At 43.1% G+C, this 72,089-nt stretch overlaps 1 protein-coding gene across 1 annotated transcript; it reads left to right on the top strand.

The window, feature by feature from the left end:
* The first annotated feature begins 16,292 nt into the window (after positions 1-16,292).
* On the top strand, positions 16,293-60,292 carry BMP7 (bone morphogenetic protein 7). Its single transcript, XM_051803440.1, has 7 exons — positions 16,293-16,815; positions 41,033-41,225; positions 51,677-51,825; positions 55,942-56,139; positions 57,667-57,743; positions 58,365-58,475; positions 59,696-60,292. Exons 1-7 carry the CDS (start codon positions 16,308-16,310, stop codon positions 59,843-59,845), a joined length of 1,386 nt encoding a protein of 461 aa, XP_051659400.1. The 5' UTR covers positions 16,293-16,307; the 3' UTR covers positions 59,846-60,292.
* The last annotated feature ends 11,797 nt before the right edge of the window (positions 60,293-72,089 follow it).

The raw sequence follows: 72,089 nt of genomic DNA, 5'->3' as shown, positions 1-72,089 counted from the left end.
CAATACAGACTCTCTATTCAAGAAACAAAATGTTTACAACATGGCTGACATAATTACCTCTACAATTTTAAAACCCAAGCAATGAACTCGCCTACAGGCAAGCTAAGGCTTTCTGACTACTTGATTGCTGTCTCTACAGAAAATTTGCAATGGTAAAGATAATGTCTGGAGGTATATAAGTATTGATTTGTTCTTTATCAGATTTACTAGTGCTTGAAACCTTTTTTTTTGAAAGCCAGTCCTGAGAGTTCACCGCTGCTGTACTGAATCCATCAGTTTGGATCATACTTAAATTGTCTCTGTGCTTCAACATACTGCTGCAAGGACTCATGAATCCCCACATCCCCACATAAATTTTCTTGATGGGAAAAGCTTTTGTATGAATTTTTTAGAGCAGTTGGCAACAAAATATAAGAAACATCTACCATCCTTCCCTGGATTGGATTAAGAGATGGAAAAGTAGAAGGAGAGCAAACACCACAACACTTTGTAGTCCTGTTTGACAACTAAGGGATAAATTGCATCCTGCCTTCCATTCTTAATAAAAAGCATAAGATGAATTATACTTGTTAATCCAAAGTCCACCTAGACTAATATTCTGCTTCTGACAGCGAGCAATATTGGACATCATGAGAAGAGTATTAAAATGTGTCTTGTGATGCTTTTCCAGCATCTTTATGGCTTAAAGACTTCTGGGATGAGTGGTGGGACTTTGTATTCAAGGATTCTGGTGGAGTCTTTGAATTCATTAAATTTTTCTTCAATGGACCTTCAGTGCACCTTTTTAACATACAGCATGTCCTGTGAAAGGGAGTTCCACAGATTAATTACTCATTCTGAAAGACACATCTCCTTGAATCTGCCATCTCCTAATTAGTTATGATGCTCATTACTGTGTTGAACAAGACTGTGAACAATCAGCATTTTTCCACCTTTCCCATGTCACTTGCCTGAGATTTTGTTTTTGTTTTTTTTTTTCCAATTTTTAACATATCCCCACACTGCTTCCCCTGACTCCTATTGTAAGGGAAAGAGGAAAAAAGAAAAAAAAAAAAAAAGAAAAAGGGGGAAAATGGGAAAAAAGACAGAAGCACTTAGGAGCCTGAACAAAGATGGAGGGAACACAGTGCTCGGGTTGTTTGCAGGATACCTGGGGCAGAGAGTAAGAGCAGGAACATAGGCTGGGACCAAACAGAGAGGAAGGAAATCCCCAAATTACAGGAATAGTTGACAGTTCCAGGCAAGGCCTTCTGTCTTGTTTTGGATGATACAGGTATTGAGATTCAGAAGGAATTTTGGCCACCAGAACTTGGCTGGAAGCTACACACTCACTCTATTCCTTCCTTTCTCCCCTACACGTCAGGTCTGCAATCAAATGAAAAAATCCAATTTTAAATTCCTTAACATCTGGGCGTACACAGGCGGATTTTACCTCCTTTATACTCCCTGCAGTCCCACTGATATTTCAGCCCATGAGAATCTGAGATCATAGTTTGGCTTCAAGGAAATTGAATGTACTAAAATACAGATATACCATCTTTTCTCACCACTGGAGGGAACATTTTTGCCCTAGCTTGAAAAAGAACTTGGGTGTCATTAAGATAAAATAGATTATGGAGAATTTGATATATGTGTAAATGTCTCCAGATATTTAATCAATGGGGAAGCAGTGGAACAGGTTTGGGCAGCCTACAGGTTGATGACCTGTTCTGATAAAACCTGGCTGGACTATTGAAGTCATTCAATATCCATCTGTGCTGCAGTTTCTCATGGCCATCTATCTACATGAAGCACAGATTCCTGATTTTATTAGACTTTAACTTGCCACCCTCATACAGGTTTTTGCTTTAGGATGTAAGAAAGTAATCTGAAAGGAACATTGAAGTTTTGCCTATCAAAAAACCAAACCAAACCAAAACCAAACCAAACCCAATCCCCCAAAACACCCTCAAAAAACCTCTCAGGAACAAAACCAAACCATTATATACCCAGATTGGGATGGAGAGGGGAAACTGTGGGAAATATTGGCTATGAGTCCTACTATATGCATAGACATGAATTCTTGGCTGCCCACTGTATGAGCTAAAAGGTTGGATAGTAACAGTGCTCAAGAAAAGATTGAACCCTGGGGCTTACTGCGAGGCAATGATGGATTTAATGAGCTGGGTGTGTCTAGAGGGAATGGAGGAGATTCTTCTCAGGACATGCCCGCACTTGAAACTGTGTGGGGTTTGTGCATCTCTGTTAAATGATTTGAAAAAACTATTGTATGATCAAAGACACACACCTCCTCACAACACTGCCCTGCACTCGAGATAGTCTTATTTCTGTCATTGCAGTTCCTCGTGCAATAACAACATACTCCTTATGGGCTTAGTTTAATTTCTCATCCTGTTCAAACTCCTTTAGTGTTTTGTGCTATTTGCCACGTGGTCAGTTGTGAACCATTTCACACCTTTTCAGTTACAAATAGAATCAAACCTGGCAGATGAGTGTGCAACTGAAATAAAAGTGCCCAGTGAAAATGCTAATGCTATGGTTTTGCCTCTGATCAGCAGGCTGCATTAAATAGCACATTTCCATTTACGCAAGAGAAGGTTTTGTTAGTCAATAAATCCATGCAATCTCAGAGGAAAGAATTAATCTTACATAATTGGAGTTTTGTTTCAGGAAATGAATTTATACTAAGAGATTCAATCTCTTAATTAAAAAGATTTAGTGTGTTTGTGTTCCACTTAGCAGTTTTATTTGTTCTTTAATTTGCAGGAGTCCATACTGGGAAATAATTTAACAAAAATGCCAGGAGGAAAGGGATGTGCATACCAGGTTTGTGTGCAGACAAAAAACAGGCTCTCTTCAGCTATGCTACTAGTTTTGACTCCTAAAGACCTTTGAAAATCTCTGAACATGGTAGTTGCTGTGTCTGTAAAATGAAATTCAGCGGTGGGTTGTCCCACGTGGCTGTGAGTGCTGGAATGCATAGAAGGAGCAGTTGGTAAGTGCACTCCTGGTATTACAAATGTAACAAAATCAAAGAAAGCAGGATAAGATTTCATGGATGGGAAACACTGCCTTAACAAGAGCCTTTTTCAAATGTCTTTCTCTGCTGACAAAAGATGAGGAAATTACTCGTAAATGCATTAAATTGTATTACAGGAGGAGGGGGGGGAAAGAGAGCTGCCATCTTTATATTCTGCCAAGAGGAGAAAACCAGCAGTAAGCTGTTGGTACAAAAATGTTTGTATATTGAGAGTGATCCTATATCGAGCTTGTGTCCCAGTGTGGGAATTTTGTTTGCAAAAGAGTTGCCAGGATTGTTCTGCAAAGAGCATCCAACCCTCTGGACCCCCCTGCCTTTCCCAGGAACTCTTGCTGCTTGGCTTACTGCTTCTGACTGTGAAGTCTGAAAAGAGTTCACAGAGGAGCAACAGGATCAGAATTCCTTCTCACCTTTTGTTGCAGAAAAAGAAAAGGGTTTGATCCAGTCCTCTGAAAACTGAACTGGACCACAAACAAACTCATGTTACACTCACAAAACCATCACCTTCCAAACTCCTGGAATTAAAATTTTTAACTTGCTCTTTTCAACCAAATGTAGCCAAATATCTCTTAGACCCAATAAAATATTATTCTGGAACCAGCATTTGCTATGACTTAGGTAAGTATTCCATAGGTCTGACTTTAGCTTCCATTGAAAACTGATGTAAGGAACCTGCACCAGTGGACACAGGCACATATTTCATCCAACCCACCACTGCCAGTTCCAGGTCATGCTGATTAACGCTTTTCACATAAACACACTTCTTATTTCGAATGTTAATGCCTGTTTAGTGCAAGGTGAAAGTCTATCCAACGATAGAATCCCTTAAGAGTGTTAATTAAACAGGACAATAATAATCCACTGGTGATTTATAGTGAGGTGGATTACTAGAGCATAGTGGTTGGTCTGATAGGCATTTACTGCCTACTTAACCATTTAAGTATAACAAAAAAAAAATCATTGTGGGACAAAAGGTGATGAATGTTTCTGCTAAAACAGTCCATTAAGATGATTCATTAACATTACAAAGAGGTCTGCAGCCTGTGTGCCACTTGGAGCCTTTAAAAGTCTGGGAAAGTGAGAGGCATTACCATAGGAAATGCTTCATGCTAAATGCTCGCTGATAGAATCTAAAGTCCACTTTCTGCAGATAACATCACTTTTTACATTTTGCACTACAAGGTCTAAGGATGCTTTGTACTTCTCGGTTCCTAGAGAATGTATCTTCCTAACAGCGCAGTGCGGGAGGAGAGGAGCAATAAAAGTCCCAATGCTCTGGAATACATTCGCGTTCCTCACACTTCCCTTTGAACTGATGGGCCTGGAATGCTGAATCGCTGGTTACACCACTGCGGAATGACATGGGAGTCATGAGTTATAGTCACAACAGCTACAGCTTTATTAAATGCACACCAAATAAAGCTCCCATAATGATCTTTTCAGGTCAAATAACAGCAGATTCCTGCTGTGTAACAGCAAGGCAGTGTACCAGCTACAACTGCTACAGGAATTGTGGGAGGGTTAAATCAGCGTGTAAATGTATCCAAAATAGTAAAATTAAGTTCTCAGTATTTTCCTAACAAATTATTCCCTGAAAAGCGAAATTAATGAAGCTTGATTCTTTATGGGCTTACGCTGCAGCTCTCACACTTCCCTCTTGGAATAACCCCCGTTGTCCTCCACCATACCCCACTGCAATGCCTCCAGCCCCCCTCATCTCTCCAGGCTCTCACCTCCCCCCTGCAAGAACAGGCAGTCTCCCTTATTCCCTGAGGAGTACCACAGCATGCCTTGGCATCTTTCTCCTAGCCATTCCTTGGCTTCTTTTGGTTTGGCAGCCGAAGGAAGCAGTGTTGTCACCAAGGAATATCAGAGCAATGTGCAAATCACTCGAGTGTCTTGCTGCTGTCAAACACAATGAACAATTGCTGAATTCTCCCTTCTTCCTCAATGGGAGCATTAATAAGGATTCCTTTCTCTACTTAGGAGCTAATTCTTGCAAACTGGTAAGGACAACTGGACAGAGTCTCTGAAACATCTACATAACCTGTGACAATGTGTCAGCATATTGGAAACTGGGTCAGACAAATAATAAGATTGTGTAGGTGGTTTCCCTAGGGAACCAGACTAAGAGGTGTGACAGGATCTCCACTGACCAGAAGTCAGTAGAATCTTGTTTATAGTGTGTACAGCACCTGTCCAGACTACCTGGTCTCAAAACAAGCTGGACCAGGTTCTAGGAGCACAGCAAGACACTTGTACCAGAGCTAACACATTCTGCTTCTCAGTAGGTTATTGCACTGGTTTATTTCCCACTTGGTGAATTAGCACAGCTACACCAAATCCTGGGCTGGAGATGACTTTCATGGCTTTCATTTTCACTTCTAGATACCTCGGTTGTTCAGGAATTAATGTTGGAAGTGAAACATTACAGATACTGAATCTGTAGAAGGGAATGGAGCTGAGGAACACAAGTGACATCGAACACAACTACCCCAAATGTAACTCCCCCCAGTACTGTTCAATACTTCCCAACTACTCGAGGGATTGGGCAAGCAAGATTTAATGTGCAATGCAAAGTATATTTCCATTTTATTCTTCTAGGAAAACAAGGTACTGACTGCATACACGACCTGTGAGCTTTATTACAAGGCATGCTGGACTGGACTGACTCCATCTGCAGAAATGGCATAACTGTTTCCAAACAAGGCCATTAACCCAGTAATCATCTTTCCAATAACCAGTCTCAGACACGGTAAACATCTTTAAAATTCACTATGCTGATTAATGAATTGAGAGTGCTTAGGCGTGGTGGAGATGTGTGCTGTTGAAACACATGCTCTGCACCTCTACAAAACACCTTTAGATTCCCCTGGGGCACTTGCAAGTCTCAGTTCTTAGTCAATAATGCCCAAGGGTGCCCAGCACCAGGGAAGTGCCTTTGTGGCAGGATCAGGCCTGGTGTAAGGCAGACAGAGGAAGGAAGGAATACAAAATAGTGGGAGGTTGGCAGGAGCACAGGCTAAACCAGAAAGAGAAGCTGAACATGTGTGTCCACTGGGACGTGATGAGATTCAGAGTGGGAACAAGGATGAAAGGACTGGATTGAAAGATCCATGTTTGCAAAGCAAAGGAGAAAGGTTGAAATTTCAACCCAAAAAATTTTCTCATTTTTTTCCCTCCACATACTGAATTTAACCTAATTTCAGTATTAGCTAAGAGACAGTCATAATATCTTTTTATATTTTACTCTAGATATTCCTTATGAACTTCCCACAAATCTACCCACCAGATTTCCTCATCCCAGACCACACTTCACTTGTGATCTCTTCTTAAACCTACAAAAATACTGAAGGTAAATGCCTTACATTTGTACAATCCAGAGGTAGGTCTCAGCTCAGAAAAGCTGGTTGAGAATCTTTGGACAAAGTGCTTTTTTCCATCAGAAAATGCTAACTTGCCAAAAATAATTTTTTAAAAAAGTAATATGCTGATTTCCATGGAAATACAGTTAGGCAGGTTCAGATATTTCCATGAGAAAAATCTGTTCTGAATGAGAATGAAGTACAAATGTGGATGGTACTTTATTGACTCCCAAAGTCAGAAAAACACCCAAATGTATGCTAGCACCCTACCAAACGCAACAGAGTGACTGTCTATTCTCCATACAGCTACTTAATTTTGTTCCAAAAAATAAAAATAAAATTCCCCAGGCCAAAGAGAGACTGAGTGATGAAACAGCTGGTGACTAAGTCTCACCTACGAAGCACAGGACTCCAAGCAAGCTCTTTTTCAACCCACTACAGAGCCCAAATTTCAGTCTGACAAAAATAATGTTGAAAACATTATGTCAAATGTCTGCTCCAAATCCCATAAAGCACTCCTTGGATAGGGCCCAAGTAAATACCCTAGCCACTGGATGTTGGCTATTCTGGGATGTCTCATTCTTTCTATTCATGTTTTGTTTTTTAAATCATTCTGTGACAAATCTAAAACAAATGTCAAAACCGTTAATTTTTTTACACACTAGATTTTTTCTGTTTCTGGACAACACTAATTCTCAGTGCACCACCCTTAACTCTTCAATTCATTTCTTCTCTTATAAGTTGGTCCAAGTTGCTGGCCTTTAGAAGAGTGAGAGACATTTAGCTCTTGCATAGGGAAAATTAATTTGATTTGTGCATTCTGTATTGTCCTACATCACTGATTTTTAAAATTGTTTCACAAGCATTTGGGGTCTATGAGCTACTTCTATAGGGATCCAAAAAGATAAGACACATTGCTTTGGCATGACATAAAGCATTGGCGGCTGCCAAAGTCTGCAAATCAGAAAATGTTAAAGATCACTGATTTAATACCAATATACTGTGTCCTACTGCTGTTAGTATAGGTTGAAAGCAATTTTGCACCAGTCAAAGTTAATATGAAGTTCATGTTGTTACTTTTTTCTCATCTTTATCCTAATATAATCATATGAAAACTGGAGAAAAATATCATTTGACACACTCCTTTTTCACGATTAACTGTTATCACATTTCCAATATGACCTCTAAACATGAGAATTTCTAGTCAAAACATTAAATAAAATCTGCTTTACGTGGCATTAAACACAGAAATCCATTTATTAATTTTTTTCTGTTTAATTAATTCCCATAAAGTTATCTAGATAGATTCAGAAAACAGCCTATTCACCTGGACTTCTCAACCAGAAAGTCTCTGAGGCAGCCAATTTTAGTCAGATACAGTTAATTTTTTTTCTAGAAATTTTCAGTAAAAACAATCTTCAAATGTGCATTTTTGAGGAAAGATTTTGACAAAATGAACACTGTACCTTCAACACTGTATCACATTTAATTCTGAAAATTACAGCTACAGCACTCTGTATGATGCCTACATGCATATAAAGTAGAAAAATAGAATTACATTCATTCAAAACATGGGCACGTGTTCATGGACCTTGGCTACACTGCTGTGAAAACATATTTCCACAAAAGGCTTGGTCAAGTCTCAGCTGCTCTTCCTCAGAACTGTCCTTTAACAGGAGCATTTTCTCTATCCCAAGCCCAACACAGTTTACAGTAGAGAGGAATCAGGCCCTACAGTTTATTTCCCTTGACGTCCAAACTGCTCTTCCACACACACCAAATATAGCAAACAGTAAATGCTCAGCTTTTGGTCTTGCCTCAAGGCTTAGAAGCAACTTGCAAATCCTCTCAATTCACTTTGTGTCCCCATTCCTTCCATGAGGCTTGCTAACAGTATCTTTCACAAAGATTCTTTTGTTTCCACTGGAAAGGTTTCTTTGACGTTTCTCTGTTTCTCTTTCTCTCAGTATCCTGCCACAGGGCGCTGGACCTTCATCCTGGGACTTGCCCAAATCCTTCCTTTTTCCAAGACTGGAGTGAAACCCTTCATCCTACTCTCCTACAAAAGACGAGTGTGGACACTGTTCACAATCAAACCACAAAAGCTTAAAGCTGTGAACTGCTGGGCACTTCCCAGAAATATGAGGCTGCCCTCAGACTCCATCACATCATGGAGACTTGAAGGTGTTCTGAATCTTGTTATTTTCTCTCCATGCTTTATCCTTTTACTCAGAATTCTTGTCTTAATGGATGTTCTCTCTTCCCCTTCCACAATCTCTTCCTATCTGAGTCCAAATAAAGCAGAAGCCCATGCTTTAAGTTAGAAATATCCCTATAAATCCAATAATAGGACACAAACTCCAACTTCTTTCAAAAGAAACTGGCATTTCCATCTGCAAATGTAGCCAGTGTAATTCCCAAATCATCCAAATGATGGTCTTTTGCTGCCCAACTTGTCATCACTTCCCAATTACAGACAGTGAGATGCTCCGTAAACAGGTTTCTGTTGAAGTGGAAGGTCTCCTGTGCTATTTTCCTGGTGTATTCAGGACATGGAAATAGCGACAGGAATAATCAGGAAGTGATTCAAAACCTCCATAGCCCTCAACTGCGTGAGGAGACAGTCTATGCTGCACGTATCCTGCAGTTACTCAGCTGGAAGAACAGGAGTTTGGTCCTTAATGGTCTCAGTTTGTCACTGTGCCTTCAGTTTCTCTAAACGCTGAACAACTGAAACCTTTCCCCTGCTCGTGTTAAACACATTATTCACAATGATGATATTTACCCCCCAAACAAATGTCAGGATCCTTCCAGAATGTAAAAACCTTAACTTCTCTGGACTTCATATGTTTGTTTTCATGAGCTTAACAGATAACAATGTCGAGAAAAAAATTTAAGCTCTTATATGGAACTCTGTAAGAGTCTGTTTTACAGCTCCTTGATTCAAATAAACAAACAAACATACAAACTGCTTCCTTCTGCTCTTTTCCCGACCATCCAAATATTTAGTACTCTTTATAGGATGCTAACTGTGGAATTCCATGCTTTTAAATTATGCTTTTTGGGTGCCTTGAACAACAAAAACAACAGATTCTCTCTTGCGGTCAGACCACCAAAGCGGAGTAAAGTGCAGTAACTCTGAGAGTTTCTGCCCCATGTTCTGCTCTGCTTGTCCTTTTGAAAGGGGGCTCAATGAAGAGCCTTGTTGAGACCTCCGCTGGTGCCACTGTTTATAGAGGGGGTCATTAGGAACAGTTTAGTCAGAACAAAAGGGGTTTTGTTTCTATTGTCCCGCTTGCAGTTTGACGATGTCTTAACTGAAAAATTATCTTAATAGTCTAACAGTATATATTCGCCTATGGGGCTCAGACAACTGCAGAAAAGGCTTTGGATGAATGCTGAAAAGATGCACTTTACAAAGCAAACTCAGTGCACGCTGAGCACGATTTAGGAAGCACGTTTTTTTCTGACTGAAAACTTAGAAGTCCCAGTCTCGGGAAGATAAACTCCTATAGCATTGCACTTACAACCAAAGCAGCCTCCACAAAAGGATCAGCAGTGACACCAACCACTCCACACACATCCCGGGCAGCCCGGGCTGGCTTCTGGGCAGGTGTAAATACACACACCTCCACCCGCTCACACGGGGCTCCACCAACCCACGCCAGCACAGGAAAGAATCCCTCCAATATTATTTTAAAATCCTCCAGCATAAACGTCTGAATAATGATTTTCTGCTGCTAAAGCTCTGGGAGATTGCTTCATGCAGCCACTTGTAATGTGGCAAACCTCCTCCCTCGGTCAGACCCGGAGCTGGAACGTCCCTCAAACCGTGGAGAACTGGGGCCAAACTGTGCTACTCTGAGAGACTTGGGGAGGGATTTTTGTGGCCAGGGCTTTAGAGAATCAAAGGAATCTCCAACTTCCATCTTGTTTCAGACCGGTTCAGAAACACAGCTATAAATCATGGCAGATATGAAGTTATTTTAGAGGCAGAACCAGAGACCAAAAAATGCACATTGTGTCTCTGCAGCCCCATGCAGCTCAGAATTGGCAGCACAGAACTTCCAATTTGAGTGGCTCTAATACGTATTCAAAATAAACCGTGAAAATAATTGTTCCTATGGAAATGAAATATAAATAAAAATAGAAGCTGAGACCGTATAAGATAATGTTGGACCAAATTCTGATTCCTGCTTATTTAAATGCACAAGATAAGCCTCAACAGGAGAGAGACTGCAGGGTGCAGCTGTTGTATATAATCCTGCTTCCTACAGACCTGTAAAACCAGCAGTCTCCAAAGATCTCTCTGCTCCAGCAACACAAGTTTTATGATTCAGGGGCATGGTACATATGGTTTAGCATACACACCCCAATTTTCCATGCAACCTCCCCTGTTAGGATTACTAATACTTGTGGCATGAGTAGTTTGTACAGCAGCTGTGCAAGGGTTATGCAAGCATTTATGTACACATTGGAATAAAGGCACAAAATAATGGTTCTTTTGAGGTATTACTCTACACCTGCCTGGAGAGAAAAAGTAAAGCCATCCAAATTCATCCCATTGCACTTTACAGGTCAGAATCAGTTATTGCTGTTCCCTTTGACAAAAATGCACAGGTTTTATATGCTTTTTGTACAGCATAAAAATGTCAAACTTCTCCACCTTCAGTGAATGCAAACAGCAGAAAACTAAAAAAGTCATAAAGCATACGTTAATAAGAAGAATCCTGAATGTCTGATGGTGAACTGCAGAAGCAAAGATCACCATTTATTGTAAGCAAATGTAACAACTAAGCAGAATTTCAGAGGCACATTTCCAAGGTGCTGCAGCCTGGCTTAAGTCCGCTCTGAGCAGTGACGTTCGAGCGCGTGCCCAGCATAGCTTTTCACAAATATAAGCCTGAGATTTCAGATGTTCAGATTACAATGTCACCAATGAAGGAAATGCTTGGGTTTGTGCCAAAAAACGTCAACCAAATCGAGTGTGCACGCAATAATTTAATAGTACAAAATTAAATTCAGTTTTGTTTGGGCTGCTTTGGCAATATTCGATTCCACGTTAAACAATACTCATATGGCTGTATCTGTGCTGTAGGAATATATTACTTACATAAAGTTTGAAGACATTACTGAAGTATGCTGGTGTATGCACATTTACAAATGCTCATACCAACATACAAATAAAAATACAAAATACAGCATAGGCCTATATTCAAGCTGTAAACAGATGTACGATAAATGTAATACTACAAATGTTTCAATGACACAAACTCATTTCTAATGTTCTCTGGAGTAAATAGTAATAAAAGAATCCCTGTGGAGATCCAGTTTTGTGGAGATCCAGTTTTATGAAGTCCTTTGAAATGCTGAACTGTGAAGGACTGAACTTTGTCCACCTTACTCAGTTGACAACCATTAAATTCAGTGCTACAGTCCCACTTCATAAATCCAAAGATCATTTTCTATTTTAGCTATTGCTAGCATCTCCAGAAGAAATAATGCCTTTTTCAAACCCTAACCCACAGATTTAATTTCTGACTCTCCTCTGATCAACAGCAATGAGAATCAATACTTAATTTTTATAACATAGTCAGTATTGTCCAACCCAGTACTGTTCAATCCAGATCTGTTCAGATTCCTGGATTAGAGCTAATATAATGGCTTACCCATAATGAGATTAATTTCTTGTTGGTGAATACGTTCTCAGTAATAATGCTGAAGGGATGAATAGAAACTTTTGATAAGAAGGATCCCATATAGCATAATTAAACATGCAAGCTAATTATCCATTCTTATACAAATAATAATGGTATTATTTTTGCTATGTAAGTGTTTTTCATGCTCAGGGCACAGTGAAACAGTTCAAAATTCCCCAAACACATGCTATTTTAGTGGGACTATTTGGAAGGAGAAAAAAAGTTTGCTATAATTTAGGACTTGCACTTTGTTCAAGACAAATGAGAGAAGATGCAAAACAGAATGGAAAAGAAACATGGTTAAAGTTAAAAAGAGGACATCAAAGTAGGAAGACAAGGAACCCGACACTGATTCCGCAGAAAAGAGGAAAAAATGCTTTGTGTCTGATTTTTGAAAAGTCATTAAATGAGTCTGTGAGCAGAACCCACACTTTTTACTGCCCATTTGGTAAAACTGAATGCAAATGCCCAAATTCTGCCACTGGCACACGCCTTGTATGGGGACAGGATGATGACAGCAGCATGTATAAATTCATCTGACACAGACCTGCACAGTTTTGTCCATTTCATGGTTTTAATTTAGACCCTTTATTTATCTCCTAAATAAGTGCCCGCAAATACACCGACTTCCACAAAAATGGCAGTAGTTGGTACAAAAATCAGATAAGACCTTACACACAAAGCTCAAAGAGATCAAAAAGCTACTCAATTGGTAATGTGGCTTGTGCAGAACCTCAGGAACATTGGGAGTTTGTTTTTACAGAAATTATCTGGAGCAGCAAGTGCCAAAAAACAGGGATTACTTCATCACCAGCATTTCGTTTTCCTTCTTAAGAAGAGGAGGATAGACAAAAGAAACAGAGAAGAGTAAGAGGAAAAACTGGTTTCTTAATTGATCCAGGAAGGAGGAGGAAAAAGACAGTGACATGAAGGTGCCAATATTTCAGCACCCTGTGTGGAACTGATCCTACAGGAAGCAGGATGGGGTTTACACAGCAGGTAAGAAAGGAGGGAAGAGAGAGACGTTGTCCATGAGAAAAGGTACAAACTGGATTGCCTTTCTGTTTGAAAGGTATTTGAAATTCAAACTCAGATCTGAGGGCTGAACCTCTGCAGTCTGAGCAGCATCATCCTTTGTTGTATGCAGCAGAATAAATGCTGCCCTTTGTTGTATCCCAAATGAAGCTGAAGCCAAGAGCTGAGGACTTCACATCAAAAACTTATTCTTTAACAAATTCAGTTTCTCATCACACACTGCTAGAGTGATTTTGTTCTGCTGTTTTAAGAATACTTGCAAGCAGTATCCCCATTTCAAACTATCAAACTATCAAGGATTTATTTAATGCAATACCAGTGCAATACAATCAGCAAAAATACTGTATAAAAGAGAAAACTTTCCCAGTTATTCCTATGAAAGCACAGGATACAGTTGCAGCACTGCCCCTCTTTAAAGAGCACATCCTGCATTAAATCAGGATATAGCTAAATGTGGCCAAACCCAGACCACTTAAACAGACGGAACAAGAAAGAAACAGATTCAAACATCACTTTTTCAAGAAATTTGTCAAATCAAGAGGTTTCAAGGTTTACTTTTTATCCTCTGCTGTTTCTTTAATGACACCTACAGCTCCAACAGCAGCTACCTAAAGTGTTAGCAAGTCAGGAGCCAAAGCTCCCATACTGTCTTTTTCTTTTCTTTCTCTCCAAGCATGTTGCCATTCCAAAGCATAACACTGACCTGAAGTTTAGCCAGTTTCTGAAAGGGAGCTACAAGTAATTCAGGTGTAAGTAATTTAGGCAGCAGAGACACCTGCTCTCCACTCCACTGTTCCAGCCTCACAGATCTTTTCATCTCAAAGTCCATGCCAAAGGCAAGGTTCCTTGTCCTACTGCTGCTTGATGAAAGGCCAACACTCACAGTTCTGGAAAAACAGTCTACAAGGAACAAAAAAGGAAGAGAAATCAAGTTGTCTGCAGCTGAAAGGGAGAGCAGAGTGACACCAAATCATCTGTCAGCCCTTCCTACTGCAGCCTGACCCACACACCCTCTCCTTGCCCCCAGCTGTGCATTCCTGTGGCCTCCTTAGTTCCACCACAATATGTAGTCAGTCAGAACAAGGAGCTGATCCAGCAGAAAATTAATTCAGCAAAAACAAATACATAAATGGTTAAAAAATACTTTAAAAACAAAATAAGTTTCCTGACTTGTGTGTATTGGTACCAGCATTGGAGAGAGGTGGGGTTGCACAGCTGAAGGTCCAGGCTAGGGTGGGATGAGAAAAATAAGTTTTTCTCAGGGGGAGCCTGGCTTTAAATCAGCTTAAATTGATCTAGAAACCACACCCTCGGCAAGAAAGAAATTTAGGCAAATACTTGCCTAGTTAAGAGCAGGTTAGTGCTGCTCCTCAGGAAGTACAAAAGATGCTGGAGAGTTTGATCTTAACTGGGCAGCCAAGATGCAGCTGCTCAGGTACTGGTGTTTTCATTAGTGGGGAGCACTGGGACAGCAGCTATAGGGGTGATATTTTGAGCAGCCCCACTGGCACCAGTAAGTTGAGCAAGTGCTCCCATGTTACCTAAGGTGGATATGGCTTCACAACCTCTCTTCCCCCACCATTCTCCCAGAGCTTAAGCCATTCCTAAACATGTGTTAGGATTGAGCCAGGACTTCAATGCTGGTTCCACCACTATTTCAGTAGTGCCATGAGTCATTTTGATGTGATGTCTCAGTTTCCCTGTTATTATGAGGTGCACATGCATGTATACAAACACATGAAATCATTCATCATGTTTCCCATGCAGCTTTTTGACTAGCTATCTGCTGTTCACGCAAGGATTTTAAACATGAAGAGCTAAAAGAAGTGCTGAACACTAGTATCCAGAACAGTTGCAGGATCTGGTGCTGGATACTACTGAATATTGCTCTTCTGAAAATATCCGACAAATAATCTATAAAAAGAAAGCCAAAAAACTGCTGAACTCTTTTATTCCTTGCCCCTCTTCTTTGTCTAAGGAATGAATCTTAATGTCAGCATAAACTTAGTGTGTATGTATATATACATATATTTCTGAAATTACCTCGGGGGGGATTCAGTGACCCAAATAAACTATCCTCCTGCCTTCCCCTTGTTTTCCAAGTAAAATCTGGGAAGCAATAGTCTACATTTGTTATCTGATATTGTTGTTGTTATTATTATTATTTACTGTTGTAGCAGACATGTGGCTGGACTAATCAAGACTGAGGCTCCATTAATGTAGATGTTGCACCCACTGAGTTAAAAAAGCCACTGCTTTAAGAAGGTGACAATCCACCTCAGGACGGTATGCCACAAAGGTGTGTGCCAGGGAGCAGGAGGAAAAAGGGAAGGCAAGAGTGGAGGGTACTCCAGTGTCATAAACCACCCGCATGCACAGGTTGATGGTTCCAATTCATCTCACCCCTCGGATTTCTAACGCTTCTCCATAAACTCTCCCCGCTGCCGGCTGGAAAAAGTGACCCGGGGCTCTGTGCACACAGACATACATACGTGTCTACGTGCGTGAATGTATAATCACCACGTTTTAAATAATTTAGTGCTCTTGGTTTTGTCCCGGACAGTCTCTCATCATCTGTACTTCTTAAAAAAAAAAAAAAAAAAAGAGTAGAAGAGGAAAAAGAATGTGTATGCATGTTTGTGCAGACAGACGATGTACTTGCATCTATAAACTCTGTGGGAGTTTGGGCCCCTTCCTTATGCATAAACCGCCCTCCCTCCTGGGGAGTCTTCTCCTTAATGACGTTCACGCTAATTTAGACGCTCGGGACCGGCTCAGCCTCTCCCGGAGCCCGCAGCCTCCACAAACATCCTGAAAAGCAACCTGAGCAGACGTCCCTCCTCGAGGCAGATCCCGGGATTTTTCTCTCCCGGGCGGTTTAGGAGCTGGCGAGCGCTCGCTCGCGCTCGGGTTTTCCAGCGCCTGCTCCTCCCACCAGAGACACCCTCCCGCCGCTCCCCGCCGGGCCGCGCCGCTCACACGGCTCCGCCGCGCCGTGCGGGACGCGGGCACAGCGCGGCCGCTCCCGCCGCCAGAGAAGAGCTCCCGGGGAAGGGTCCATGGGCCGGGGCCGATAGGAGCCCCCCGCCGCCGCCTCGGGCCATGAGCGGGCAGCGGCGCCTCCGCGGGGGCTGAGCGGGGGCCGTGCCGTGCCGGGCCGTGCCGTGCATGCCGGCGGGGCGCGTCCCGCGGCGGGGCAGCCCCGCGCCCCCCGCGCCGCCCCGCAGCCCCCGCCGAGCCGCGATGCCGGCGGCGGGGCGCGGGCAGCCCAGCCCCTGGCTGCTGGTGCTGGGCGCCGCCGCCCCCGCGCTCTGGCTGCGCTGCGTCCTCGCCGACTTCACGGTGGACAACGAGGTGCACTCCAGCTTCATCCACCGGCGGCTGCGCGGCCCCGAGCGCCGCGAGATGCAGCGGGAGATCCTCTCCATCCTCGGCCTGCCGCACCGCCCGCGGCCCCACCTCCACGGCAAGCACAACTCGGCCCCCATGTTCATGCTGGACCTCTACAATGCCATGTCCGTGGAGGAGGGGGCGGCGGGGGCCGCCGCCGAGGACGGCGAGGGCTTCTCCTACCCCTACAAGCCCATCTTCAGCACCCAGGGGCCGCCCCTGGCCAGCCTGCAGGACAGCAACTTCCTCACCGAGGCTGACATGGTCATGAGCTTCGTCAACTTGGGTGAGTGCCGGGCTCGGCGGAGCCGGGTCCGGGGCAACCGGGCAGGGAACCGCGCCGGGGGGAGGCTGGAGCGGCGCCCTGGCCACCAGCGGGAGGACAAGGGCTGGTGGTGCAGGTGGCCGCGCTTGGGAGCTGTTTCCCAGCGGGTCAGGTGGGTGGCAGCCCACCTGGGCAAAGGACAGGTAGCGGCCCTCGGAAAAGCGCCTCCTTTGCCAGGTAGTGGTTAAATGGCACCAGCGTGGAGAGGGCACTGACTCCCCATCACAGCATTTGGACAGCCACAAGCTTTCTCCATGCTCCACCCTGCGCGCCGACACACTGAGGTCTCCCTTTGATAGTTGCTGCACTTCAGAAATTGGATTTGCAGGTAGGAGTTACACAGGACGATTAGCAGGTCTGTTCCACACCCCACACTGCCAAGGAATACACGAAACCCAGACGGGACCACGGGTCCCGGCACAGCTCCCGGTGCCGGGCTGGCTCTCGTGCTGGATGCAGAGCCACCAGGGCTGCCTGGACGGATAGTTCCCTGCGGCATCCCAGCGCCGCGCTCCCGCGGCCGGAGGGGCTGAGCCGCTCGCACATGTTTTCCTAATGGCTTGGGAGGGATTCCACAGTAAATCCTTATTTACTCCTGCAGCTTTTCCTGTTGACCCCAGTTTATGCCGCTAACTCGCCTCTTTTCACAAGCACATGTGGATGGGTTTATGCAAACGATAGAGAGTTGGCACGCTTTGTATGCGCCTCGCTAGGCCTCTCTAATTGGATGCCACGGCCCAATCTGATTTCCATTTGCTCGCTGCAGATTGCACACCCGTGTGGACTGACTTGGCCGGATTTGAGTAAAACATTGTCAGGGTGCGCGTTCTATTTTAAATATGTAATTATAGACCTGGTTCGCTCTATCCATTTTTAGACCTCATCATGTGCGGCTCTTAAACCACACATGTACAGACTGGGTGCCTGCAAGTTCAAGGCAGAACCTGAATTGTATTTCCAAAACAAGATCCACTCAAACTTTGTCCCAAACAAAGGGAGACACAAAGCACAAAAGGAGACCACCTCTGTCAGGTAACCTGCTAGGGATTACAGACCCCCGTCTCCCATAAATCCATTAACACCTTTATGGATGTCACTGTTCTGGACACTTCCACTGTCTGGAACTTCAGAGGGAACAAAGATTAAATCACCATCTAAATCACCACCTCCGTAATCCCAGCACTTTAACCAACTTGAAAAGATCAGCAGCTGTAAAGGCTCTGTGACACACGTTAATAATTATTAGACACGGTAGCCATCCCGGCACAATTCGTGCATGATAAGGAGACACAGGACGCTGTGGGAGATCTCTAGTTTGCATGAGCTGCACCTCCTTATTAACTGCCATAAGCTTCACAGTGGGAAGCTTGGAATTACATCTGGCCCGGGGGCTGTGCTCTATGAGAGCTGGTGCTTTCCATTTGGAATTACAATGTTTGTCTAATTAGTGCTGGATCCTTAAGCCGATGAGCAATGATACATTTAAAATCAAATATTTGAGCAGTCAAAAGTACCAATGACAGTCAAATATTTGACTTTAGAGATAAGAGAGATCTTGCTAACACTATTCTCTGTGATTCTTGGGTCCTACACCGTGTACAGCCGAGTGCAAGGAGAGTCTCAAACAGAAGACAAAGGATGTTGAAATAACAATAGCAAAATTCACACTTCTCTTTCCATATCGGTAGAGAGGAGAGAACATTTATGAAACATGTAAGTACCTAATGGGAGGGAGTTTAGCCCTGGGGAAGCAGCTCTGCTCCTCAGGTGTAGTTATCTGCTGCATAACCTTCATCAGTGAAACTGCAACGCTCCTGTCCCATGCTTCCAATGTAAGGAAAAGTCTCCCTGTCAGCCCATGGAAGAGGTTCACTCCTAATGTTCAGGTCACTAATTATTTTGAATTCAAAGGAGTGGAATCAATCCATAAACTGTGAAATAAAACTTTACATTTTGGATATGTCTGTGTCTATGTGAGAACTCTATACAGAGCAGGTTTCACCTGTATAAGCCGTAAGAAACCAATAGTCAACATCCCCATGTGATGGGATGGCTACAGAGGATATTTAATTCGTTTCGACCTGCCAGGTTTTATGGTCAGCTTAGAAACCCAAGAGTGTTCTTGATGCAAAATACTAAACGATCATTTTATTTAGATGCTGTCAGCGTGGTCAGTGAGTAGTAAGAGCGCTGGCAAAATCCAACAGTTTTAAGGACAAGTGGAATTACTACCAGCAAGGCACATTTCGGAGGTTTATCTGTGCTGTTTTGTTCCCTTGTCAACAGTGCATGCCAGGACGAGTTTAAAAAGGACATAGATCTATAATAGCTTTCTTCATCCCTGTGCACACCTTTCATCCCATTATAGTCATCGCTCTTTCATCTTTATAGGACAAAGACAGGCCTGTTTATGGACGTTTTAATGAATTAGACCAGCCAGTCGCTCCGTATATAGTCAAACACAACACCTGCTTTGAGACGTACAGTTTTCTATGACATTCAGGGAAAATTAGAACATCTATTGTAGGACTGAATTTTTTTGGAGACTTTCTACAATGATCCCTTTTAAAGCAGAGCTGAATTCCTAAATGCAGACTGTAGTAAACTGTGTCCTACTTTTGTAAGAGATACTCTGTGAGCATTGCGTTTCACAGGTAGGCTTTTATTACTATACTAGAGCCATCACAATGAGGAAGTGTCACAGTATAATAAAGTTTCATTTCAGAATGGAGGAAGTAAAAGTGAGTAAAGAAATAATACTTTTAAATTTCATTCAATAAAACATGTTAATTCCAGGCTTCCAAGTGCTAATTTATAAAAGCACTTTTTTGCCTTATTCATATTCTTCATTTACCCAGTTTTACAATTTCAGAAGGAAAAATATTAAAAAAAAATTACATTGCAAGATTTACTGGGATATATAGTAAAAAAGCCAACAACAAACCCCACACACATTGATTTCTATGGAGATACTGTGTATATTTATTCTAGAGAATTTATACTGGGTATTGGTAGGGAGGAACCAAAATACAGGTGCTCCGTTTCAGGGAGCTTTTTACTAAGCATGTAATGTTACTGTAAAATCTTGACAATTAATTAGATTTAGATTTATAACCAGTTAATTCACAGGCTACATTTTGTCTTAGCTTACACCTGTGGTAAGATGGATGGGGAATGGATTTTTGTCAAGAATGAAATTACATGTAAATTAAAAGAGAATTTAGCCACAGTGGTCTGACTAAGTTAGTTAATTACTGGCTAATTTTGTAAAATTTATTACTGTAATTTCAGTATTTAGAATTTCGTTTCTGTCCAAGTACAGTTTACAAACTGAACCATTTTAGGAACTGAAAAAATGCAAAGCATTTTTTGCACAAGTTTAATTTCAAGTTTATAAACAGCAACTAAGGAGTAAACATCCTCTAGATGACTTAGACCTTCTCTTCTAAAAATAATTGAGTTGTCCTTATGCCGGTAATCTTGCCTTGGTAAACAGAGTTGCTTAGAATATTTTTAAAAGAGTCGGCACAAGTGATATGCAATTTGTTAATTTGTCTCGTGGTTGATTATAAAATGAACAACATTGTTTAATCCTGGCAAAAAAGAAGTGGGGGGGGAATTAGTCATTCTTGGAAGGAGCACTTGAAAGTGGCTTTTGTTAATATAAATCAAGAAGCTGAAGAGCCCCCAAGTTTCCTTTTATTTCATACCATCTGGCTATCCTTTTTGTTGACAAGTGTTTGGCATAGAGAACCATCTCTTTGCCCTTTAATAACAGGCTTTAACACTGTAGGGTATTAGAAAAAGATTCTATAACAGTTAAAAAATTTCCTTCGGGGAATACTTTATAAAGTGAGCACGGGCTGCAGGCATTTGCAGCTGTAACCTGGCTTGTGTTAAAATTTGGAAGGGGCTGCCTTGCATTCCAGCTCACTACAGGCCTTCATTGGTGTACAGCCAAAGGTTAATATAGATGTCACACAGTTTTTCTTTGGAGAGCCTCAGATATAAGAGTATGCGTACAGCTGTGTTTTTAGTAACCCTTTCATAATCACTTCTTTTAAACCTCATTTTCCTGCTTATATAAATCAAAGATTTTCAAGGATATTTGACCTGGATTTGAACTTATTTGATCTTCACATATTTCCCACTTGAAACAAAGCAGATTAAAAGTTAGCCCTGGATGCCTGGTCCCGATCACATGGCTTGTCCATACATTAGTCCCAAGCCCTTGGTGTTTTTTTTTTTCCTCCTCCACCTAATGCTGCTAGAAGCTCTGAAGCCTGAACAGGTACATCCCATAATTGTTTTGGGCAGTGTGGATATGTGCAACACTTGGTGGCAGAACATTAGCTAAGGAAGGCAGAAAGCTTACAGCAAAGTGAAGGTATGCAGGACACTGATGTGCAGCAGGTATTCTTTGAATGTACAGGCATGTTCTAGAGAGAATTCAATTAATTTCTAGTGGCAGAACAGAACAGGAACTATTTACCTCTGCTGTGCTGGTGCACTGGTAGCAGAGAAAGGAGCAGCTGAGGACAGATGTCCTTATGCAAGAAAAAAGGACGTGGAAGTTGTCACCGCCCCCCACCCCGCTCGCACACAGTGGATTTGTCCCAGAGCAGGATCTTTCCTCCTTTCCCACCCAGGCTGTTCTGGGGGGGGGGGTGAAGCCCCCTCTGTGAGCTATAGTTTAAAAGCCAAAACACAGCGGCTTGTAAAGTGCTTTTGAAGGAGACAAGCCTTGATGGCCAGGTCTTGTGATGCTGGTAAAGGGAGCTGGGCACCAGTGGAGCGTGCGGGACCTGCTCCCACCTGCACGCTCGTGCCCCCGGTTGTGCTCTGTGTGTGCTCTGTGTGTGTGCTGTGTGTGTGTTGTGGGTGTTTGTGGTGTGTGTTGTGGGTTTTGTGTCTGTGTGTTGTGGGGGGGGGTTGTGGTGTGTGTGTGTGTGCTGTGTGTGTGTGTTGTGGGGCGTGTGTGTGTTATGTGTATGTGGGGGGGTGTTTGGGGGGTGTGTGTGTGTGTTGTGTGTGGTTGTGTGTGTGCTGTGTGTGTTGTGTTGTGTGGGATGTGTGCGTGGTGGGGGTGTTGAGTGTGTGTGTGTATGTGTGTTATGTGTATGTGGGGGGGTGTTTGGTGTGTGTGTGTGTGTTATGAGTGTGTGTGTGGTGTGTGTATATGTGTTATATGTGTGTATGTGTGTTGTGTGTGTGGGGGGGGAGGTGTGTGTGTGTGTATGTGTGCTGTGTGTGAGAGGGGTGTGTGTGTGGTGTGTGTATATGGGTTATGTGTGTGCATGTGTGTTGTGTGTGTGAGGGGTGTGTGTGTGTGGTGTGTGTATATGTGTTGTGTGTGTGTCCCTGCAAAGGGGGTTTAATGGCCTCTGGGCAGGCAGCACGAAACCAGGCTCTACGTTCTCTTCTGGAAATAAGCCCGACACACATTTTCGGGTCGTGGGGGGAGAGATGTGTGAGAGAAGGTTACACAAGTGGTTGGAAACATTAATTAAAAAAAAGATTATAACTATTAAAGCCCGGTCAGAGCTGTTGACAGGCTCCTTTTAAATAGGACACTGCGATGTTTTAGTTTAATACATTCTGGCAGTGTCACCGGGGTTAAGGCTAATACTGGGATGTGTGGATTCTGTCATGTTATTGTCAGGAGGAATGCAGGGATTAGGTTTAAAAGTGGCGGTGGGTGAGTGGTGCAGCTGTGTACACTTATTATAAAAGATTTAAGTCCCACTGGTAAAATCAATATATTAAATTGCAAGAGCCCCTGTTTTTAATTAGTTTAAATCAAATATACTGTTAGTGCCATTATGGCTGCTATCCCTTGAATCAAGTGAGGAAATGCTAATATTTATATGGAAACTGTTAATTTGTGGTTAAAATGATAACACATTTAGTTTTATACTTCTAAATTGTTCTAACTGGATGAATACCAGTGAGAAGTTGCAATGGTGGATGAAGTCATCTGAGCAAGAACACAAGTAAGCAAATTTTGATAATATGCCAGATAAACAGACTACCTGTTGATATATAGCATTAAGAGACCATGGTATTTTAAGCCCTTTCCAATTTTCCTCTCTGGGGCCTGCATCAAAGTACTTATGTGAATTAACCACCCATATATAAAAATGCATATATTATTGTATATAAATAAACTATGCTATTATATATATTTCTTCTCTAAATGGAAGGAACTTATAAAGAAATGAGAGAGCTGTTTAAATTAGTTTCAGGTTGAATATTTTCCTTCTGCAACTGTTTGAAGTAAATGGGACTGCTCACGAGGACTAATCATGGATAAAGTTCTGCACACGCTTATGTTTGGAAAAATGGAAACCCAAGAGAAAATTCTTGGCTAGGTCTTCATTGGTGTAAATTGTCAAATTTCTACTGGAGCTGGCCCTGTGGTCTCATTTATACAACTCTACGTCCAAAGTAATTCCCATAAACTCCCTCTTGATTTACACTAGCACCACTGAGAGCAGAATTGGGCCAAAGAAATGCCCCTGTGTTGAAATAATGAGCATGCAGTAGTTTCTGCTAGAGCTTCACACAGTCTTCTCTCCTAATCTTGAAATTGTTTCTGAGGGAAGTTTCCTTTGCTGCAAATAATCAAAACATGAACTAGCTCCTATTAGTCACTGCTTATCATTATTAGCCCGATCCATGTTGTTGAACTACAGCTGAATTCCCATCTTTGCAACAAACAGAATTTAACAAATAATGTTTGACAAAAATGTGAAACTGATATTTCTTAATACAAGACATATTTCATATGGAGAAACTTCAGTGCTGAAAGATTCCTGGTATCAAAATATCTGAATCATAGTACAAATAAACAGCGCCTTGTAAAGACTGCAGGGCCGAATTCCGTGCTGGAGTAAGTCCACTGAAGCCAGTGGAATTGTGCCAGCAGATAAACTGCCATCTAGATTTTCTCGGTGTTGAAGATTTTGTCAGTAAAAATCTTTGCTACGAAAAAGGTTGCAGGTGGCAAAGTTTGAACTGATTCTAATTCAAACAGTCCTTCTGGAAATCCTTATTTTGCTGATAAAAGCTACAAAGATTCCCGAGGCCCCCCCCTCTATTTGGGTATGTGTTCTACAATTCCATTATTTATACATAAATACACCTGATTTACAGCAGGTAAAATAAAAGCCACCTTGGGTGTAATCCCTACAACACTGTGCTTTACCCATTTTTTTTAAACATTTGTATCATCTACCTCTCAGAGTCAGTGAAAATCCTTTAGTGATCCAGGCTGAGTGGATTGAATTAATGGCAACTTTGAGACTACAAGTTTTAGTGTAATTGCTTTATTGTCTTGGAACCAAGATGCTTACAATCCAGTTCCTGTGCAAACATGTTTAACGTGTGTTAATGTGTTTCAAAACCAGACCCTCTCCGCAAAATTCTGCTTTTCATTAATTGACATCAGTAGCATGGTACAGTATTTCAAAGCACTGGCCAAATATAAACTGTGTTTCTAATTTCCTTACTTTCCTGTGTTTGGAATGCCAATGTTAATTTGTTCCCATGGAAGAGTGAGAGCTGCCAACCACAGTTTTATGTAAATGGCTTTACAGTGCAGGGCTGCCAACATTAAACGATACTTAGGAATTTTCATGACATTTTGTATTTAATGCTTGTGTGTGTGTGAGAGAGAGAGAAATAGAGGGAGATGTATGGGATGTTGAACAGCACAAGCACTGATGATCAAGACAAACGTTTGAAGAAGTGTATCCTTTGAGTAACTATTACTTAATGTTTCTTCTCATTTAACATTTTTTAATAATCTATCAGATATTACATAGCATATTCCCTGTGCCTAGAAAAAAGCTGTTTTGCAGGGAACTTTGTTGCTAACTATCCAAACAATTCCCCCCACCTAATAATTTTAGTTATTTATTAATAGATGAGCAGATGGACTTTAGTTTGTGTTGTTCCTCTGATCATTCTGAACTAGACTGTAAGAATGTGATATTACTCAGCATGAGAAAATGTAACAGCAAAAAAAGCTGCCACAACTAAGGAACAGGGGAATTAACTGATTTTGATTAAACTGCCAACAGATAATTTTTCTTTAGAAGAAAGGAGTAGCTAGATAAAATCATTTGCTTTCTTAAAGAAAATCAAGCATAATAGTTTCTTTAGTGGTATGTCTGCCTTTGTACATGAAACAAACGTGAAGTTCCCTTTAAACAAGTTTATTTTAAACTGATGTTGGTAAAAACAAGGTCTGTTTATGTATTTCTCCTTTTATTCCTGGAAGATGTTCAAAATACAAATTGTTCATGTTTCAGTAGATTCCTCTTAATGAGTGCTATGGTTTATCTCTCCATTTCCCTGGTTTATTGGAACAGGTGCAGTGTCTGCCATCTGTGCCAGCCCTGTGCTATACCAACAAACAAAGTGTTGTTTTGGTTCACTGGATTTAAAAGTCTCCTGAGAGTAAAGAAATGAAAGAGAAAGAATTTAGAAAGTGCCTAGTGAGGGAAAGGCACTTCAAGTAATGTGCTTTGTCACTCAAGTCTTCCCGTAAATTACCTTAAGCTATTTCTAAACTGTTTGAAAAATTTTATCCGTCGAGGATTAAGTTTCTGTTGCATCTTGGAGGTCCCACACTATTCTTTATCATCTTTATCCTACTGCAGTAGCTTCCAAGTTAGAGTCTTCTGTTATCAGGTTGAATTAAATTTTACAGGAGTAAAAACTCTTTTTTTTCCTTTTCCTAAAGTGGAAGAAGCACGAATTTTCATTTTTTCAGTGTTTCTGCTTCCACCTCATTTGAGGGATCCTGCAAATAGCCATCCAAGTTTAAACAAGATTATGTTGTAATTAGACAGACAAACTCATAATTATTTAAGGGCTAAACCAACAACAACAACCCTTTCAGGTTCATTTTGACAGTGTTTATCCAGTGTATCTGGAAAGGCTTACAATTAAAGTGCCTGAAGGGTGGGGATGAGATTTTTCAGCATGCAGTCAGTGCTATCGGGTCCACCTGGCCTGGGAAACTATGCAGGCTTTGTAGCAGAGAAAATCCTTTAACTTAGATCTTCATGGCACGCTCTTAAAAGCTGCCTTCCTTTAAAAATAAAAAAAAAAAAACCAAGGAAAAGGAGGGGAGAGGGAAGGCGCTGCTTCCCTCTAAGCAATAATTAAAACGACCAAGTGCCCCTCAGGCTCTGTGTGATGAGGGAGCCCCATCGCTCTGATAATCTCCCGGCGCATCGTTTTTCAAGGTTTTCCCTGTTGTACACAACTGCCTTTGGAATGAGCACAAAGTTTCCCCTCGTCAGGCTGCAGCCTCCCAGCGTGGTGCTGGGCTGAATCACACCTCCACGGACCCCACTGATGTCACCAGGCAATATCCTCAGCTGGAGCAGCCTGGCCCTGGGCCACCCCGGCGGTGAAGTCACCACCCCTGACACCATCCGAGGAGCTGGCACAGTGTCCTGTGCCCAGTCTGGGGGGCTGTAAATCAGGGTGAGATCTGACTCTCTTACTGGAGCCACTGGGCCAAACTCTGCCTTCAGCCACCACGTTTCCCTGGCGTTGGTTGTCAGGGCCGTCTCGTTTTTACCAATTGTTCTTCCCACAGCACAGTGGCAGTAAAACTTTTTAAAAGAGATCAGAAAGAACTCTGGGAGAACTACTAAAAAATGCTCATAAAATAATACAGCGTCAGTAGTTGGGAGTTATAATTCCGATGGAGAGACAAGTTTCTTCCTGAGGATTGGGAATAGGGCTGGTCATATTTCCCTCCCTGTCTACCTGGAACACCCATTGACTTTAATGAGTCTTTTGGCACCCCAAGGGAAAGCAAGTTCTGGTCTACCATTGAAATGGAAGATTAAAAATTACTGTAATTTAGCAATTCCAAATTCTAGTGCTTACAGTTGAGTAGTGTTCAAATTGTTGTGTATCAATATTTCAACAATTTACTTTCATCAGCCAAATATCTATAATGCCATCAGTGATAACCAGTCATCACTAACAGGAATCATTTCCCAATTGTATTTGTTCTGCTCACATGCTTGATGCTAGCTGCTCCTCCCCTGGTTCTCAAGGTTAAAACTTATTGCTTCCATCACTAAAAATATTCTGAACAATTTAATCTTGCTACTTTTATTTGTTTATTACTCTGCAGTCGTTATAATCCCACAGGGACTTTTTAGATGTTAATAAAGAGTACTGCACATCACTTTTCCTGGAGCTTGTGTGGCACTATAAACATCATGCTGAGTTTAAGTTCCCCTTTCTGACCATATCCTTAAAAAAATCCAGCATTTGTTAAGAGAAAGGAGGGGATTTTTTTCCTTTCTTTTTAACAAAAAGAAATAAAAGGGAGAAAAAAAAAGAAGTAACTTTAGCCTCACAATCTGCTAGCTACATAAAGCAGTAAATGTTCAGCTGAGGCAGGGAAAAACCAGAACTGCTAGAGACTGGTTGTTTCCTTTTGGAGGAAACAATAAATGTGCCCACTTGTATTTTAACAGCATTACTACTGGGCCCCCTAATTACACAAATATACTTGTAATAAACTGCAGAAAAGAAGAACTGAAAAAGAATCATTCAGCACAGATCTTTCTCCTCAGGTCAAAGAGAAGCTCTTGGGTAACCAATCTAAAATCCTGGCCCAAATCAGAAGATGAAGATATTTCAGCACTATGTGATGAATCATTTGTCTCCTGAGACAGGTGAAAAGGAGAAGCAAATCAGACATGCAGTGTAAAACTTCTCTCACTGGTGTGGACAAACTTTGACCTCTGAATACAACAGTTCCTGCAATCCATGGCATGCATTATAATCAAATTACCAGAATATTAGAGTCCATATCCACGGAAATCTCTGACTGTTACACTACATTAAAACCTAACACAGGGAATACAGAAATACACGAAAGAATCCAGAAAGACGCAGAAACGCATTCGAGCAAATCCCAAATATTTTTTTAGAAAACAGTAACTGTCATTTTGCTCATTAGTCCACAACTGTGAGATGGGAGCTGTTTCACTGAAAATATACAGAGTAGGGGGAAAATCTAAGTCAGTGTGTCTAATACACTGAAAGTCTTTCCTGCCTGTGTTGGCAGTTGTAGTCCAACAAACGAGTAGTGACTGGTAGGCAAGGGACCGAGCTGGAGAAGGATGATCTGTGCTCCTGCTCCTTCAGAGACGCTTTCATAAACCCCATACACTCATTTCTGTGCTATTTTTACCAGTTGCACGCAACAGGACATGAACTGCGTTCCCTTCATTCATACCAAACCCATGCGAGGACACGAGGGCGTTATTACAACAGCTGATCTTTTACCCCAGAACTGCAGTTGCAAAATTGCTTTTGAAGATACACAAAAACCCAAAACAAAACAGAAAATGCTGTTGTTAGGGGCTGACTCAGGAGGCTGGGATGGCCCAGCCCTAGTGAGAGGCTCAGTGTCAGGAATCCAGCCCTGATCCACAGTGTGGTATGCAGGGCTAGGTGCTGCTGATGTCACTGATGGGCTTATCTCGTACCAAAAAAAAAAAAATTCCTCTTGTATAATAGGGATCGTGGGTGGCAATTAAACCAAAAATAAATCTTTGCCTCACCATCAGATGCCGTTTTGCCTCAGGCATTGGCCACCAACGTTTACAGTGCAAAGGGGACAGACACGTGCACACGCTCTGTACACGTATATGTTTGCCTTCCTGAGGACATCTCTGAAATAATAGTTTAAACCTGCCATCACTGTAAGACACTGGTGTTTTACATCTGCCAACGGAAATATATGTGGATGTCATCAACTCCCAGATCTTTACTATTCATAGTTCTCAGGCCTGTACAGAGTTATTAAAAGAATAAACAGCCTCCTGCCTGTTTCTCAGTGAAACTAAATGTGTAGCACAGCAAACATTCCTAGAAAGCAAAACCATCTCACACATAAGCTACGAGTCCCATCGCAGGCAAAAGGACAGTGGGAGATGTGCAGGGAGGTCCCAGCAGGGAGGATCATTCCAGGCAGTGACCTCCTCTCCTGTGTCCCAAACTCAGTGCCCCACCTGAGCTCGGCTGTCTTGGCAGCACAGAGGAAACATGATGATCTCAGAGAAAAATGTGAACTAGGTCATGAAGTCACACTTGCACAAGCGAGGGCACTCTGCAGTATCTTTTTAAGCAGTAACTGAAGTATGTAATGATTATTCTCCAAAATGTTTCCTCCCATCCCTCCAAATATTGTGTTTCTGTTGAATAATCCTGGTTTATAAACAGTGTTAATATCACTGGACCTCCCACAGAGAGAACACCTGAGAAATGTGCAATAGCTGTAACAGCCCGGGTGCAGGGCAAGCGCTGCTCCAGCAGGGATTTCCCCTCTGGGGCAGCCAGACCTTTCCCCTGAATAGTTTGTTGCCCCCTAATCTCCCAGCACTTGCCTGGCCGAGAGCTGCAGATGTTTGTTAGTGCATAGGAAGCTCGAAAAGCCTGGCTGATCATGGTCTTAGGGCACAGCTCAGTGTATACATTCCAAGTTGAAATAGTGCTGATTACAATCAAAGGCTGAGATTCTTATCTGATGGCTTCGTGCCTGATATCGACTGGTTATTTTGTAATATCCCACAAGCTGCTTTCTCAACAAATCCAGAATCTGGGATTTCAGCTGAGAAATCCAGCAAGTCGTATGGGTTCAAACCTGGGAAACTGGTTCTTGAATTATTTTCCTTTTATCACAGCAAGCCACAAGAAAGGCTGGATTCCCTGTGACTCCTGCCGTGTTCCTCCCAGGGAGCCTGTGCAGGTGTAGACCCACACTCTGCAGTATTTGGGGGGATGCTGGTATTGTTGTGGCAATCCACTATTAAAGGAGGATTAATTAGATTTAGGCTATTTATTTGGGCAGCTGTTCAGTAGATGAAAGGAAGCCTGATGCAATTGAAATGAATAAACCTTAAGAGGCCAATGTCCAGTCACTTCTCACTCGTGTCCCTTAGTACAGTCAGTGCAGAAATGGGCACATTCCTTTGGCAAAAATGAGGCATTTGAAGATTCCATCAGCTGAACTTTCTCTTTCAAGTGTTGCCAGTAGATGCACAATATATACATGTGCTTTTAAAAGACTTTTATTTTGAACTCAAGATGTGAATCTATGGTATTAAGGAAAGCAGAACAATCCTTTATTTTGCTGCACCTGCACCTTAATGCCTAATGAGTTTAGTCTGATGGAATCCAGACCTCAGGAAGGATTATAAATTCTCATTTGATTTCATTTACTTCTAAAATACCTTAAACCAGCTGTACCAGTCCAGAATTCAGTCCTTCTTTCTCTATCAGTTTTGCAAGTGTTGTTGAATCTTTTGCTGTACTAAGTAACTTTATGCTATATAATGATACAGCATTAGTAATAAGAAACAGAGGGCAGCTTGAAAAAAATCATGTAGTGGAAGATAATTAGCATCTTATAAGCTTGGAAAGCATCAGATTATGAGCACAACTTTCCTAAAGTTCTTTTTGCCCTAGAAAAACAAGATTTGGAAAAGCTGAAAGTAGGTTGGTAGGCAATATCCTCTGTGACCTGGCAGTGGGAGGCAGAGGAGCCCGGCCATGTGGGTGAACTCACTCTCCAGGCACCACTGGTACATTTACCCATTTCTGTCTGTTTTGTATAAACACATCAGAGACACTCAGGCAGTGACCTCCCCGGGATTACTGACTCAGGCTGTTTGTTATGAATAGTATCTAATTTATCAAATACATTTGAAGACTTCTTACTTTTCCCCAGTGCAGTTACAGGAACGCAAGAGCATAATTTGATGCTGTTGCATCTCTGCATGGGAGAGTTACTGTGTGATGATTTGTTTTTAATTTGCATGTCCCCTGCACGTGCCTCTTGCAGATCAAGGTGCCTGTGCTGCAGGCTCCCAGCTTCCTGCAGAGATGTTTAGTCCTTCCCTTGGGCAGACACTGGGCAGGGAAGCCCTCCAGGGATGAGCTCCCTTCCAGACTGCCACTCACTGGGGGCTGTCTTCCTTTACCTGAGCTTAGGTTAGAGCTGGCTAAAAACACTTCAGGGAAACTTTCTTGCCTTCTCCCTGCTCTGAAATTTGGTCCAAAGTGAAGAACTGTTTCACACTTGGAGGCTTTCAAGAGTGACCCAAATCTTCTTATTCAAAAATTTGCATTTCATGCCAAATAACCCATTTTAGGTTTCCCTTGTAGCAGTCTCTCACTCTGCCTCTTATCTCCCCTGGCTGAATACACTTTGTTTCTGACCAGATTTGTTCAGCTGCTTGTCTCTCCTTGCTTGGGCCTGGGAATGTGTTTCCATTTGCTGAACACTGTGTGTACAAGCAGACAGGCAGGCTGCTGTTTTTTGCATCAGTGATTTTTTGAGAGGCCTCCAGCCTCAGAGCAGGTTGCAGGAAGCACCTTGGGCCCCATTTGTCTGCTGGTTGGACTAGGGGATTATTTTTCTCAGTGAACCATATTGTCACTAACTTTTCTCCCTCTTTGTGCTCTCCAGCCTCCTCACCCTTGAGACACCTACCACCCTGCTTTCTCCTCTAGACCAGTACTGCCCTTCTCTGTGCAGTGGATGCCATCTCAGTCTCCACTGTCCTGATCCTCATCGTGATTCCTCCCCCTCCTCCCCAGGCTGCCACTATCTCCCTGACCCTTGGATGCACTGGCTAAATGTGTGACTTGGAGTTCACACCTAATGCTGGCACAGCTTCCCTGGGAAACTGGGCTCACCAGACACAACTCCCTGATTTCATAGCACCAGGAAAGCAGCCTTGCTGCTCCCTGCATTACAAAAAGAGAGCAAGCAGTGTAATGTAGGAGTCATCTCTGTTCAAATGAAAAAAAGAAAAATGTATTCCTGCATCTTTACATGCCTCCCACAGCTGCATCCAGAGGATTCAGTGTTGAGGGGATGTATTAGACAGCACCATGTCTCTGCTCTCAGGCTGTGTTATTCCACACTGTGCAATACAGTACAGACAGAGAAAAGAAAGCAGGAGCAATGATGAGCTTTTGCCTGTCATTTTGCTCACTGCACAGTTTGGCTACAGGGACATTACTAGAGGGGGTGTAGAGAAGAGCTGAGGTTGCCCTTGATGGGCAGGAGACGCACAGCAGTCCTGATCTGTCCATGCAGTCTGTCGAGGGTAAATGCCAGCACTCTCCCAGTGCCAGCACAAGAGCTTGAGACATTTGTGGTGGCCACAATGCTGGCCAGTTGGGAGGACACAGTAGGAGACACATTTTGCAGCATCACCACAGTCCCCAGCTTGCCTCTAGGTCCCTCTGGAAAAATGCCACCCCCAAGGTGCTGGGAATGGGAGAGCTGCTGGGGCAAATCCCCAAGTCAGTACTGTCCTTCCCCATGAAAGGAGGAAGAGAAACAAGATTTGAGATGCTGGTGTGGGAGGCCCTGCAGGACATTTTCTTACAGTGGATTCCTGGAAGATGAAGGTAGAAATACAGGGAGTCTGTCGAAAGGAACAACTTCATGAACTCCCATTTATTTCTTTCCCCTGTCACCCGCCCATATTCTCCATCCCCTCACACCCCCCAAATCCCACAGCAATCCTCAGTGCATTACAACAGCTGAAGATGGATTGCAGCTCCATATGCTGCTGTGTTTCAAGTGATGAGTCTGTGAATAAGGTATTCTGAAGAAACACAACTCTTTCCTGCTTATTTAACTTTGCTTTCCCCAGATACACATACAGACACAGCAAACAGCATCAGGATTCGCACCACGATCAGTCTGTTTACTATTAGGAGACTTTCGTGTTCACAGAGCAGTCCCACGTGTAAATTTTTCACAATACCTTTCATCTAGTCTGGCTCTGCTTTCAGCAGAGAAACCACAGAGTAAACGGGTACCAATCAGGGCACACTCAGAAAAGAAAATAGATTACCTGTGCATAGCCTGCCCAGATATTTTTTAAAGAACATCCGTTCTTTAAGAAGAAATAGTTTTACCATCCAGCATTGCCCTAAAGTGTCTGCAGAGAAATCCCAGCAGGGAATGTCTCCAAATGCAGAAGGCAGCATGCATGCTTCTCTCTGTCCCTTTTCCTCCCAGTGAGTATATTTCCCCTTTACCGTCGACCACACTAAGGAATTTTAACTTAAAAGGCTCCTGGTTGACACATGGGGCGAGAGGATGTGGTGATTCCAGCATCCTTTCATCCCCACTCCGTGTTCATGGCTCCCAGGGAAGCAGGTGGCTCCACATCGTGCTCCAGAGCCCTGCCTGATGTGGGTACGACACTAACCCCAACACTGGGAGAACATCAGGAAGGGAGAAACACCAATTTCTGCCCTGAGCAGTCCTTGCTAGCTGAAGTTTGACTTAGTCAGGAAGAACTTGCTGCTGCTTCGGAGATAATTAAACCCATCTTCCCTCGCCCTGCTGTTTGTACACGCACAATGATACCATTGTTCAGAGTCATGCAACACATATGCTGACATTAAAGTGTTTAATCTTGTAGTACAGTATTCCATTATTTTTTGGACATCTGTACATGATAGAAAGGGTACGTATTAAGGGATTTGTTGACAAAGAAATGGCTAATGCTGATACATGTGTGGACTGAAAGGATCTTTCCAAGTTGTGTTTGGCAGCAGGGAGGCTGCTGCTTCCCAGGCCCGGCCTGGCACAGATGTGATATGCACTGTTGCTATTACCACTTTTCAATTTATAACAAGGAGTCAGTGTTTAGAAGAATTTTGGAAGCTCCCTGCTGGGTTTGTGGCTAGGTGGTCTTGCTGGCAACACCACCTTCATGGTGAAAGCTGAAAAAATGAAGCGATGGCTAAAGGAAGAATATTAACTCCAGAGGGTTTTTTTTTTCCCCCTTTTTGAGGCAAATATGCTTACCCCAGATCACTTTGCAGAATGAGCACTAAAGAATTTCTAACCTCTGGGTTTGGGGATCAGGATTTATAGAGCCTGTTTTTCATCTTGTTTGAAATTAGTATGTTAGTCCTGCTTTCCACCCATGGATGGGGCAGGACTTGCCCTGCCACACACTGAATTTACCATGCAAGAAATAGTTTATCACCTTCACCTCCCTCTACCTGGCTATAAAATGGGTCCATGAGTGCCTGGGTGCAGGTTCTCTTCTGCTGAGCATTGCCTTGACTCAGAGCAGTCCCTTCTGCACAGGGCAGATGGGAACAAGCCCATCAGGACAGGGCTTTGGCAGATGAGCCCAGAGTCCCCAAGTGCCTGGGGGTGCTGGGCCTGTGTCTGAAGGACAGACTGTGTTTTTAGAAGTGTCAGGATGGCAGCAATCCCCAGCGATGGGATGCATTAATGAGTTATAGAAAAAAACCACAGGCTATTTTTCTAGTAAGCTTATCTCACAGACCAAAATCAAGGCTTGTTTTGCCTTAGGCTTCTCCAAAAACCTGCGGTAGCTTTTAGATGACTTGGAGAGCTGCAACTATTCATTGTAAAAAGCCTTCCAAATACTGTTTTTATCACTCTTAAAAAAAAAAAAATCTCATCACGCAACCCAGGACATTTGTTCTACTCCATTTATAGAACTTCCAATTTATAATCTCCAACTATTTCTTCAAATATTTCTTTAACTGCTGCTTTAGCTGCCTAATGTCAGCATGTAAATCTTGTAGCCGAGAGAATGAAACAAATGAAAACCAATCACAGAACTTCACATTCCCAAATTCTTGCCATTATAAATTTCCTGCCACTGCCCCTGTAACTCTTGCTGTCAAGCACAATGAGGAGGGAAACATGTGCCTTCGCAGACTGTGGCCTGGCATGACATTATTGCAGTCTTTTTTATAGTCCTCCTTTTACTCAGAAAAATATAAGGACTGACCTCGCACTTCTTGCTCAGTCAGGAATCCTGCTGAGCCCAGTAGGTTCTTTCAGCTGCAGAGACCACTGGATCCTTCCCTTAATTGGTTTCCTCCTTCTTCAACCTCAGTAACATAAGGAGAAAAGGCCTATATTTCATAAATACCATGGTTTTATCCACCAATTTAGAGACAAAGAAGTGCAATTTATAGAGGGAACATTTAATGCCTGTTAATTAGAATCCCATCAAGAGGTCTCGAATTTGGCATCCTGAAAATTTACAGCCCAGTTTCACAACCACCACAGGCCCAGAGTCCAAGGGGTGGCCCTGGCCTCCCTCCCACCATGCTGGGAGGTCCCCAGTCCTCCTGCCACCACTCCTGGGTGCTGTGGTGAGCTGGGAGATGACAGGATCCACCCGAAATCTCATCTGGGGAAGGGAAAATTATTTTCCAGTTGAATACACTTCCCAAGGGAAACAGGAGGGTGAGGCAGCAGATAGGAGCAGACCTTCCCTCTGAAAGCAGGGGCTGAAAGGACTTGTGGACCCCAGGTGGAGCTGGTCCCAGGGCAGCTGGTTTCTGAGAATCTCGTGCTCTGCACTGAAACAATACAACAGAGTTTCTGAAGTTTTGGCTTCAATCGCAAGGGGTGGTGATGGATGGAAATAAAGGTAAATTTTCCCAGAAAATTCAAACAAGATTTTGCACTGGTGGATGCAAACAGTGTAATGCAGAGTGTAGTTTGCCCTTTCATGGAAATGCTAAGGGTAGGATCAATCCACTGGCTCTCAGGACAAGCCAGGCAGCCCCCAGCCACCTCTGAACAAACAGTGTCCATTTTCTGTAGCTTTGCAGCTATCGGAGGGAAGGCAGATAAAGACCTTCCTACCTGCTAAATTCATCTACATGACTTCGTCCTTGGGGCAAGGCAGGTACAGGTAGACTTCAAAAACCTGTTAGACCTTGATGCCAGAATGTGTCAGATTTTTTTTGCCATCCAAATCTCTTGAGGGGTTGCTTAGGTAACTGCTGATGGCTCAGCAGCTGCCTGGCTGAGAGGCTGAGGCAAGGGGGTGTTGTCTTTTGGAATCTATTTTCCTTTGACTTATCTTTTAGTCTCAGGAATTCAGGACCTTTAATCTATTTGAGATTAAAGTCCTTTACAAATCCCTTCTGGCCTTTTTTGGGAGTAAAGAAGTTGCAGACACCCTACTGCACATTCCTCCCGGTGCTTTTTTTCATTGTAAATGAGAAACAAGTAGCTCAGATTGTAAGCACTACAATAAATGAGACAACTACTCTTAAAGGGCCTTATAAAAACAATTAACATATTATCAGGCAAAAGCATTAACAAGAAAATGTATGTTTTTACTTGTTTATATATTCAAAATATATTCCAAGTGCATCACTCAAATGTGGAGGGAGGAGGAAGTATGGAATTACCAAAGCTTTCCCAGTTTGGCAGCCTGAGCACAGAATCTATTCATCTGGTGTTGGCCTTCTTTGTGAAAAAGAAGTTTTGCATCTTCAGAAAACAAGAGCGTAAAAAATACCTGGGTAGGTAATTGGCCTCCCACGTAATCCATTGAAATTAGTAGAAATTATTTTTTTGACTCCCCTGGAGTTTGGATTAGCTCTTAAATGCTTCCATAATAATTGTTTTTTAACACAGTTAATTCTTGGAAAAATACTGCTGTGATTCACTGGTTCTTTGCTGGACACACGGAGCTGGTGCTACTGTGCTGGGTACGAGGGCTGAACCAGGATGTGTTGAGAGGAATAATAATACTGCAAGCTATGTCTCAGTATAATCTCTGCTGTCACGTGTCATGCCTTGCCTGCCATCAATCCATATTAGAAACCCAGAGGTCCAACCAGTGTTTACAGAATTAGCTCAGGTCAGCTTTTCACTTACCAGCAGTGATTTACAAAGAAGCTGAAAACAGTTGGGGTGCTTATTTCTAGTCTCAACATATTTTGCTGTGAAAATAGCCAAACATGGGATCAGCCTAAGTTTCAGTTTTATGCTGGTGTGTCATTTGCTTTAGAAGTTTGGGTACCCTGGGGTGTTCAATCAGGACCACAAGCTTTTCTATACAACATTACTTTTTTAGTACTTGTCTCAACCATATTGCTCCGAGTTCTTGACACCAACAGCTACACCTTTTCATCCCTGCATCTTGATGTTTCCAAGTTCTATATCTGAAAAGTACACTTCAGGACACGTCAAAACAAGTACCCGGTATTTGTTGACATTTTATCTCCATCTTTCCCATATTTTTTGATCTGATACCCGGCTACTTCACACCTGAGCACATGTATCCATCCTGTTTTCTTTTGACCATCCCTGTCGTTACAAAACTATGCCAGTCTCCTCTTGCGTCACCATCAGGCCACAACAGAGTCAGTTTGGAGAGACAAAAGACTTCAGAGAGCTCAGAGCCCTATCTCTATCAGATAGTGCAGCCTGTGCAGCATTCAGATCCTGCACAGATAAGCAAGGCCAAGCTTTCAAAGATGCTGATCTTACTTGCATATTTGAGACAGGTGTGGTGAAGTTGCTGATAACCACTAACTTGAGATATTGCTTGTTTTGGCTGGATCACCTTAATTGTCCTGTACATTTTGGTGTCTTGCTTATTTTCTTGTGAATCTGTTGTCCGTCTCCATCCCACAGCTCACAGCTCCATCCCAACCTTTCCTTTCCCAAAGAACTCTGCCAGAGGGAGTGTCTGATGATCCTCATCCATTGTAGCTCCAATTAACTGCCACACTCACCATGCCCAGAGTTATTCTGCAAATTTCGAGCCATGTGTTAAATTAGGGAAGAATTTTTTAATAGTGTTTGTGCCTCCAAAATGTGATACTACTTCCAAGAATGAGGAGAGGCACACATTTACACATGCACCACCTGTGAGTGACTTTGGATTGTTTTTTAAGGAGAGGAAGTCCGCTGTTTTCCCACAGCTAAGGCACACAGCCTGACAGCAAAATTATTTTTCAAGGGTGTTCTTCCTTTTCCTATTTTACAACCTTTGATTGCACATCCAGAGCTTTGGCTTCCTCTCCAAGCAGCTGCCTTGCCAAGGCATTTGAATTGTGAGCTGGAATTTCCAATGTTTGCAATTAGGATCTGGGCTAAAACCATTCACCAAAGCCTTTGGGTAGTAGTGATTTGTAAGAACTGTGGACCTGGAACAAACATGAGTTCAGGTTCTGTGGGCAAAAGGGCTCTGAATCGAATCCAGCAAATATTCATATTGCTTGGTGACTTTTAAGGGAGCATATAAACATGTAATGGCTGACAAACAGCTGGGACTAAGTCCTTCAAGAATGATCAAAACATTCTTATGGTATGTTGTGTCAATGGGGATCATGGATTTTATAGATCTACTGGAGAAACTACAGTCACATTCAAAGAGCTGCTGCAATTCTCTCAACTGTTTCACTGAACACTTAAAATACCACTTCCCCCATCCCTTTTTTTTCCTTAACACTACCCTTCACTCTCCCCCTTCAAACTCCTCAGGTAATTAACTGGAAATGACCCAGTTGCAGTATTGTCAAAGGTCTAACACCCATCAAACCCAGGAAACTCAGGCTCCTTGAGTGCTCCTCTGCTTACCCCGTTGTGCTGAAGGTATTACTGGGGTCTACAAAAAGTGCTCGATCCTATATACTGTACCATATGTTCCCAAATACCAACACACAGCAGTATGACTTAGGGATAGGATTTCAGCCTTCATAATGAAGAGTCTTGCTTTTATGAGTTCGAGTCAGACCCTTAACGTTATTTTAACATAGATTTTGGTGTTTAATTATGTAATAAGATTTACTGCAGTCATCTAACAGATGTTGATTCAGGGTCAGTGTTTCTCATAAATTAGTTCTGAAAGGATTTGTTACTTCTGGGTCAGCAGATAGGTCCAGAGTGCAAAGAAAAAGGGGAAAAACAATAAACACTGAGTTGAAGGGTTTCTTGGGATTCTTTCTTCAGTTACATATCCACATATTTTCATGATCTTAATGACTATAGCCACAGGAATGTTTGCTTTAACACTAAAGATGGCTCAGGCCAAAACCCTATATCCCAACATCTGCAAAGCATGGGAAAGTTCAAACTTCGAGGCTCTTTATTTTATGACCCTGGCTGTTAATTTTTCATACTAATGACACATTTTTTCTAGGGCTCTGCAGAGGAAATCACTGTGAACTCTAGCAGCACCCCAAAAAGTTTCATCTTCATGTGCTTGTTGTCAGACCTTGTGTAGAAAGTGCAGCTAAAGACCAGTGTTGGCTGATGTAGTTGTCATCACACATATACACTGAAAAGGTGCACCCACCTGCCTTTGGGAATTTAGCCTTCCCATGTCTTTGGAAGCAAATCATATTGGTACATCCTACTGCTAACACCCTGCCTGTGGTGTTATCTGTAATACAACTAAAACCACACAGCATTATAGTCATTCTTCTGTAGCTGTGGTTAAAGGAGCTATTTTATATTAGAGTGTTTTTCCCTCCCCCCTATAATTTAGGTGCAGACAAATTCCTTTGAGACTGAAATCACACTCTTAGTATCTTATTCTATTAGGAGTAGTTTGGAGGAAAGGGATTGAGGTAAATTTAATAGTTTTGCTAGCACTTCCAGGGCAGTTTTAGCCTGCCAAATGTTTTACAGACAGTGGTGAATATTCACAATATTCTCCCACGTCAGGGTATGAGACACTGAACGATCTCCGTGAGGCTTACGAGATGTTTTAGCTAGAGGTATAACTGCCCAACCTACTAAACCATTTGTTGAACTTAATCACCTTTGTCTTGGAAAGTGTAGAGGTTTCGTACCTAAAAAACTCTCTAAGATGAATCCCAGCTATGAGTAAGAGCTCTGAAGTATTTCCCTGAACAGCAATCACACAGTGGCAAACTGTGAGCCCTGGACTCCTCACAGAAGGGATGTGAGAGAGGAGGAAGAGTCCATGGCCAGCAGCTGAATCTTGGCTAGCAAAGCAGTGCTGAACCTGCTCCATGCTTGGACACAGTCTGGTTCCCAGAGCCTCCCCACACTCTGTCCCTGACACAGGGGAGAACCCCACGAGGTGCTGATGTACATTTGTACCGTGCAGCGCTGTAAATTTAAATAACACTTTCCAGACTCTTGCTTGAAACTCCTTTTTTTCAGGAGTAATTCCCTTTAAGTCAATGGATTTACACAATGGATTTACTGCTGCCAGAAGAGAATCAGGCCTGTAGAAAGACAAGCATTCTTTGCCAAGGAAATCTCAGAGCTAACTACTTGAATTGTGCAGTCAAGCTGCAGAGAGGTCAAGTGGACAGACGACAGGACTGGGACATATAGGAAGTCTCTGGTTCAAACCTCAGCTCTTAAAATGTCATGCAGTGTGACCTTGGGCGAGTCAGTTCATTCCCTTATACCTCCGTTTCCCCCTTTTCCTTTGTCCGACTTGTCTGTTTAATTTGGAATTTGTCCCAAGAAGGGTGATTTGCGTCATGTGTCGGGCTGGGGCACTGACACCTCGCCTCCCCCTTGCTGGAGGACTGTCTTGAAGTCTTTGTTTCCTCCCAGCACTGACCCCCTGCTTCCGTATCCACAAGCACGAGACCATCAGCTGTCCGTCAGGGGACAGGCAGGCCTGTCACTCGGAGGGATAACACACCATCCCCACACTGTCCTGGGAGGATTCTGGCACTCCTTGTTATTTCACAGTCAGGGTTGGGAGGTGAAGGAAGGTCCTTACTTTGAACATTTGCCTCACAACCCTAAGCACTAAAGATTCTTTAACATGAAAGCTTTGACCCTTCAGAGCGGAGCCGTGAGCTTGTGATGAATTCAGCTGGCACCAAATGTGGGTCGCTGGCATGAAAAGCCTCAAGGACTGGAATCTGTGTATATATGTGTGTGGGTATGTGTGTATGCCTGTGTAATTTTCAGAAGCAGAGCCAGGCCAAGAACCTGCACTCCTGAAAAGCCCCATCTGTTTCTTTCAGCTCCTTCCCACAGCAGCTTGGTTGTTATTGGTGGCAAATGTCCAGAGTCACTTGTCAAGCACAAAGCTGCCAAAAATCATTAAAACACAACAGTCCCCCACACCCTGTACCAGCCAGCTGTAAAACTGTTTCAAAGGGATTCTGATAAACACATATATGCTTATAATAGCCCAGATAAAGTCATGTATTTCCTACGTGCTTTAATGAACCGAGTGACAGCGTGAGATGCTGCAATCAGATATTCTTGCCCTTTTCTGTTGTGGCAACTCTCAAGCGTGTTTGATGGCGAGGGGAAAGGGAACAAAGCAGGTGGCTAATGGGCTGTTTTCTGTTTCAGTGGAGCATGACAGAGAGTTTCACCATCAGCGCTGCCACTACCGAGAGTTCAGGTTTGATCTCTCCAGAATCCCAGAGGGGGAAGCGGTGACGGCTGCCGAGTTCCGGATATACAAGGATTACATCCGCGAACGCTTCGACAACGAAACCTTCCAGATCAGCGTCTACCAGGTCCTCCAGGAGCACCCGGGAAGGTGAGTGACCCACAGGGAAAACCTGAGGAGAGCACAAGCACGGTGTGTTCCTTCGGGGAGTTATGTCTTATATTGTTGGAAATACTGGTGCCATCAGCAAAAGCGCCTGGGTTTGGCATCAGGTTCGTACAGTGAAATCTCAGCACGCAGCTGCCACGTGGGGTGACATGGGGAGAGGTCCCTGTGAGCCTCCACATGCCCCAGGGAGCATCCCCAGCACTCTCACCCCTGTGAGCACTCAGTAGCTGAGGAGCCAACAAGCCTGGCCATGTGCTAGTGCAGGAAAACATCATAAACTCAAAGTATTTCAAGATTCCTGGAAGTCCTCCCCGCTTCCTCCTGCTGCTTATGGATCCTGAAGTGACAAAACCAAATGCTTCCTCTGGAATTGTAGCTTAATTGCTAGCCTTTATTATCAAAGGCATTCGAGATCCCTAATTAACAAAGACAGATGACACCATGCTTTTTATACTGACTGATTGTTTTGCATGTGCAAAACTACAAGATGAGCTATTAAATCCATTCCAAGCAATTATTAATGTATGCCAAGCTCCCTGACAAATCCTCCCGGGAACTTGAATAAGAACATATGTTCAATTTTCTCATCTGTTTTTAGTTCCAATTAATCAGCAATCCCAAACCATCTATCCAAGGCACTTAGTTTCATTTGCACATATTTCTTTTACATACAAATTCTACCAAAACTGAGATTGCATTTATTTACATGAAAAGTATTTACAGTCACATTCTAGTCAGAAGTTATTCTTTAGGACTACTAAATATGGGCTAATAATACTACAGTCCTAATTTAGGTTTATGAAAAGGGGAAAGCCCAAAAGGGTAAGAAAAAAGTGGGATCAGGACTCTGGCTTTATGGTTTTATAAGCACTAATAAAAATGCGGGAAAAAAATGAACTATGGCAGGAAACTTTATCAATGTTTTTTTAAATGGTGAGGATTTCTGCTGGCTTTGCTGTATGGTAAAAATATTTAACCACTGGTGTGTTTTCTTCCACATCTGAAATTCTAATTTTATAGCTTAAAACTCACAGTTCTCCTGGCATTTCTAACGACACAATTATTCACGGGGTTTGGGGTCTGTGCTAAAATGATTCTGTTTTTATCAAACAGCCGTAATTCAAACTATATATTTTAACCAGGTTTTCCTTAAAGGAGAAGGCAACAAGCCACAACTGTGCACAGGACCCATTAGATGTCCTGCTTACCATAAGCATTTCAGTTTATTCTCTTTTTCTTTTAAGCCCTTCCAGAAGCAGAAGCCTCCCTACTCTGTATTTCTTAAATAGGTTATTTAGGTACAAGCCTGGAGGAATAACTTTTCATTCTTGGGAACAGCAGAAACAATACATGTGTTGGCAGAGGAGGAGGCACTAACCAGTGTGTCAGGGTATTAGGGAATGCCAGAAACCTGTTGTTGGAGTAAATGACCTTCCTCATCAGATGCCCAGGAAGTTCTCCCTCAGATTCTGATGAGTGAGGTAGGTGCCCACTAGGAATCTTACTGACAGAGTCAGAATGATATTTAGTGCCTTCATTTTACAATGGTACATCCACAGGTTGGTTACAACTCTGTTAGAGAGAGTGGCAAGGTACCACTGAGGATAGCTGTGTGGAGCAGAAAGTGTTTCTGCAAACTGTCTCCTCCACAAATTCTTAGTCCTAAGGGACAAAAAAAATGTATGCAAAGTGCAGGCATATACATGAACCACTGGCTGGAAGAGGTGAGGAATCTTGCTAATTATACAGATGTTCCAGCCACAAGATGAGATGCAATTTTACTGCATCATATTCACCACAGGAACACTATTTTTAATGAGCGTTCGTGCATATTCCCTTTTTGCATACATTTTGGCACAGGCTATGGCGAGTTTTGAACAGTATGTCCTGAAAAAAATATTCCTGTTGGTTTGGATTGACCAAAGGTAAAAATATTGTCACTAACATTTGTAAAAATATTTGCTCTTTTTCTGCATTTTTCCACTGACATTTTCCACCCGGCTCTGTCACAGACCAGTCATCCAAGTCAGTGTGTCATTGGGCAAGTGGAGAAAGAAAACAAACTCTCTCCAGTGTTGATCAAAAAACACCCATTCACTTTGATGCTTCCTTGGCTGTTTGTCTCATCCCGAGCCTGGAAAGTCAGACCCATCTGACGTTGTTAGCAACAAGAGCAAAACAAAGCCAAACCCTCTCCCCCACGCAGGCAGGGAAACGTTTGCTCGCCTTTGGCTTTGTGGATCCCTCTCCCTGGAGCTCCACAGGTACAATGGCCAGCAGGAAACCAAAAAGGTTCCCCTCTCTCTCTGCGCTTATGATAACACAAGAGCAGTGGGATTCCCCCAGGAGATTGCTGGAAATGCCCTTTGAGATTTGAAACAGGATTCTCCAAGCCTGTGCTGCTCCTGTTGCAGTGGTCCAAGGCACAGCAGCTCCTGCCAGGCTCCCCAGGGGCAGCTCAGCATCGTGTCACACACAGCTGAGAGCAGGACACCTAGAGCCACAGAACAGCACAGGGTGCAGGTGGAAAGCCCAGGCTAAGGCTGACTAGGGATAGTTTCCTTTGAGTGTGAAGAGACCAAGGGACATGCTGAAGGCTGGATTTTCAGTTAAACCACAGATGAGCCTCTAGTTTGAGGTGTGATGGTGCCCTTGGTTCAAATAAACCATTGGTATGAGCAGTTCAATAGTTAATGACTTTACGAGTTCAGACAGGTTGGTATCTGACCATCAACATCTCTTGCCTGCACTTTGTTGTCAGGGTAAAATACAGGCATAGGTCTTTCCAGACTAACAGCTGCACTCCCAGCTGACTGTTTCTGAAATCCTTTCCCTCAACAGTACCAACATTTGGACAGAGGGCAGAAGCTCTCCCTCATCCACCTCAGTTGTGGGCAGACAGACACATAACAACCCTGGCAGGAAAAATGAGAGCCCAGCCCTGCCCTTTGTAGCAGATGAGATGCAACTCAGACTTAGACTAATAGAAATTGTATCTCTGTCAGACTGAAGATATTATGACAGGTGTTTGTAGGAAACCAGGCTAAATGATCAAATATTCTTTTTGGCCTTTCCAAATCTATGAATTCATTGCAAGGCAAGCTCTTCAAACTGGCAACATTTCCTTCATAAAAAGGCATGTACAGCATTCTTTAGGAACACAGCATCAGTTATTCACTTTAGGCAAACAAGTACATTCATGAACAAAAATGTTCACAATATCACAAACACTGTAAAAACAGTTGACGTTTTGACTAATATAACATTTCTCAAAGCTTTCGTATGCATAGCTCAAAATCCAGTGACTCAGGTCCAACTTCTGTTTGGTATTTATGGCTCACTCACCCAAAAGCCTGGGAAAGTGCTTTACAAAGCCAGGACTGGCTTTAGAAGGGTGCTGAGCAGCAGGACATCAAGTCCCTGTTGTGGTCACAAACCCTTCTAAGGGGAGCTGAAGGTGGCCATCGGGCAGCTGGGTGCTGCTCAAGCCTCCATCTCCTCCCTCCTGGAAAAGGAGGGCAAGCAAACAGATCCCAGTGCTAGGAAGCACACGCCACAGGGCACAAGGCTTGCTACAAGGTATTGAAGGTAATTTATCCTGAGCATCTATGCAGGGAACATGGCAAAATAAAGCTTATGGATGTGAGCCTGAGAGAAATGAACTTTGGTACTTTTACACTGGAATCATGAAATAGTTTGTGAAGCACTTTGCAAAAGAAATATCCATTACCCTCAGAGCCTCCACCTCTGTAAGCAATGGCCAAAGCAAGAATTTCAAAGGGATTTAAGTGCAGAAGAGACACACAGGTATGCAGTGGGATTTCTAACAGCAGCTAAGCAGGCTGGATATGTAACTCCTACTATAGTTGGTAGGAACCTGCATATTTTCCAAAAGTAACCATGTAGCTTTGGGGCAGATTGTTAATCAAGGCATCACCCTCAATTTATTAACCTGAAGCTGCAGAAAACCTGCAGACTGTATAGCTGCCCTCAACATCAGAGCTCGATTCTGCCCTTCTGTCTGCACCTTCAGAAGCTGAAATACCTCATCCCAGAGTCGCATCTCCTATTTCATTGGACCCAGCACTCGCACTGCAGAGTGAATCCCAACCCCTTTGAAGTCTATGGGAGTTTTGTTACTGGAGAGAATAAAACCAGGTACTTGACCAGCCTTTAGTAATTGAAGTGTAGTTGTTACATGTTCACTTTGTGGCCATTATGGATTTCACAGGCTTCAAAGGCAGTGAATGATTTGAATGCTCATGTTACCAGCCCTGCAGAAAAATCAGATCTCCCATGATGCATTCCTGGGTTTGACTTGCAGCTGGAATGCTTTAGCTTGTGCTTCAAACTACACCACTGCTGCACCCAGATCAAACCTAAGCCCCTCTCCAGACCCCTTTTCCCATTCATTGGAGTCTGTTTGCATGTTGTGGGTTGAAATGTGTAATTCTAGTAACTAAGAAAGGCTTAGGCCCACCCAAACCGTGAAGCAGATGTGCCTCTTTTTTGGAGCTTTTACAAGTACCAACATGATTGTTCTAGGGATGGTGCAGTACAGAAGGGAAGAGTTTGTTTTAATGATGTGCCCCAGCAGCATGACAGTACCTGCAACAGCATCTAGGAAGGTACTGACGATAGCTTTGATTATTTTTTTTGGTAACTTATAGCTAAGTCAGTTGATAACTGTATTCATTTATCAGCAAGTAGCAAGGGAACTTCAGCATGGAAACCCTGTAGCTCTCCAAGAGCAGAGCTGGATCTAGTTATCTCCTTCAGACCATTCCTAAAAGCCACTGCAGCCTGCAAAACTTCTGACAAATCTTGAACTTGCTAAGCAAGGCACAGCTCTTCACAGGCACTTGAGTAGCTGCAGGAGGCATTTTGCATACCCCAGTGGGTTCTTGCTCAGCTAAGTGATGCACTAATGAACAGTGACTCAATGCTGAACAGAAACAGCTTTATAGGAAGCGTCAGAGATATGTGTGTAACCTCAGTTCTCTCAGCACTGTTTTTACAAGAGGCTTCATGTTTAGGAAACGTGTTGCTTCTCAGTAACAAACTCCCATTGCCACTTTTAATCAGCCTTTGAGACGTAGATCCTACCCTTCTCAAACACTGCGTAGGAAAGGCAACACAGCTACCAGAAACACACAGACTTAAGAATCTGCTGAAATTTTAAAGTGAATTTATTTTTTCCCTAGATTCAACAGAATTTATACAGATCTGTTTCACTGCCAGTACAGTCAGCTTTCAGACCAGTCCTTGGAAACCACCTCCAGCAAACTATTCCTGCTGTGGACATCCCTTTACCCCACAGAGCCCCTGTGGGCACGGAGAGGGCTTTTATCAGTGGGGAAGGAGCAGGAAGGATAAGCAGGGGATCCCAGGCTTGGGGAAGGGAAGGTGTGGGAGGAGGGCTTGCATCAGGTCTGTGTACAGAGGGTGTTGCAAACGTGCCAGGGAGAGGCCCAGGGAGATCCTGGGGCCCTCTCAAAGTAGGAAAGTCTGAAAAATATTTTCCTAAGCTTGTCTTTGTACAGCTGCAGCTGACTTTAAGCAATGACACCGAGCAAACTGAAATCTGGACACTGCAGGTTTTTAATCCAAACAGATGTCTTCTAACCCTCCCAGGATGCCCTCTCTGCCTTCTCCTCCCTCCACCTGCTCAAACCTGGTCATGAATTGCCTAACTCCCCATGCCTAACTCTGTCCTTGGGCTGCCTGTTGGAAAACTTGCACCATGCCAGTGACCTAAACAGCCTCTCTATGGTTAGAATACCCAGCAAGAGGACAGGATTATGCTCCTGGTTTAGAGGATGTGGTTTGCATGCTGAATCAATAAGACATTCAACATATCCATGCCTCAAGTGTTTCCCACTTTAAAACAGAAGCAGGAGGGTTGACTGTCTATTCGTAAAGCTGTTCAAAATCTATTGCAAGGTGTCACTGTGTGGTTATTGTTTAAAAAACTGTTATATCTATAATTCCTCAAACTATTGGGTAGGGATTCAAGCAGCACAGCTACTGGATAGCCTCAGTGTGCTCTTTGGGCTGGTAGATTACCTGACACAGGCAGGGGACTGCAGGACCTGCTGGCAGTGGCCCTGGGCTGGCTGCTGCCAGGACATGGCCAGGTGAGCCAGGACTCCAAAGCTGCTCCCAACCCAGAGTGCTGGCATGTCACAGAAATCACCTTGTCTTGCAGTGCAATGAAAATTGCTGAGTCGCCTTTGCTGCTGCTGCCTGTCCTTCTTCTCATTTATTTTTATCCCACTTGGAAGTGCTCATTAGTATTTACTACCACTTGTCAACCAGCAGCTTAAAATAACAGGGCTGATGAGGGGGATGGGGAAAGCGAGTGAAAAAAACAGACGCTAAAGCAGGGACTGTTTGGCAAGAGAACTGTCCTAAAGCAGTGTAGACTTCACAGTACTATAGCCTATAAATACAGTTTCATCTCCTGTTCTCTTGCTATTACATAATTGCCAACTCTCATGTTTTCACTGAATCTCTCTTCCTAGCCTGTGTTCTCCTCGTGCCTCAAATCATCAAGGCAGGTGACTAAGGGAGATACTGCACTTCTCACCTCTGGATGTGTTTCTAGTGTTTATGGCTTCAAACCAAACAGCATCCTAGAGATTGAAAAAGTACCCCAACAAAAAGGCAAAGAGCCCATACGTACTATTTTCATGAAGCTTCATGGTTGTTAATCTCTTATTTTACCATGTTGCAACATGGTAACTCTTCCTTACTATTTCCTTCCAGGATACTCTACTCATCTTTTCTGTATTTTGTCTTCCCTTATTTCTCCCCTCATCCCCACTTCTTCCAGTCCTTTTCCCTTCCACTAAACACCTGTGATCTCTTTTCTTAACTGCATTCCTGCCACCAGCCCTCTGCAGCCCTTTGGCAGCTCCAGCCCTTCCACCTCTATAACTCCAGCTGCTTTCCAGACACGATCTCACATGCATCCTGCCCAGCCACCCTCACTTTGCAATGCTTGTTACTCACCCTTGAGTCCAGAAAACAAGTTCACTAAGGAAGTTTCACAGACCACACAGCAGTTATATGACCTGTAGACAAATTTTTGGGAGTGCTTTCCAACGGGAGATGACTCTCTTTTCTGGCATCTGCTGCCAGACACTACCAAAGCCATCAGTAGACAAGTGCCAACCTCCTGTCCTCATCTCAGACTCCACTGACAGCCTGATGCTTGAGAAAACTGAGCTGAAAGCCCCGTGTTTTATCATTGCTAAAAGCTCTGACACTCCCGCTGATGTCACTACTTTGAACGCTGAGCCATTTTGATGTGGTCTCAACAAAACATACTTGTGGTCTGGATCCAGATTTCATAATTTGTGTAACTCTAATCTAGGCATTAACATTTCCATGTCCCAGCTTAATTTTCTGTAAAAGGAGTATCATGTGCCTTTCCTATCCCTCACTCTGGTAAAAGGCTTGGTACAGTTTCTTACGTGCACTGAAGTTCTTAAACGAAAGGACTGAATGCAGGGCCAAGGAATCAAAGGGCTTTTCTGCCTCCTTGTTGCAGAGCCATTATTCACATTGCTCCAAGAACACTCTATGAGTACAGTTGGTAGGTAGGGTACCACAGTGAGATGTGCACCAGAAACTTTTTCTCTTTGTGTTTAGATCTTTATCTCAAAGTTAAAACCCAAACCAGCCACATCAGTTAGACTTAACTAGCACTATCTCCTATGGCAAGTCATTAGATGTGAGCCCTCAGAGCACATATTGTTTAAGTCTAAGCAGAATAACATTTCTTTGCTTTGTTTACCATGTCTTGTCCAACAATGGTATCTCAAGGGCTTGCTGTCTATGAGCTGGTGATTTAACACTGTTTGCCCTCTTTGGAGAGCAGGGCTTTCTGCTTAAAGGGAGGATGTTCTTTTTAAAAGAACAAGAGGTTTCTTTTCATTGGAACAGGAGTCAATCTCAGGAGCCTCTGCTTGCAACACCAGTCAGGTTTTGCGTCCCATCCCTGGCCACTGCTGGTGGGCCAGAGTGGAAAGTGCTAATCCAGGAGTGCTTGAACTTTTCCAAAGAGCATCTGACCTGGGGCTTTTTTGGGGTCCAAATGTTCCAAGTGTGTGTGTGGGAAGGACACTTCCCTTTAGTGGGTCCCTTTGATCTCTCTCACTTCAGGCTTCCCCTCCAGGCCTATTGTTTGCACATTGCTGTAACTACAGGAAAACAAATGCATTATACAATTTCCCAGACTGACTCACCCTGGTACTTGATGCCTCATGTTGTCTGGTTACCCCGATTGCATCATGTCAGCATGGGAAGCTTAAAGGCTGGGTTTTCTGAGTAATAATACTGCAGTTGAGCAGTAGCTAAAAACAAAAAAACTATCATTATTGCTAGTATCATCAACCTGCAGACTACAAGGGGGAAAACCAAGCAAGCCAAGTCCCTATGAACCAAACCTTGTGTGAATCATGACTTCCATTTGGGGGCCATGCTTAAATAGTGCAGTACGTGAATATAAAAACTCTTTACTTCTGGAAACTTGGCCTCAGCCATTGGAACGGGCCAATCCATACTACTCCCTCATCCCTGGCTCCTCTGGGATGTGTGTTGTTCAGTGTGTTGTAAACAGGGAAGGGTGGGAGATGTCCACACTGCTGTGTCATGCGCTGTGGGAACAGGGCCATTGCTCCTGGGTGGGGATGAAACCCCAGGAAGTTTGTCACCCCGTTGGAGTTCAAGCATCTTGCACTCCTGTAACTAATGTGTCTATGGAGAGAGGGGGTTATCAGTATTATTTAACTTCAGTTTTCCTAAGGGCACCCAGTAAAGCTGATTGAGCTCTGAAGAGCAGCTGCATTGAGCCTCTCCATCACTGCACCACAGCCCCTTCCTGAGCCATCCACCTGGGCTGCCCAAACACTCCCCACAGGATCCCCTTTCGGTAGCAAGGAAGTGTTGCAGCAAGTTCAATTCTGATGAAGGGCTTCTCCCACAACCCAAAACTTTGCTTAAAAGAAAGCACTAATTGCACCCTGAGCAGCACTGGCTGGATCTGCACATTCAGCCGTGTGGTATCCAAAGGGATCCTGCTTTAGGGAGGAAACTCAGAGTCCTCCTCTTACACACCACAGGCCATATGCTCAGGTGCTCTGCAGGAACCCATTTCAGAAATTTAACTTCATTTAAGCCATCACAGAATCAGAGGCAGTGACACCCATTAGCTCACGGATGAAATGCATCATCTCTCATATTCTCTGGCTCACAAAGGTTGAAAGCAAAGCTAGACAGTAAAAGCATTACAAACCCCCCTCCATTTCTGTTTTGTGTGGGACAAAAGCCTCTAATTTCTTGGTATCTCACAGGGAAAAGAATCACTAAAAGCTATGCCTCAAATACTTCTCAGATTCATTTCTGATCACTTGATATTCCATGTAAAGAAGAGGCACTGTGTAAACTAAGCTAAATATATATATTTGCACTGACAAATCCGTAGTGACAAAATTCATAAGGCTTTCTTTAAGCTTTGAGGACATGATTAAAGGGTTTTCCAAAGATAGTTCTTCATTCAAAAGGATATAATTACACTTTAACAAGTTACCATGTTTTTGCACCGTAGGTACAAAAGCAGCTCTTACAGGGCTTGTCTAGACACTTCCACCGTGTGCCTTTGTTCTTCTTGTAAAGTCTTTTTTATGAAGGAACTGCACCACTATCCATTTTTTTCATCCAAGTTTTATCTCTTTCTTGATTTCTGATAACACATTCTTTCCCTTACAGAACCTGTCTTCTTCTAGTTCTTATTTTTCAAAAATTTACCAGGAAACATTTTGTAAATCCAGATTGATTTCACCCTTCAAATGCACAGAATCCTCTCTACTGCAGATCTTTCTCATTTTCTGGTATTAATTCTTTACCTGGAGTAACTGAACAGTGATCTTTAAAAAAAACAAGCCATGAATTGAAAGAAAGTTGTGACCCACAGCAGTGCAGCAGAGTCTCAATCAGTTATCTGTAACCTCAGACAAACAAATTTAAAAAACCATTACCTATGTTAATATATGCACACCAGTGTTCCAGCTGGCTTGCACCAGTGCTACAATTATGCATAAAAGTCAGGAAATTATGTGTGGAAAGGCTAATGAGCAGCATTGTCTGCCCAATTACCTGGTTTACATATGCAAACAGTAATTTTGCAGATCTGTGCCTGGCAAGCCTTTTTTCTGAAGCTGCATCAGGAGCTCTAAGGGTAACTGTAACAGCAAAGTAACCCAAAACCACCTCAAATCTGCTTCAAGCCATTCTCCCTTTTTTGAAGAGAAGAGAAGAGAAGCTTCATCTGAGGGGAAGATATCACTGAAAGGCTGACCCAGGACACTGCCTAAAGAGACTCCAGTGGAAAGCCTGGGTAAATGGGAATTATGCTTCTTTTTTTTCAGGGATTCAGATTTGTTCCTGCTCGACTCTCGAACGATCTGGGCTGCAGAGGAAGGGTGGCTGGTGTTTGACATTACTGCAACCAGCAATCACTGGGTGGTGAATCCCCAACACAACCTTGGCCTACAGCTCTCCGTGGAAGGCACTGATGGTGAGTGTCAGACATCAGACACCAACTGCAATCAGTGAGCCTCTGTCTCAGGTACCTGAGTCCCAGCCAGGGGAAGCCCTAAGCATTCATCACTCTTTCCTCTGAACAGGATTTCTTAAGCATGTTTTTCCTGAATTTGCCTAAGGTGGAAATAATAGTAGTATTATAAAAATAGCCCCTAGACATATTTGAGGTTAAGGATGTACTCAGATGCTGTAACAGATTGGTGACCTGCCTGCAGTAATTCCAGTATTAGCTGTGTACACATCCCCATCAAGGTAAGAATATGCTGCTTGGCTAATTTGCAGGTAGTGCAATCCAGTCAAGGAGAGAGGAATAAATTTTGCTATGTGCAAGAAGACACAACTGAGTGATGTAGAAGGCTGCTGTCAGTTGGCACAGAAGGCCTTTCAAATTCAGAAGACAGCTAGGAACCATTTTAATTTCCTTTGTGGCAGCAGAACTTACTGGTAAAGTCATGCATGGTCTGGATTCCAAGGTCTGCAGTGTATGGTACAAATCTTGAGGTTTGGGAATGAGTTGGAAGACCTGGCTCTGAAACATCTCCAGAAAGGATGTGTTTAGAATCAGCTGGGGAGTTTTCCTAATCAGGTCTTAACTAAAAAGTCACGCTACTTTGTCTTAACATTAAGATCCCTCATGCTCACTTGGAGACTTGTGCAAGGAAACCAAAGTATCCTGGATCTTCTTGGGGGTTCCCAGGACCTGGGACCACCTGGAACTGCCTGGCTGCCCCACAGGAATGGTTGAGCAAAAACCAGCTCAAAATTATAAATACTCCAGATGTAGTTATCTAAGGACATAATTTCATTCTCCGCTAACTGTGTCTATGATATCACTTGCTCTTGGCTTTTATGCAACACTCTGCATGTTTCCAGTAAGTAGCATTTTGCATAAAGACTGTGCAAAGTAGTTTTGAAACAGGCAACCTGCAGAGAGTCATTTACATGACAGGGTGATTTAACTCGTGTGAGACCTGCACAGAGAAGTGCACAGGGTTTGTTCTAACCTGCCCTTTCTGAGTGATCGGTGAACGCAGAAACCCAAACACAAAGAAGGAGCCTCACACCATGGAAGTTAGTGGTCCCCACCCTAAAGACATCTTTGTATAAAGAGTCAAATTCAACCTGATATACGAGTTAATCTTAACTCTTAAAGTTAGAACAGTAAAGCAAAATGACAGCCAAGTTTAACCCCTTTTCAAACACTTTGCAAAGTAACTTGCTGCTTTCTCCAAACAGATTAACAAAATACTTTAATCAGCCTGTCATTAAAAATTAGAAAATCCAACTGCAGTGTTTAGTAAGTAAATACAGAGATACAGGACCCGATTGTCTGCTTGTCTTCTGTAACTAATTTCCTTGGCAGCGCACCTTTGCACTCACATTTCTCCTCCATACACATGAATTTTTCTTTCTATTTTGAATGGCAAGGACATGTCCTTCCTTGCTCCCCAAGTTTCATTTTGGATTTAGACCAATTGTGTGCACTAACAAAAAAGCTGCTTTTAACACCTGGACTTCATACGAAAATCATATGCTGCAAACACAGCAGGATTTTGATGCAACACTATATGCTTGGGCAATCCCCAAGGCTTTAAGTGAATTAGAAAAACAAAACACAACCAAACCCAACTTTTCTTTGTATCTGTTGTTACAGATAGAGTTCTGTAATCACGAAGCAAATACAGTTATTTTAAAAAAAATCTGACATCACAAGCACTGTCCAGATGAACTGATACAAAATAAGCAAATTTAACTGATCTTTGTATTTCTTTATAATCTTGCCAAATAAGTCTATCAACGTGTATAATAAGGGTAGAATCAAAGAGGTTTTGTTTATTCCTGAGACCAGGGAACAGCTACAGCAGAAGAAATGCTTGAGTGACTCAGTAGCCTTCAGCCCAGCACCCACAGGGCGCCTCTCAGCAGCAGCACATGGATTGGGTTTACTTGGTTTGGTACTTAGGATCCCATTTTTGACAGTATTAAAAAATCACCTTCAGAAGAGCAGATGAAGCTGTGCCCTCTGGTTCATGAGCACAGCTACTGCTTTTGTGGGACAAGTTTTTCATTGTCTAATGGTGATTACACACATGTCCTTGTGTTTAACCTTGCTTTCTGGGTGGGTAGGAAAGGCAGAAAGAGCATTTTCCCCAACTCAATTAAAAAGAAATATACTACTTCACAAACAGAGCATTACCTTTTTTCCCCCCTAAGGCAACACTGCCACCATACTGGCCTTGAATGTGATGTTTTGGTGTTACACTGGTATTTTACTGGTCAAATGACACTTATTGCTGCTCTAGTGCAAATCCATTAAACATCAGGATGAAGCTGGGTCCCCTCATGCATACTGCTGCTCTATTCAGAGAGATGGGAAAGGTAAAATAATTTACACTGGAAAAGCCACAGCTGTGGGCTAGTTTAAACAGCTTTGGGAAGCAGAAAGGCTCATTTGAAGGGGCAGCATTCAGTGAGCTCTAATGCCTGCAGGTGAGCTTGTTTTCAGGAAATAAGGCTCAGATCTGGCAAAGCCTGAGCACAAGTGGAACTACTTATATATTTAACATTGGCTGCTTGCTTAAGCACTTTGTGGGCTCAGCCACAAATGTTTAAAATGAAAACTATTTGGACAAGTTTCCAGAAAGAAGCTTAAGCAGAAGGTGAAGGAGTTGCTGATGAGTGTCCACATATAATTCTACGGCCAGGAGTTTCTGTATTTGCTCTTTTCACCGAAGCTCTCCTGCTGCCCTGCCCTCAGATTAGTTTTGCCATATCTTACTTGTGAGGCCTGGCCATGCCAGGCAGTTTTCCTGCTGCCAGGGTCCTGTTAAACACCTCTTGATCCAGCCCTCTTCACAAATCCCATCTACTGATCTTGGAACTTCCTCATGGTTTTAGAAAAACATAAAATAGGCTGCAGTCAAGGCTGGTCCATTCTTGGCCTTGAGCTTTGACTAGAGCCCCCTTTTCTGGGTCTGTCATATTTACCAATCTTTTGGACAGATCCAAGAGGAAAAACAAAAACAGTGCCATAAAGACAATAACTTATAAGCCTTGACATTTACTTTACTCATCTTAAAAAGAGCAGCTATAGAATATCACCAAGAAATATTTTAGGTTACCAACTTCTTTTCACACATTAGTCAGAAACTAGTAGAGTAAGGATATTTCTGTCAGTGGACTGAGAGCCCATTTCCTGCTCTCTCCAGCCAGGCTGCCTTGCAGGGCTTCTCCAGGAAAGTGCCAGCTGTCCTTTGGCACATTTGATTTGTGGCTGACAAGGCCCAGCTCTGTCCTCAGCAAAGGATCACAAAAGCCATTAACATAACTTGGATTTAGCAGCAGCACTCAGTAGCTTGGAACAGAATAATCCTGGATATCATTCCTGCATTTCACAGCAGCACCCAGACATCCTTTGGAGGCAACAGGGGGAAATATTAAATTTCCCACTGCCACCACCTCCTTGCCTTTTTTGTAAATAATTAATTCTACAGAGAAACCACCTAATTGTCTTTTACCAAAAATCAAATTATTTTAAAGCCCAAGATGAAGGACACGTGGATGGTAACCAGCAGTTTTGCAACAAAGCAATCAGATATGGTAGTGCCAAGATGCAGCAATAAGCAAAATGTCTCTAAACATTTGATTTTTTTCAACTAAGGTATATCTGGAACTCTGTCAGCATTCCATACAAGGCATTTTTATTTTAAGTTAATAACCTTCCAGTGGGAATTTAGTGTTCCTATGGGCTGAGTTTTATGGTTCCTTTTATAGGATCACTTCAAATTATAGGTTGGTGAACTTAAAGAAACCCCTCTAAAGAATGCAGGAAAAGTTAATGCTAAGCGGATTTAGGGTAAAATAATTATATATAGGGCTATTTTATGTAACTTTTACACACAGATATAAAATGAAGTTTAGCTGTGCAGAGCTGCTCTTGTCAGAAGCAGCTTTGCCATTTAAGTCCAGGTCCTTGGTGGATCGATGCCTACAGGAATCACCCTTAGCAGCCAGCAGCTCTCCTCCTTGTTATCCTGACCGTGCTGGAAAAGCTGCTGCAGCCCCTCTTATCAGTCTGTTCTGCTTCAAGGGCAAAGCATCAACCCCAAGCTGGCGGGTCTCATCGGAAGGCACGGCCCTCAGAACAAGCAGCCCTTCACTGTCGCCTTCTTCAAAGCCACCGAGGTCCATCTCCGCAGTATTCGCTCCACGGGAGGGAAGCAGAGGAGCCAGAATCGATCCAAAACGCCAAAGAACCAGGAAGCTTTCCGGGTGTCAAACATTGCAGGTACGCTGGGGGTTGCTGGGTCCGTGTTTCTGGGTTTGGGATAACGTGGGAACAGTTTCTCCCACGACATCTGCTTGTTGCCCCTTTGGTCCACCACTAGTGTTCAGTTGTTGGTTTGAAACTACGTGGGATTAGGGATTATTTCAAAAAAGTTAGAAAAAGAATGTTTCGTTGGTGCAACGTTAAACTGTGGGATTTCTTAATCCAAATGAAAAAAAAACCCACCTAACCAGAAGAACTCTGTTGCTCCCACATGAAATAAATTCTCATTTTGAAATAGAAGATAATTACATTAAAGAAATGAGTAAGTCATGAAAACAATATTTCAGAGGGTCTGAATCCAAAGGCTGTCCATATTCAGAGTTTATGATTTTAAGTTTAGCCCCAAAAGAGTGTAGTAGTCCCAAAAGTCTTGCATGGAAGAGGAAAACCTATTCTTTCTTAGGATAACCACAGCTATTCTGGGGGGAGCTCTGCTTCCTAATATGGAAGAAAACTCCATCAGGCATTTGAAATAGAAATGTGGCTTAATTATGTGATACCTCAGAGTAACAGGCCCTTGGTGACGGTCCCAGCAGGAGCCACAGCACAGGGCTCACTCTGCAGAGGCAGCAGCAAATTCCAGCTCTGTTTCTGTGAGAGCCTCACTGAATGGAAGGAGAGCTTGTGGGAGGCAGGAGAAAAAGGAAAACACAGCTTCCAACAACAAGAGTTGAAGTCATATTTTTATAGAATCACAGAATCATTAAGGCTGGAAAGGACCTCCAAGATCATCGAGTCCAACCTTTGAGCAATCACCACCTCACAACTAGACCACGGCACTAAGTGCCAAATTCCTCCAGGGGTGGTGACTCCACCACATTCCTGGGCATCCTGTTCCAACGCCTGACAAGCCTTTCCATGAAAAAACTCTGCTCAAGCCATTCTTTGTGGTACTTCTGCTTGGATCTCCAGCTCAGGCTACATGTCCAGGATGGGCACACGGTTTCAAAACTGCATGAAGAGTTATGGTTGTTCAGTTCCATGATTGAGATTTTATTCATTGGTTCATCATTATCAGCCATTGCAAGGAGTCTGTAGTCTGGATCCAGCTGCACTGGACAGAAAAGCAGATTCTACACTACTTTAATATCCCATGTTGCTTTTTTAGACCTATCAGCAGTGATTCAAAGACAGGAATTTAGAAAATAAGTAAAGGGTGCCTTTCCCTATCACTCTTTTCATAGGTTGTCCTTCTATGTCGTAGACTATAATCAGAGAGATCTGTGTGTTGCTACTAGGAGGTCAGGGGGAAAAAATAAAAAGGAAAAAGAAAATAGCTATTTTCCCAGACCTTTTCTGGCTTTGCACAAGAAGCCAGAAGGGCATTTCATACGTGTTAAATGCTGCCATTATTTTATGACTAAAATTGAAATGGTTAAAAAGGCGCCCCATGTGCAAGAGATGAGCAGCAATGCCTCACTCCCTGCTGGGGGCTGTGGGTGCTGGGGCAGCCCAAGCTCATGGCCACCCATTCTCCCCATGCAGAGAACAGCAGCAGTGACCAGAGACAGGCCTGCAAGAAGCACGAGCTCTACGTCAGCTTCAGGGACCTGGGGTGGCAGGTAAGGGCTGTGTGTCACTGGGGTGCCTTTGCACATCACTTATCCAGCTGAGTAGTGAGATCGAGCCAATAACTGGATTTTTTTTATAATTTTCAGGGCGAAAAAATTGTATATTGCCTTTAGCACGCTTCAGTGCTTCTGCTAAGTTGTGTATACAAATATTTAGCATGAGGTTGGCTGGAAACTCAACACCCTTAGGTCTTTCTGAGGAACTGTGGCCCTGGCATTGCTGAAGGCTCTCTTTTTTCAGCTACCTGTTCTTTTAGACCTAGTTAAACACATATTCCTTTCTGAAAGCTTGTATCTGTGTTGTAGTGCTGGGTGAAGTGATCCTTGTGGACAGCCAGGAGGACACTGCTGAATGGATAAACAACTAAACCCAGATGTTCAGCTACAATATGGGCACATTTGCAAAGTAGAACGTGTCCCTCCAGGAAAATCAGCTGCTTTAGAGGGCTATGAGAGCATTAAAAAAGCCAGTGTGCCAGATATTTATTTTGCAGGCCACTGCAACTGTACATGGATGTATGAATGGATAGGTTTATGTGCTGGTTGGCTTTTTGTTTCACTGCACAGTATTTCTGTCTTTCTCCACAATCTAATGGCTTCAATTTACTCAAGGACTGGATCATCGCTCCGGAGGGCTACGCTGCCTATTACTGTGAAGGAGAATGTGCTTTCCCGTTGAACTCATACATGAATGCTACAAACCATGCCATTGTACAGACACTGGTAGGTGCACTGTAGCTCCTGGTACAGGGTTATATCTGATAGGTGCTGCTCAGAAAGAAGTTTGTACACAAAAGAGGCTCTAAGACCTAAGAAGGAAGGTCTACGTTAGCTCATACGATGCCTGCAGAATCTGCTCAACATGTCTGGCCAAGTGGCCTGAATTAATAGTTGGCTAAAAATTACCCTGTCTTTGCTGCAAGCATTGACATGCTCTCTCTACTTTGAAAGGGCCCTATGATAGACATCATGATGGGGGTTTAGTCCCACTGCATGCAAATGAAAGAGCAAGGTGTGAGACCCACTATCAGCATCCCTTGGAAGAGCTCTGTAAGGATCCACTGAATGTGGATTTGGGGGCAGACTAAAGAAGGGGTCAGTGAATCCCAAAGTTACATGCACAGAGCAGCTGGGCTGTGTATTTACTTTATGAAGTTGCGCAAAGTTGTCCAGATGGGAGCCCTGAGCTCGTGACACAGCACCTGTGTTTGGGGAGACTGTTGGCTGGGGCTACCCAGCCCAGCTGTGTCACCAAAGCCACTGCACCCCCAGCTGACTTGCCTGCCTGGACACCTTCCCCTACCCAGCTGGGCTCCAGGACTCCTGCACACATCTGCAGGGCACAAAGAGGCTCACTGTACCTTCTCATCGATATCCCATGTCCTGTGCATATCTAAAGACAACATTGCAAAAAATTTTAGGGAAACTAGAAGCAACTGTTTCCAAGGGATGAAATATCTACATGTTTTTCTCCTGGTAGATTGTCTTTATTTGCCTTTTACCCCCTTCACCTTGGAGGTCCCACATCTTGGAGCACAGGGGACCTGGATCCCTTGGCCCCCACTGGGTCTTGGTGCTGCTGGGCACGGGGACAGGGTCCCCTGTCCAGGGCTGAAAGGATTTTTAACAAAACCTCACCCACACATCCCACAGAGTTTATCGTGACTGGTACCCACTGCAGAACACACTGACTGCTCTGACAAATGGGAGTTTTCTAATGAAAACCTGCCTCACTGAAAGATTTCCAACTAGATCAGCCTTGGGCGCGTGCGTCAGCCCCCGCACACGCAGGGGACATCTCAAGATGTTTGTACACAAAGCCAGGTGTTCCAAACATGTCCGAGTGAGGGGGTGGGACAGACAGAAGGTTTTCTGGGAAAGAAAAACTTGGGGGAGGAGAGGGGAGAAGTAAATCCTAACATGCCTCTGCTTTCATTCCCCAGGTTCACTTTATAAACCCAGAGACTGTGCCGAAACCCTGCTGTGCTCCTACACAACTCAATGCCATCTCAGTGCTCTACTTTGATGACAGCTCCAATGTTATCTTAAAAAAATACAGGAACATGGTGGTACGGGCATGTGGCTGTCATTAGACTTGTAGGAAAGAAAAAGAAGGAAGAAAAAAGTTATTTGTAAAGAGTGGGTTTGTATGGCTATGTGGGGGAGGGGAACATTTTAGCGCTCCAGCCATGGGTTTAAAAAAAATCCCAAACAGTTTTTAGGACCAGGCCTCTGAAAGATCAGACAATGGAACAGTTTCTGGATCTAAAGTGGCATTTGAACACATTTTGTTTTAGTTTATTGCAGACAATGAGCTTGTAAACTGAAACAAGCCAGAGAAACTGTTTAAAACCTAATCTGCCTACAAAATTGGCTCCTACAATACATACTTTTGCAGATGAGTCTTTCTGAAGATTGCAAACTCACCAGTGTTGATTGTGAGTTAAACAGTAATAATCTATCTGAAGTGAGACTGTGCTGTGACTAATAAGTGTGTGTAGTTCCTGTAACACAGTTTGCAATAAAATAACTGAACAAAATATACCTGGAGTGAACAGGTATTTTGTTAGAGAATTATTACTTCCATCCCTCTGCTTCAATTTCACGAGCAAAACCAAAGATAATTACGTGCAACTTCCAGTTTTAAAATACAGTAGCAAAAGCTGGATGTGGATTTACACAAATTCAAAGCACGGACCAGGCTAAGAAAATAATAATTAATTGGCAAGCAAAAGAACTGAAGGAAATAATTCCAAAGAGCAAGACTTCTGGGGCATACTTTTACTATCAACAGGGAAGGAAATTTCCTCTTGCAACCAGAAAGTATTTGAATTTGCTATAAATTTGTAACACGAAGCAGCAAAATGCTGAGAAACAGAGATTAACCTAACTTTTAGCTGGGGTATCCTAAGCAGTTATGGAGCTGTGTACTCCAGCTAAAGATCTCACTGCTGTTTGGAAAATGTCCATTGACTTCACTGGGGGAACAAGTTCCAGCACTTTTTGGAGAACATGAAGGCTCAAGTGCAGAAGGTGCTGTAAGCTGGGGCATACACCCAGTACCACACAGACTAGAAACAAGCTGGGAAGCCTTCCTTCCCAGGGGCAGTGCTTCTGATAAACCCTCTGCTCTGTTGGCTTCTCCTCAAAAAAAAACCACCAAAAAAATCCCTTTCAAGAGCCCCCAAAAAGCTGAAACCAGAAGCAAGAAAATGTCCCCTCAAGGCTCTTGTTTTTCCTTCTTTAAAAGTCACAGGTTACACAAACATCACACTTAAGTAATTAAAACTCTATTAAAGTTATTGCAAAGAAGAATACAAAGTTGCAGCAACCAATCACAAACCAATTCCCCACTTTGGCATGTGCTGGTTACCAAAGGAGGACTGGCATAAATTTTGCCATGAGGATAAAAAGAAAATTCTGCCCAATAAAACAACAGGTCCACAGCACACCCAGCTCTAAATCTCCAAACTTCAAAAACCTAAACCTCCAACAGATGGGTCCAGGACATAATAAATCCCTGGACATGGGTCTCTGCTCAGCAATGTAGCTGCAGTGGGAACTTGGCTCCGTATTTTGCCTTAGAGGAGAGTTAGAGAAAGAAGATAAATGAACACAACCACCCCATTCGGGACATCACTCACTGCTCTTCTCCCTTTAAAGTCACAGATCAAATCCAGACCAGATGCCTCACTTTAAAAAGAATAAGCAAAGGAACTAAAAAAACTCCTACTGTCTATGAAATAAATTGGAAACTTGTTTATGATAGTCTAATTCTAATCTCATCTAAGTCAATTGGTGTTTTCCCAGCAGTTTTCTCAGTAGCAGGGTTAGGCTGATGGGAACGTGGAAGTCCCCCCCACGACGTCGGTAGGTTTTGGAGCGGGGCCTTGGTGAGCAGTTGCTACGTTGACAGATGTGCCTGGCATCCAACCTGGGCAACTCCAGCCTCTGCAGGACCAACCTGGCTGCATCAGGCACGTTCCACTGGCAGGACTCCTGTAAACTACCCAAGGTGAGACCTTGGCCAAAGAGTTACAGGCAGCCCCACGGCAGGACAACAGCTGAAGCCAAAAGACCGTCTCTCCTGGAGCCTGCAGACATGACCATGTCCTGATAAACAGCCAAAACTGCCCTCAGTGCATCACTTATTTAGGCTGGGGAATTGAAATCACATTGATGGGAAGCATCTTTTGACATTGCATATGTACATACACCAGTGCTTCTGTAAACCTCCTAAAGGAAGTGAAGGTGCTGCCTAGAAAGTTAAAAGCTGATCATGCCTAAACTTCCACTATTTAGTAGTCAAGGAGTAGTTGTTTCTTTTGGGTGTTTCAGTGTTGGTGGTCACTGTGTTGGTGTATTGCATTTTTAACTTGGACCACAGTATCTTGCTGTATAGGATTCATATATTAAATATTATGTGGGGATTGTTTCTGTTTTGGTTTTTTTGTTGTTGTTTTTACACATAATAACAAGATTTCTGTTGCTAGGCTCAACATCAGCTTCACTGTTTGTACATTTTTATGTAAATAGTTGTCACAGGCGGAAGAAGAATTATTTATTTCCATCTCTGAATTCCTTTTCAATCACATCCAGGAAAGATGATTCTCAGTTCCTAAACACATTTGTTTCCTTATTTAAGAAGATATTTATTAACAGTTGGCAAAAATGCATACACATTTCTGGTTCTTTTCTTAGAGCAGTTGTCAGAAGCCTTTTTGTACAAACTAGTAAAATAAATCATTGCAACTTTACAAAAGATATCCCGACGACATTGTGTATCTGTGTGGTTATTCTCCTGATATTCAAAGAACCTTTTTGGCTGGACAGTATTTCATCTTGAGCCTCTGTTTTCATGTAGCTCAATCTCTATGTACGGGCAAACCCAGCACATGTTGCTATTTGGTGCAACTCCTTTGGTCCAAATACAACAGGGAGGGAAGAATACAAAAAATATGAATGTGTTTTGCAGTCTGCACTGCAAAGATCCATGATTGAATTATAGTGCAGCTGTCAGCAGCTGTTTCAAAGAAGCAGGGGGTAAATTAGTTCTGTTTACTGCTAACATAGTTCAGAGATTTAGTCATCCCAATAAAATTATAGAGGCACAAGAAAGGAAGAAAGAAACTCCAAAGAAACATCAGCCAAGAAGCTGACATTTTCTAATTTAGATTGTTTTAGCATATTTCAGAGATGCTGCTGGCATGAGGTTTCCTACTGTGGATACCACACTGCATTGCTATGGAGGCAGCTGAAAAAAATAACGGGCTAAATCCCTCTTATTAACTAAACTTTATATCTTCGGGGCATAACAGCAATTTTGGGGTTCTTGTTTACTTTGAGCTGCGAGCAGAGTAGTGCCAGTTTATGTAGATGTATTTGCTGAACCAGAAGATTAAATCATCAGCATTTTGGAGTTAATTTGCCATCTTCCACAAGCAATTACAAATTCATAAATAAATTTGCTTTGTGCACTGCTTGGAAGTCCAGCAAAGCATCAGTGGAAAGACCTTTACTGAGCTAAACCAATACCTCCTCGGCTTCTGTAGGCCTGGACTAATTTTAGAAAAAGGATCCTCTGGTATTTCTCATTATGGTCCCAATTCTCTGCATTTAGATCCAGTGTAAGTCAAGGGGAGTGCCAGAAAGGGGAGGAAAAATAAAAGAAATCAATCATGCTGCTTTGCAGGGCCAGTCTTGCAGCCAACAGCAGCTTTACCACTAACTTCAACACGTCCAGCCTTATATCATGAAATATCAGTTGGTTTCCAGCTCTGCCACAAATACACACAACTTGCTGGATGTGCTTTGGAGCAGCTTTCCCAGCCTGGGAGCCAAAACTCTGTTCCCAAGCCGGCTGCAGCCTCCCCTTGGTCTGCAGCACTCCCGTGGCTTTGTCTCCTCATCTACTGTTCTGGAAGAGGAATTCTTGACATCAATACGTGCGCTGCCATAAACTGGCAGGGCCATAAAACTCTAGTGAACGAGCTTCAAAACAGCTAAATTTATCTGAGTAATGACATTTTAAAGCACATTTAAAACATTTTATAGATCAGTTATTTTAACTTCCTTTCAGGCCAGACTTTGAGGATGTTATGTTTGCTTAATTGAGCTGTTTCAGATCTGTTCCAGTAGTGACAATAGGACCCTTTTGTCCCCACGCAGGGAACTGCCTCCATTGCTGCCAATGGTCGTATAATAAAAAATAATGATTTAAATAAGGCTTAGTGTAATTTTAAGATTTCTGATTGTTATGGAAGTGTCAGCTGTAACGCCTAAAACCAGAGAGGGAGGGCAGAACTCGGGCAAGCACAGCTCAGCAGCAAGGCCAAGGGCTGGGGGATTTCCTTTGCTGCTGGATTCAGTCCTTGCAGCTCTGCCTGCAATGGGAACAGATAAAAACCCCCAAAGACTCCCCTTTTGAGTTCAGAATTTGCATCTTCTCTATGCTTCCATCCAAATACCCTGCTTGCTGACTTCCATTGCTGCCACAAACACATTATTCTCTGTATTCAGCCTTTCCTTCAGAGAGAAATTTTGCCCAATTAAGTTAAAAGGAGCCTGTTTGAAGTTTTTATTTATCAGGTAATGATTGACAAGACCTCGAGGCAAAAACTAGGAGCGCTTTATACTACAGTCATTCATTACCCAAGTACAAAAGCAACACAAATGGTTTATTATGGCCACTTTTAGTTACTCTGTTTTAAATAAAAATATCTATTCCTTTTTCCTGCTTAAAGCTGTGGAATTTGTATTCCTTAACCAGCATCTAAGAAAGCCCAGGAGTTTTGGATAACATGTTTAATGCACTGATTTGTTTCCTAGTGTGCACATGGGTTTTCCAAGGGTTTGTTGCTCCTGTCCAGGCAACAGGAGCACACTTTTAAATTTTAATATTTTGAAATTTATTTATTGTAAGGTTTGCCACTTTAGGAAAAATCTGCTGTTTCCTCCAATTAATAGAATCTTGATGTGTGAATTAATTCTGTAAATGAAGACAGCACAATCTTAAACAGCTTGAGTTTGGCTTTATATTTAAAAGGAAAACAGGACGAGCCATTGTCAGGTTCATCACCTTTACATTTTTTTTCCACCATGGAAAAATACTGGAGAAACTAGGGGAGAAAAGGGGGCTCACAAACCCTTAGGAAGGCAGCTTTGCACTTGACTACTTTTTGCAGACATGGTTAAGCATTTAACCACTTGCAGGATAAAGCTCTACATGGGGCTGCTTGAATTAACCTCACCCTCAAAGAATTGGCTTGCTTGTCTGCAATAAAACCCAATCCAGGCCAGTCAGCAGTAATTTGGGGAATGGAGCATTTGTGCCTGGAATTGGGAGGGATCAAGTGCCTCTATCCACTGCAACGTCCATGGGCTTGCCCGTAATTAAAAACATGCTCTTACCCTTCCCTGGGAGCTGAAGTGACTCCTGAGTTAGCAGCTCTGTGCTGCTGATAACTTTGGGCTAATGGGCTTATTTTAAGCAGCTCTTAAGAAAAAGGAGGAGATGCCAAGACTTCAGTGGATCTGTTGTGCTTTAGCATGTCAGCACCTGGGGCTCAAGCCCAGGGCTTCAGGGTTGTGCTAAATTTCCAAAGCAGCACATACAGGTTTAGAATATCACTGTGACCGTGGGGTGCAAAAAGCCCCACAGAGGCCCTGGGAGCCCTTCAGCCTGGCTCCCCACCTTCCCTTTCTTTACATGATCTCTTCACTAAGATCCAGAGTGGGCAATGGCCCCGGTAGTGGCCAGACACTGCTGGTGACACCAGCAAGGTGACCTTTGGCTTGGCTAATGAAGGCGAACTGTTGCAGGCAGCTGGATTTATTCCCATGTTATTTGTTGCTGCTGTGTCAGGTGCTTCATATAAAATATGTGGAAGCAGAGACATTCAGTGTCTGGATTCGGTTATGAAGGGTCAGAGCTCAAAGATATCATTTCTCAGGTCCCAACAATTTAAGCCATTTTGTTCAGCGTCTGTAACAAGCTGTAGACAACAGCAGAGCGGTCGGTGGCTCTATATCTGCCTGCCTTGGGCAGAAGCACTTACTCAGCCTCTTTAAAAAGAGATGTTTGGGCAACTTCCTAATGAGAATAGATGTAATAAATTCCTCATCTTAGCTCTATATTTGACTACATACTAAGCACACAAGAAAGGAGCACAAACCAACGTGATCAGCTGATCCAAAACTGACATGTGAGTTTTGCTTCCCATTTCTTTATACATTTCCCACAGTGACCTACTGCCACTACTGATCTATATTTGGCTCCTGGTTAGAATCTAGCTCTTAAATCCACTGAATTGAGTTGTTCTTCCTTAACAAGGAATGGCCTGGCTGGACTGCAGTTTTAGGACTTGGTTCATTACTCCAAAGACATATTTCATGACACCTCAGGGCTAAGTTTTGGAGCAGATAGCAAGTAGAAGCAGGGCCAGGTGTTAGCAAGAAGAGAGTGTGCAGCGACTCGCTTTGGAATGGTACAACCAGGTTCTGAAATCCATCTTGCAGGGTTCTCTTGGAGACCCAGCCAGTGGCTTTGGGGAGTAGGACTATGACACTCAGAGAGGCTGGGCCACATTGGAGCAACTTTAATCAAGAGATCTTTTTCCTAACACCAAGGTAAGACTTTATTTTTTTTTTCTTTTTGAAATCAGAGAAATGCACAAGTGATTCCAAGTTCAGCTCAGCCCATGAGTTGTTTTGGTTTCACATGACTACTGAGAAATCAACTGTAAAAGCTGGTGCAGTTATATACACACATACCATGCACAGAACATGAACTGTAAATACTGGCAGGGAGTCTGGTTTAAGAAGCTGCAGTTAATGTTGTGTCAGAAAAGTCCTTGGAACCCCCATTTCCAGAGACTTATAGTGCAGGGGGTGGGAAGGGAATAAATCCAATTTTGCTGGAGTTTTGCCTACAACTCCTCAGCCATAAAGCCTTTATTTATGGCTGTTACACAGCATGAAGGATTCAATTTGTCCTTTGTTATGAATTTCAGTGGATCATGTAACTGTTTATTTCCAGATATTTAAAAAAGAAGTTGGTATTTTTGGTTTGCAGGGAAAAAAACCAAAAGCTCCTCATAGTCCAGACTAGTGGGGGTGTGCTTAGACTACACTTAGTAGAGGCAGGGGGTCCCTGGGTCCTGCAATTTCTTTTACTGGGTCTGCAGAAAAGGATGAGACAAGGTAGGAAAGTGCTTGCATGAGGTTGGTGTGCTTGGGGAAGGAGTCTAGGCTGTAGGTTGAGGTGTCCTCCAGCCCAGCCTCCACTACCTCTGTTGCTCAGTGACAATCTTGCAACCCTTTCAGTCTTTATTCAGGAATGGCCCCCTACAAGAGCTGCTGGAGGCATTTCTTCACAGGAGTAGTTGGAAAAGCATAAATAATTCAAGACACAAACTGTATCAGCTCTTCACAGCTTTGAGAGATTTTCTGCTTCTAGTAGCAGCTGAGAACAAGATGCTCAATAAAAAAAATATCACAGCCAGAGAGAGACGTGTGTCCTCAGTGACTCACTGCACTTTGCAGCCTGACTCCTCTGCAGTGGCAATGTGGAGTCACAATGACAATCCTATTAATTAACACTTGCAAAGCATTCCCTCTTCAAAGTGTTTTTTGTTGGTGTTAGTCAAAAAGGAAGAAGATTGTATTTTGCATTCGTTTATTTCATGTTTCTCGTCTGGTTCGAGAACAAGCCTTGGGAAACCTGTTATTTGGACAAGAGGTAACAGCCTCAAGTTAAAAGGAATGGAGGCTCCTTCCTGGGAGTTGTGGGAGACCGACAGCAAATTAAGCCCACAGGTCAAATATTATGTTCTCCAGATGGGAATGACAGTCTTTGAGGAGGCAGATCTGGTTTTCTGCTGCAGCACCTCTCAGAAAATGAAAAGAAAAACGTCTCTGTGACACTGCAGGATACTGGAGTGGCTGTTGCTTCATTTCCAGACCGTGTGTCAGACACAGTCTGGTGTCCCCTCAAGTGTCCTCCTTCCCTTTGTGAGCAGAGGTAGAAGACCAGGGACTCATCAAGTCAGGGATGCTTGATGGTAAAGACCAGGGACACTCGCAAATGAGTTTGCTCCAACCCTTCTGATGGTTATTTTCCAGCACTAATTTCAAGCCATCTTCCTGAACTGCCCTATTTTCCCAGCTCTTAGCCTGCCTTGGCAAGTCCTCACCACTGCTGTGCTTTGGACATCCTTGCAGCCACATATATGTTTTTGTTTACATGTTCTAATACATCATGTGTGTACATGCAATAAAGAAAAGCAAGGTAACTTGATTATTGCCCCAAGAATGGGGGAGTTGAACCCCTACCTAGGCTTGGAAAAGGGCTTCAAAACCAACAGTAGCTTCATCTAAAAATTAGCAGAGAAGGGGTGAAGAGATAAAAAAAATAATAAGCATACTGTGCTCTTGCCAGACAACAGGTTTCTATGGATCACATTGATTATTTCTGCTGACTTAAGTTACACACTTATGGAGAAAGGTGGAGCATGCACAACATCCCTTTTGTTATGTCTCCAAAACACCTTCCACAGCATTTCCTTGCCTATGTCTACAGGTACCAAGCAAAGAAGCAATTTAGCCCTCACTGGTCCTGCTGCCACCTGGGCTTTGATGCATCTTTTGAGGCTCCCCAGTTCTAGAGCCAGGTGACAACAATATTTAATTTGATTCAGCTTTAGCTTTCACATCTCTGCAAAGTGGCAGAAAACCCCTATGCACAGGTTACCATGAAAAAAACCACTGATCTCCAAATCTCCATTTACACAGAGATCCTGAATCCAGCCAGATTTCAATGAGGTTTTATTGCTTTACAGGAAACACACAGCTTCCCATATACACTATGGACACAAATACATCCTGGCTGGGACGTGCTGCATGTTCACCAGCTCTTTCCTGAAATCTTCAAGGTTCTACATAGTCACAGAATATCAGAGAGAGTGCACTTACTGCTCCTACTCCTTAAAACTTAAAAAAAAAGTGATTTGGGGTGATTTATTGTCAGTATGACAGTAGTGACCTCAAGGGCTTGTTCTAGGCTCAAGATCCCCCAGTTTTGTCAGCCTCTAGCTGAAAATACACAGATTAATTGGATGGCAAACCCTCCCACCTCTATTCCCTTCTTCCGATGACAGTGTAGGAATGAGTAACATGCCAAAGGTCTCACACATATTTGCAGAAGAGTTTACATTTAATCAACATCTGTCCCTCCCACTCTCCTCTACATATGAGAATATTTTGGGAAAAATAACAGAATCAATACACAGAGACATTGAACTACAGCTCCTCCTGCTTCAGTCAAATTAAGGAGAGACCTCTTCTGTGCGGCAACAACTGATAAACGCCGTGCCCTATACTTAGGTCCTCATTGCTGTGTCTACCTTAATTGCTGCTTCCAATTTGCTTTGGCCTCTTCTCAAAGGAAGCAGCACATCTAATTGCACATGAGGGGAGATGTCTGCCTCTGATCTGTCTGACCAGTTTCTCCCAGAAGTAGTTTAGGAGTGTCTCTGTTGGTACTAGACTAAACCAGCAAACGAGAGCAGCTTTGGGATTCAGCCATCTTCCCAAACTAAAGGATTTTCCCTGTTCAGTAGGATGTTGTCACATTTGGCTGCCAAAACTGTGCTGTGAGTTGTCAGCCAAAATGAAGCTCCACTGCTTACATTGCCTGAAGTTGTACTCATTGAGGCCACCTCATCTTTGAGAGGAAACTGCCATATCCCCCTCCTCACTCCATTTTCTTCCACCACTTACTCAATTGCATTAACAACAGCAGCAACAGCACAGAGTTTGTGGCGGTGGGACTGGAATTCCTCAGCTGAGTTTATTTTAACACATCTAGAATACCAGATATCCACAGAGCTATATATAGAGATTGGGCTACATCTGTGAAGAAGAAAAAAAAAAAAAAGGCCCTATATTTCTGAAAGCCACATGGCCACAAAGATAGATTATGTGAATTACTGTCATTACTGAAATTGCCAGTTAAAGAAGAAACTTCTAAGCACCATGCATTGCTCTAGCAGTTCAACTATAGGAACCACTATAATTACAAAGTATTTTAAATCATGCCAGTACAAACATGATCTGGAAATGGAAAATACCGTGCTAGTCATTGCATCTGGAAATTAATGGCTGGCATGGAAATGCCTGGAACTGGTTACTCATGCTGAGCAGTGGGCACAGTGAAGTCATGTCCACCACTGCTCCTGAGTACCTTTGACTACAGGCAAAGGTTATTTCCAGTCTCACCCACACTTCTGGCAGCCTCCAAATCCAAGTGTTGCTCCTCACAGGGAGAGCTGGCAATGCTGTCAAGGGACTGAGCTGTCAGCTCGCAGCATCTCCAAGTGTCAAGAAAGGTGTGACACACAAAGGCCAAGGGGCTACATCAGACACACCGCCCTCTCTTGCAAGATCAAAGCAACATTAAAGTCAAGTTATGCACAAAGAGGCATTTTAGTGAGTCTATTTGGAATAGCAAATTTTAAGACCTTTTTACTAAAAACTTTAAGAAGAGAGTTTGTATGCAAGAAATTGCCATGGAAAACAAACAAACAAATCTATCTTTACAGCAACTTCCAGATTCAGCGCACAAGCCCCAGGTTTTACAGGCAAGAACAGCATTTCTCCCTGTGCAAGAAGTTGTAGGTAAACAGCAGAGAGACAAAGCATAAGCTTATCCATTTACATCACTCTTAGTGCATTAGAGCCCTGGTACACAGCAGACAGGTCCCTTCCCCAACACCATTGTCCCAGCTGCAGGTGCTCACACAATCAGGGTGATCCCACTCCTTTGCTGGGCAACATCCTGAGGACTAATCTCCAAACCCCATCAGCCTGGAGAGTGGCTGTCCTTATCTACTGCAGAACAGCTGTTGTGGGCTTCTGTCTACAAGATCAAAGGCGAGCTTATTCCAAAACTCCAGCATTACTCAAAGCTGGAATCAGCTCACCCTGGGATAAAGCTCACCACGTCCCACACAGGGCTGGGGAGCAGAGCAGCAGTATCACTCCAGCCAGAACTGCAGGATGAGCTCTGCTGTCCCGAGGACAAGAGCAAATTCACTTTCAAAGACAGAACCAGTCTTCCTACTTCTGCATCCCCTGTTCCAAACAATGTTTTTGCTCCCCTACATAGATAAAGCACCATCCACTCTTCCCTACAGGACAAGCTACAGCAGCAAAATCCACAATTTCAGGATTATTTTGTCTGTAGGGTTGGAAGAACTTACAGGAACCTTCCCTCCTGCTCTGTGCTGTACTCAACCCCGGCACTGAGTAGAGCAGAGTGTGTAGCAGCAGAACAAGGCACAACAAACACAGCCAATAGACAGGTTTTGCCAGTCACAACAAGTGAGGCCACTGCCTTACTTAGTTTTGTACACAACCAGACCCAATCCAGGTCAGAACCAAAAGCAAATAAAGCATTAGAATAATAATTAAAATAACATTCTTCTCTAAATCCTACACAGAAACTCCTCTCCCAGGATTCACACAGTATTTCAAGCTGCAGCCTGTTCACAGATCATCACAACACCTCTGTGTCCAGATTCATAATCAGACTGGCTGAAAACCAAAAGACAAAGGTGGAAGTGGCTGTTCATCTGCTGTGTCCCACACAGGGCAGCAGTTCTGCCTATGACCAGGCTCCTCCAGAACCCGCCTCTGGCCACTCCAGCTCTACCCCCACATCAGCCACAATGCCATGTTTCTCAGCCACTTCAAATTAGGAATACAAAAGGTACAGCTTACCTTTCCAGTACCAGAGATCATATTTTTCATTTCCACCATGCAGTCATTTCAAGAGAAGCAGGATGCAACATGAAGATGGCACCAGAATTCTGTCCTTCCAGGGTAAGGAGAGCTCACACCTTTCTGAAGTCACCAAAGTACAGCAGCCATAAGACTTTTCTCCTCCTCAGAACAAATCCTGGCCTCTCTAACCAGGCCCCCAGGACCAAGTTCTCAGCTCAACTTCCCAATGACTGGTTCAAAGCCCTGTAACTCAGTGCTTTCTGGGAACTTCTGATTTTCACCTCATTTGGTGATAATTTTCCCATCAGGTTTTCTCAATCAGGAGGCACCATTCCTTCTCCCCCAGGTGATATGGCTTAAGTGTGGAGAAGTCTCTCTCTTCTGTTCTTACAGGCTCCAGGCCCAAAGAGCTCACTAATTATGCAATCATCCATTGCTAAGTGCATGCTGGTGTTCACCTTCGCCTAATTGATTGTGTTCTTACACAGCCTTTCAGAGTCTTTTGCAGGGCACAAGAAGCCACACACATACCTGGCCCCACTGCAGGGGGACTTT

This window comes from Manacus candei, unplaced genomic scaffold (genome assembly GCF_025592945.1).
Source record: "Manacus candei isolate 608988 ecotype Guabito, Panama unplaced genomic scaffold, ASM2559294v1 h1tg000057l, whole genome shotgun sequence".
In the NCBI taxonomy this organism is placed as follows: Eukaryota; Metazoa; Chordata; class Aves; order Passeriformes; family Pipridae; genus Manacus; species Manacus candei.
This window is presented reverse-complemented; position numbering and strand designations above follow the sequence as displayed.

What these genes read in the sequence shown, in the direction of transcription:
- BMP7 (XM_051803440.1), top strand. Translation starts at nt 16,308, where the DNA reads ATGCCGGCGGGGCGCGTCCCGCGGCGGGGCAGCCCCGCGCCCCCCGCG. An exon ending in CTCCAGGAGCACCCGGGAAG is followed by an intron (nt 41,226 to 51,676) that starts GTGAGTGACCCA and finishes CTTTTTTTTCAG; the next exon opens with GGATTCAGATTTGTTCCTGC. An exon ending in CTCCGTGGAAGGCACTGATG is followed by an intron (nt 51,826 to 55,941) that starts GTGAGTGTCAGA and finishes TTCTGCTTCAAG; the next exon opens with GGCAAAGCATCAACCCCAAG.